Source organism: Martes martes (genome assembly GCF_963455335.1).
Source record: "Martes martes genome assembly, chromosome: 7".
Lineage (NCBI taxonomy): Eukaryota > Metazoa > Chordata > Mammalia > Carnivora > Mustelidae > Martes > Martes martes.
Genome location: NC_137894.1, coordinates 115064 through 185922, shown reverse-complemented (window position 1 = coordinate 185922; position 70859 = coordinate 115064). Strand labels below are relative to the sequence as shown.

General features: G+C 52.1%; 2 protein-coding genes across 2 annotated transcripts; one reads left to right on the top strand and one right to left on the bottom strand.

Annotated features, from left to right (window-relative positions):
* Window positions 1-10198: 10198 nt before the first annotated feature.
* Window positions 10199-51672, top strand: CHRNA5 (cholinergic receptor nicotinic alpha 5 subunit; the record flags this gene model as incomplete). The annotated part of the gene is made up of 7 exons (XM_080808828.1): window positions 10199-10325; window positions 37612-37763; window positions 45093-45137; window positions 46387-46496; window positions 47977-48808; window positions 50832-51004; window positions 51125-51672. The coding sequence occupies 6 exons, from the start codon at window positions 10199-10201 to the stop codon at window positions 50991-50993; spliced, it is 1428 nt and encodes a 475-aa protein (XP_080664954.1). The 3' UTR covers window positions 50994-51004; window positions 51125-51672.
* A 2695-nt stretch (window positions 51673-54367) lies between these two features.
* CHRNA3 (cholinergic receptor nicotinic alpha 3 subunit) lies at window positions 54368-69159 on the bottom strand (the record flags this gene model as incomplete). Its single annotated transcript, XM_080808827.1, has 6 exons — window positions 54368-54496; window positions 61054-62065; window positions 66259-66368; window positions 67291-67335; window positions 67442-67581; window positions 69084-69159. 6 exons carry the CDS (start codon window positions 69157-69159, stop codon window positions 54368-54370), a joined length of 1512 nt encoding a protein of 503 aa, XP_080664953.1.
* Between the last annotated feature and the right edge of the window lie 1700 nt (window positions 69160-70859).

Here is a 70859-nt window from a genome sequence, read left to right as displayed (position 1 = left end):
CGATGCCACCTTAATTCCGTCGTTCACACTAATGTTCTTGAATGAATTCAGAATCAGATACAACGAAATGGTGATGTTTTCTCCATAAGGGCTTTGTGGCGACATTACGCACCACCCAGTCCCCCAGGACGCACACACGCAGTGGCTTTAGTTTGTCTCCATGGCTATGCAGCCAACACCATGGTTTAGAACGTTTTCATTCTCCCAAACAGAAATCCCGTCGCACTTGGCCGTCACCCCAGCTCCCCTGGCCCCGGGCACCCGCCAGTCGGCTCTGCGTCCACGCAGATTTGCCCGCCATGGACCTGTCCCAGAGTGTGGTCAGCAAGCCGCTGTGTGGCCATCTGTGACCGGCGTCTCACCGAGGGTCATGTCACGGTTCGTCGCAGCCCAGCGCGGGTTGGCAGGTCACAGCTTACTGGATAAGAGGAATAACGGCAGGAATCCCTTGTTCTTACTGCGGAGAGAGACCCGCCGTGGGGTCGTACTATGCGCTGGACGCGAGGGTGGTCTCCGTCCGGGGTGTTGTGGCTAGCGCTGCTGTGGACACGCACGCCCACGCTCTGGGGGGCTTGGGCTTCCGTTTCTCGGGCATATCCCAGGTGGAAGTGCTGGGTCATGTCTTTGCTTAATTTTTAATCCACCCTCGTGCCAGACATTCATATGAGCGACTCAGGTCGTAAAAGGGTCTACTTTCCCCTATTTTCTCCTAAAGAGACCAGGACAAGTGGAAAGTGCGTAGACTGCTGAGTGAATGTCTATGAGTTTGTCAGTTTCCGTTGAAATAGGGCTCGGGGTTGGAGAGGACTTTGGATTCCTTTCATGTTGGCAGCCTTTGTACCTAGCGCTAGGAGAGGCCGAGTCTTTGATTCTATACCCAGGAGCCTTATATAATATTCTGAAAAATTCCAAATCATACAGAATGGGAGAATCCAGGATAAATGTCTCCTGGGTCCTGAGCAATCCAGTAACTTACTTTTTCTGATTATAAAGCAGCATGTGCTCACTTTGCAAAATACACAACAGATGAAATAAAAAATCGCCCGTACAGTCTTGCTCAGAGCAGGCCACCGTGCACATCCCTCACTGGCCCAGGTGCTGAGTAAGTCTACTGGTAGACTTCAGCAAATTACAGGCCATTTGTTGGAAAATAGTTTCCAAGAAGACATTAAAATAGGTATTTCTCCTTCTCGTTGCTTCCCGAAGGATTTTGAAGCCTTAGAAAACCCTTTCTCTGTAGGACAGAGCAGAGACTCATTTCTGGAGCAAACGGTCTGCGTCAGTGATTCCACGTCTGCTGCGTCCGACAGTCACCTCGTGACTGTACTTCCTTACAAGCAGGGCCCCCGTTGCTGAGGGCCTCGGACGTGCTCGGGGACTCAGAGGCATCTTTCTGTTCTCTGGCTGAGGAAAGCGAAGCTCAAAGAAGTGTGTGAGGTGTGCCCGTCCCCCGGGCCGCTGCCTCTGTCCCCGTGTGGGCTGTCCCGCCTTCCTCGGGGCCTCCCACACCTGTCTCTCTGCACGCATGGCTCCCCACCAGGGAGTTTCAGGCTTTTATGGGGACGCTCATGAGGCTTGACCCCTCGCACCCCTCGCGGGCACAGCGCTTCCAAGGCCCCGGAAGGACCCTGACAGCGTGTTCCTGCGGTCCTGTGTGCTCAGAGTGAAGTCTGGAGCTGCTGCTGGTAAGTCCCACGTCGGGTCCCACACCCACTTCCCCTCCTCTCCAAGGTCCTCGGAGGGGTCTGGCTGCGCCGTGAGGTGATGGTCGATCCTCCCAGAGTAGAAATGGCTCCCGGGGCATTTCCTGCCCAGCACTCCCCAGCTCGGCCGGCGCCCGACGGGAAGGTGTGGGAACAGCAGCTGCGCGGGCCCACGGGCGGCGTCTGGCGCGGTGCCCGTCGCTGGAAGAGCAGCGGGGCTCGGCGCGGGCGGAGTGGGGAGCCGGTCTTCAGACGCGCAGAATTACAGGCTGAGGATCCGGTCCTCACGGCCCAAAAAGCGGGAGGGAAAGTCTTACACAGATGGGTCCGTTTCTAGGTCCGGCGGTATTTGTCCGCTTTTTAAAAAATGAGTAGTTTGTTGAGTCTTTTGAGATTTCAATTAAATGATGAGGACCCCCACCCAAATAATATAAGAATCTTTACTATAAACCTGTTGCTGCTTTCGGCTGTCCCGAGGAGAAAGTCCGTGCTCTCCCTCCTGGCCTCACCCTGTTCCCCCGTCTTGACGCCTCTTCTCTGTCCTTCCTCACGAAGCTCTCTGGTCCCTCAGAGCCACACACGAGCTGCCCCCCTTTATCTGGGCCGCCCCCTCCCCACGCTGTGACTGGTGCCTTCCCTGTCTCCCACCTCAGACCATGCCCCCAGGAAGGCATTTTCTGGCATCCCCATCACTTTCTGTATATTTCCTCAAGAATTTCTGTATATTTCTGTATATTTCCTCAAGAATTCTTAGCAAATGCTGGAACTGTCTGGTTTGTTCCCTGCCTTCCTCCCCTAGGCTGGAAGTCCCGCCTCGCTCGCCCCCAGGAACGGGGCCTATGTGGGTTCTCAAGTGTCTGTTGAACGAATGGCTGAGATGGGACAGAAGGAATTCAAACTTGCGTTTATTTGACACCAAAGACCAAAGGCCGTGTGCCTCCCAGTAGGCCGCCATCTTGCTGTTTTCCAGTCCGTTGCCCCGCAGAGCACTAGGGAGAGCAGCCGTGTATCCCAAGTCCCACGGGCAAGCTCAGCCCTGGTTCCCTGAGGACAGGGAGAGGACACGCAGCCTAGGATCGGGATGTCCTCTGGCGCGCAGAGCGTCTCAAGCATTCTTCAGCGTGCAAGAGACTGACAACACCTGAAATTAATCAGGCGTGTTCTAGAAGAGCAAGGAAAGATTGCGTCTCGGGGGGACAGCTGTGGAGCTGGACGTTACCAACGATTTCCCATCGTCAGAGACCTGGCTCAGGTGGCTTGGAATTAGGTTAAAGATAATCAATTCTCTGGGACAATCGATGTCATCTATTACCCTAACCCTCAGAGGGAACTCTTTGTGTTGCGGAAAGATACCCATCTGGTCGCGCTTCTCGGCCGTAAAAAACTCGGCATCAGTCACTATTGCACAGGAACTGTGCTGGGGGGGGGGCCCTCGCGAAGTCAGTTCAGGTGGGTAATGAGCAGATTCCCAAACGAACGCGAGAAACAGCCCCAGTGTGGTTTCTTCTTACCCTCCCTTCCCTAAAAGCATTATGCGGTCATGTACAAATCACAAATGAAGTGAAGTCTATTTAATTTTCAATTTTTTTGTGTGCTTTTTGTGAGTTTCAGAATTTCATAACACCCCTTGATTGGAGTGGGACCAATCTGGGAACAATTAAATTGGCAATCGTTAAATTAAATTCTGGGATGGCAGTTCTGCTGCTGGGTGCATAGCCACAAGTTTCTGGAGCATCTGCGGTCTACACATGCAGTATAATTTGTCCTTTGAACTTACTTCGAATGTGTAGGGCAGTGACTGTGAATATTTCTCAGTTCCAGAATAGAAAGTGAGTGACGTCCGGGTTGTGTGTTTGATAAAAATACTTAAATTGCACCATTTGCACAGAACCAAGCGCTTATGATCATGTCTTGCAGACATCAAAATAGGGGCTTAATGTCTTTTATAAATCTACACTAGTGGGCCAGCGGTGAGGAACAGGTCACTTAATGCAGTGCAATTTATACTAGGTTGTGTTTACTTAGTACAAACGTTGAGCTTTGCATACTGAGTAATTGTAAATCTGGTGAAGAAATTTATGGAAATCCACATTCGTCCTTGTTTTTACTGTAGAAATCTCTACGCTTTAACAGCTTTATTTTTTTTTAAGATTTTATTTATTTATTTGACAGAGATCACAAGTAGGCAGAGACGCAGGCAGAGAGAGAAGAGGAAGCAGGCTCCCCGCTGAGCAGAGAGCCCGATGCGGGGCTCGATCCCAGGACCCTGAGATCATGACCTGAGCCGAAGGCAGAGGCTTTAACCCACTGAGCCACCCAGGTGCCCCTAGCAGCTCTATTGAGATAGCAAAAACACGTGTGTCTAGGAAGTGTGTGCGTAGCGACAGGATCACCGCAATCGAGCTAATTAACTCACCTACAACCTCCACGGAACTACCACTGCTCTGTTGGGATTTGGTTCAGATCTCTCCGTGTGTATTGTTTCTGTTTGTTTTAAAAGAAAAATTCTTTCATGATGTGCTTCATCACTCCCGGGTGTAAAAGCTCTGGACGTTTCCGGGGCATGAGGAGCTGCACTGTATTTTTCAGTGGAAAACGTATCTTTATTTGTAAGGAGACCTTATATTTGTCCAGATAACATTGTAATTCACTCTGTCTTGTGAATAGCCATTTCCTTGCCCACTTGTGGTTTTTCTTCTGGTCATTGGGTCTACGACGTTGTGGCATAGAAGTGCTAATATTAGGGGCACCTGGGTGGCTCAGTGGGTTAAGCCTCTGCCTTCGGCACGGGTCATGGTCCCAGGGTCTTGGGATCGAGCCCTGTGTCGGGCTCTCTGCTCAGCAGGGAGCCTGCTTCCTCCTCTCTCTCTCTCTCTCTTCCTCTCTGCCTGCTTGTGATCTCTGCCTCTCTGCCTGCTTGTGATCTCTCTCTCTGTCAAATAAATAGATAAAATCTTAAAAAAAAAAGAACTGCTATTATTAAACTCTCCAGACACAGCTAAGATATGTATATGGTTTATATTTTTGTGATCTGTGATTTTATGCACTACTACTTAGCTATTACAGTGTAATAAAAATATGGCCAACTAATTTTCTTTCTTGAAGCTTTGTACATGAAAATATGTCTGCCCTTTTACATTTTGATTAGTCATTGAAATAGCCCCTGAAAAAAGGACCTTTTAGTCTTATATCATTTCTCTTGAAGGATGAATTTTAATGCCCTATCAATACTGGCTTTTTTTCCCCTTTAATCTGTGAAAATGCATTTAATTTCAGCAATAAAATTGACAGCATCCATTTTTATCTTTAATTAACTTTTCAGTCTGGCTTTCATCTTAAAGGCTCACAGCAGAATTTATCACCCAACTACAATGGAAATGCTGAATGGGAGATTTGAGAATCTGCCCGGCTCTGCATTTGGCTCACCTGACCCCATTATAGGGCAGGAAGTGCACAACAAGGTCGGTGCGCGGCATGCCACCTTGGGTCACCCCACTGCCAGACGGCTGTGGTTATCAGACTTCTGACCGCCCCCCACCCCCCCACCTCCGTGCTCTTTGGCTGCAAAGCACCAGTTTCCCTTTGCTTAAGGGCTCTGCAGGTGAGCACATCAGAGAATAACACCCCATGGAGGATGACCCCCTCTGTCTCCCGATGGCAGGCCGGTGGCGGAGCCTGCCTCCAGGTTGTAAGGCACCACTTAGAAAATAAAATAGGACGAAATCAGAGAGAGAGAGAGACAAACCACAAGAGAGGGTTGCTGGAGGTGGGGGCTGGGGTAGCAGGGGTTTGGGCATTTGAGGAGGGCACGTGAGGTGATGAGCGCTGGGTGTTTTACGCAATTGGTGAATCCCTGACCTCTGCCTCTGAAACCAATAATACACTGTGTGTTAATTAACTGAATTTAAATTAAAAAAAAAAGATGGGGAGGGACGCCTGGGTGGCTCAGTCGGTTAAGCAGCTGCCTTTGGCTCAGGTCATGATCCCAGCGTCCTGGGATCGAGTCCCACATCGGGCTCCTTGCTCGGTGGGGAGCCTGCTTCACCCTCTGCCTCTGCTTGCCACTCTGCCTGTGCGCTCGCTCTCTCTCTCTCTCTCTCTGACAAATAAATAAAAAATCTTTAAAAAAAAAAAAGATTGGGGTGGGGCCCAAAGAGCGAGTTCGTTCAGAACGGTTGTCTCCGAAGCCTGGGTTTGAGCCCCTGCTCACCAACTTCAGCTCGCTAGCTCTGAGATCCGGGGCAGACTCCCCAGCATTCACGCATTCACCCAGCAAACAGTCTGAGCCTCGACAGGTGCTCCAAACGCAGGGCGCAGCCGGGTGGGCGAGGCAGACACAGCTGCTGCCTTTGGGAGCAAATGTCCTACGGGAGGGACCGCATACTGAAGGGCAGCAATCACAGACTGTGACATGTGCTGAGGGGAGGGCGCAGAGGGAGAGGAGGACCCGACCACAGGGCTGGTTTGTCTCTCAGGAGGTGACAGGAATCGGACACCCCAGGGGAGGTGGGGTAGGAGAGAAAGGGCAGGACCTGGAACACCGGAACACCGGGAAGGCAGGTGCAAGGGGGAGGGGTGAGGCTGGCGCTAGCGAGGGTAGCCGGGCTGCTCTGAGGACCCTGCACGGACTTGGGCTTTGGCTTCCACGTTCAGACAATCAGTCAGGCTGCCCTCTGCAGAATGTGCTGGGGCGCGCTGGGCAGCAGGCTAAGCTGGAGACGCCTGCAGCGGTAGGAGGGAGGAATAGGAATGGGTTCAAGGTGTGGTCAGGTGACGAGCCAGGAAGGGGTGTTGGATGTGCCCAGCGAGGTGGGTGGGGGGGAAACCTGAGCTTGCCGTGTTTAGCTGGAGTAAGTAGCTGCATGGTGGTGCCATGGACTGAGCTGGGAAGAGCGAGAGGCCAGGCTGGATTGGGACTTCCTAAGTGCCCGATGCAAGTGACCCAGGGGGACACACTGGGGCTCCGAGGTGAGATCAGCACCCGAGTGTGCATCTGCTCATGTCCGTATGTGGGAGACCCCTCCATGCCCACGATCACGGAGTGTGGGGTCTGAGCAGGTGCACTTCCCAGCATGCAGTCTGGGCGGAGGAGCAGGGACCCGCTAAGAGAATGGAGGACAGGGCAGCTCGAGGTTGACACGACACTGCCCTTGTTGGACAGCTCGAGATCAAGTGGGCTTGTGTATTTAAAGAGTGCATAGATCATGACAGCCCCCCACTCCTTAGCAAGGTTAATGTGGCGATGATTAAGTTCCACTTTCTGTGGTGAGGCACTGACTGGCTGGTGGGCAGATTCTAGGCCTGGGAGCTCATTATCTCGGAGAGGACATAAGATTTAGAGCGAAAAAGATGGAAAGTAGGAATGCAAGAGACAAGTGTTCTGGGTCCTGAGAGAAGGGAGGTGGCTAAGGCTGGGAGGCACCAGGCTGTGCTTCATGGGGCGAGCAGCATTTGAGGGGGGTCCTGAAGAAATGGTGGATGTGGATATTCCAAGAAGGGGTGGAGGAGGATGGCCGCAGGCAGGGATGTGGGGCGAGAAGCCCACTCTGATCAGAGGGCAGTGTGTCTGGGAGGCAGGTGTGTCGGCAGCCCCTTGGGTCAAAGCTCAGAGCACCGGAATCGGATGCTGCGTTAGGGGACGTGGTCGGTGGGAGCTGCGGCATTCACGCCCTGGGTCAGCCGTGTCTCCTAGCGGTGTGACGATGCCTATTATCAGAGTCAGGTGTGGCCACCGCAGCCAGCAACTGAGAGTGACGGGCATACCCTTCCAGAAAAGCCATCCAAGATGCACACTTTATGTTCCATAATTATTTGCTTGGATTTTAAAGTGCCCAACAAATTTCTCACTATGCCTTTCACGTACAAGCAATCACAACAACGAGTGGTCCTTTCCCCAGACTATGTCAATCACCGCTATTCTCGTGGTTATTGATAGAACTCCAGGGAGAGGTCCAAGAATTGCAATTATGCTTGATGATGGGGCTGACACCGCCCAGGTTTCCCCCTGAAAGGTCCTGTGCCCTCCCGCCGTGATTCAGCCACTGCTTCCTGTGCCCTAGCTGTGAAAGTGCAGTAACACTTGGCTTGCTCAGATGCTGTTCCCGTGAGCTGTGTGAGAGTCCGTGCACCCCACCTGCTGAGCGGAGCAAAGAGCAGTGTGCAGCGAAGGGACCACACGCACTTTCTTTCCAGTGCAGGAGTGTCAGTGGGGACTCACCCGGTCCCTCTCTGTGGCCCCAGCAGAGCAGCATCATTGGGCTTTGTTTCCAGGTTCCTGGCTGTATTTAGACCGAGGGGAGAAGTCTTACCTGAACTTAACCATTTTAACATTCTTTACAACCAGGTTTTTTATCAGACTTTCTGGGTCTGGAGCTTGGTGTGAAATTCCTGCTCATGAGGAGTCTTAGAGGTGTGAAAAATCAGCGAAACGCTCTGCCACATAAGTTTAAAGTCAATTCGCCTGAACCTCTTCAGCCAAACGAAGCTTTCTAATCAATTATGAACAGAGAGAATGAAATGTAGGGTCGGGAGGGATTGCAGATGGCACACCAGCAGTCTGCCCCGGCCAGTGGCTGCATTTCTGTTGGATGGAGTCATCAGTCTTTACAGATGTTCATGGCCAGGCACACGGGGTGGGGACACCGCTTACAGACGCTCATGGTCCGGCACACGGCGGGGAGGGGTGGGGCACCGCTTACAGACGCTCATGGTCCGGCACACGGCGGGGGGGGGCACTGCTTACAGACGCTCATGGTCCGACACACGGGGTGGGGGCACCGCTTACAGAGGCTCATGGTCCGACACACGGGGTGGGGGCACCGCTTACAGACGCTCATAGTCCGACACACGGCGGGGGGGGGCACCGCTTACAGACGCTCATAGTCCGACACACGGCGGGGGGGGGCACCGCTTACAGAGGCTCATGGTCCGGCACACGGGGTGGGGGCACCGCTTACAGAGGCTCATGGTCCGGCACAGGCGGGGCGGGGGGGCACCGCTTACAGACGCTCATGGTCCAACACACGGCGGGGGGGCGGGGCACCGCTTACAGACGCTCATGGTCCGACACACGGGGTGGGGGCACCGCTTACAGACGCTCATGGTCCGACACACGGCGGGGGGGCGGGGCACCGCTTACAGACGCTCATGGTCCGACACACGGGGTGGGGGCACCGCTTACAGACGCTCATGGTCCGACACACGGCGGGGGGGGGGCGCCGCTTACAGAGGCTCATGGTCCGGCACACCGGGGGGGGGCACCGCTTACAGACGCTCATAGTCCGACACACGGCGGGGGGGGGCACCGCTTACAGACGCTCATAGTCCGACACACGGCGGGGGGGGAGGCACCGCTTACAGAGGCTCATGGTCCGGCACACCGGGGGGGGGCACCGCTTACAGACGCTCATGGTCCGACACACCGCGGGGGGGCACCGCTTACAGACGCTCATGGTCCGGCACACGGGGGGGGGCGGGGCACCGCTTACAGACGCTCATAGTCCGACACACGGCGGGGGGGGAGGCACCGCTTACAGAGGCTCATGGTCCGGCACACCGGGGGGGGGCACCGCTTACAGACGCTCATGGTCCGACACACCGCGGGGGGGCACCGCTTACAGACGCTCATAGTCCGGCACACGGGGAGGGGGGGGCATGGCCTGCGCTGAGACGGCTGCGTGTCATATCTGCGGGCGCCTGAAGGAGGGTCCGGACTGGGGCCCCCGGGTCCCCACGCTTGGCTTCACGGACTGGGGAACGGACAGGCGTCCCCCCCCTCCCCACCACGTCCTCGCGCTTCAGCCCGCGCCCTGGTTCCTCGGCGGTTGTCCTGAGGCCCGGGAAGGACTTCCTCCTGTCGGCGGGGCGCAGACTGTGGGCCCGCCGCCCCCGGAGCTGCACCCAGCGCGGACGTTAATCAGTGATGGTGATCACAGGTAGCTGGGGGCCTGCCCAGGTCGCCGGAGGCCAGATGAGGGACCGGCCAGCGGCGCCAGGCCCGGCCTCCCCCTTCCCGGGATTGAGGGCTTGGCTGCAGCCGCGGGCATTGGGGCGCGGAGTCCGGCCAGCTAAGGGGCGGGGCCATTGGGGGCGGGGCCAGGCGCGGAAAAGGCGGAGCTCTGGCTCCAGGCTAACTTCTAAGCCGAGAGGCCGGAGGCGGGCTGCGGAAGACGGAGGCGGAGCTATGGGCGAGCGGGCGGGGCCAACGGGAAGGGGCGGGGAAGGGGCGCGGCCAGGCGCGCGAGCCGGGTCAGGCGCCCCGAGCCTCCTCCAGCGCGCGGAGTCTCCCCAGGCGCCGCGAGCCGGCGGGAACCCTGCAGGCTGGGGTGGCCGCGCCGGCACCGGACCGAGGCGCGCTCGCGGGGCAGCCCCTCCGCAGCGCGTCCGTTCTCCGTCGGCTCCTGCCCCTCTCCGGGTTTCCGCCCGCCGGAGCCCGAGCTCCTTTCCCGCGCGGCCGTCGTGAGGCGGCCGCCGGCGTTCCCGCGAGGGGCCGGGCGATGTCTGCGTGGGGGTCCCGGCCCGCGGTCCTCGGCCTCGGGTCCCGCCCGCTCCGCCTCCTCCTCCTCTTTCAGCTGGTCGCGGGGCGCTGGGTCCCGGCCGGCGCGGGGGGCGGCGCGCCTGGAGGTGAGGCTGGGCGGCCGGGGGGCAGCGCCTGCGTTCGCCCTCGGAGCACGGCCGGGGGTCCTGGGATTGCGGGCCGGCGGGGGGGAGCGCAGAAGGGGCGGGGGGCGGGGACGGGGGTCGCGGGGCGGCGGGATCCGGGGATTGCGAGGGGCCGAGGGGGGAGCGCAGAAGGGGCGGGGGTCGCGGGGCGGCGGGGTCCGGGGCCCGGGAGGCACGCGGCGGCCGGGGCGCGGGGCGGCGTCGCGCAGTGCCCCAGCTGCGGCTCGCGCGGAGCGGCTCGGTGCCGAGGCCGGTTCGGACCTTCCTCCGCGGGCTCGGGCGGGGGTTCAGGCCGCGCGCCCAGCTGGTTGGCTCAGACTCCGGGAGGCCGCTTGGGGATGTGTCCCGTGACCCGCGTCACCGGAGACCGCTGGGTGACAGCGGGGACGCGGCCTCCACTTTTCGGGGTCCCAGAGGCCGCCGGGACCCGCGGGGCCCTCCGTCCGCGCCCACGTCGCTCCGGTACTCACTGGCGTGCGGCCGCTTCAGGCTTAGCGCGGGGCCGCCCCGCCCCGCCCCGTCCGCCGTCGCCCCGCGGGGCAGGTGTTCCTTGGGCGGTGCCGGCCGCTGCCCGCCGGTGGCCCCGAGAGCCGCGTTGGGGCCGGGATAGAAGCAGCGGCACAAAGTGCGCGTCTCCAGGTTCGGGCCGCGCCGTTTCGGAGCCCCGTGGCGCGCTCCCGGCGCAGGAGCGGGAGGACGAGCGCCGGGTTCGCGTCGGTGCGCGGCTCCCGGGAGTCCGCATTGAGGGGCGACCGTCGTCAGGGGCCGGCGGGACCTGGCCGCGCCCGCGGTGAGCCGTGGCTTCCGGTCCCGAGGCTCGAGCGGCTTCGCGCGGGCGGGACGCGTGCGGGGGCGCGGGGAGGACGGCGGCTCGCGCTCCCGCGGGCGGTGCGGTGCGGTGCGGGCCAGACCCGAGGGCCACAGGCCCCGCACCCTGACGCGCTGTGGGCGAGCGCTAGGCGGTGGCGGCAGCCGTGTGCCCCGCGTGGCGCGCAGGGTCCTGGTGGTGCGGCCCGAAGCCCGCCCTTGAAGCAACGTCACGTTCTGCCGCGTTTGTTTCCTCTTTGCCCGCGGGAGCTCCTCGGGACCCGGGGCTCGTTTTCTGGTTCACTTCAGTTCGCGTGTCCCCGGAGTGTCAGGTGTGCCGCAGGGGGACCGGTGCTCGGGTGACCCGGTCAGCGGCCCCACCGCTGCCCCTGCTCTGCCGACCGCCCGCGGTCCTCCGTCGCGCAGAGAAGAGCTGGGACGCGGCTCGGAGCCGGCGTGGGGCGGGCGTCCGGGAAAGCTCTGCGCAGGACGCCGGGGCCCGAGCCTCTCCGGGGGGCCGGAGCCTCTCCGGACCGTGAAACCAGGGGTCGCCTGGCTTCCCGCTGCGGCGCCACCACCCCGAGACCGTGTGCGCTCGCGGTGCGCGGTCACGGGGAACAAAGCGAAACTGTGCACGACGGGGTGCGCGACGGGGGTGCGGACGGGGGTGCGGACGGGGTGCGGACGGGGTGCGCGACGGGGGTGCGGACGGGGTGCGCGACGGGGATGCGGACGGGGTGCGCGACGGGGGTGCGGACGGGGTGCGGACGGGGTGCGCGACGGGGGTGCGGACGGGGTGCGCGACGGGGGTGCGGACGGGGTGCGGGACGGAGGTGCGCGACGGGGGTGCGGACGGGGTGCGCGACGGGGGTGCGGACGGGGTGCGCGACGGGGGTGCGGACGGAGGTGCGCGACGGGGGTGCGGACGGGGTGCGGGACGGGGGTGCACGACGGGGGTGCGGACGGGGTGCGGGACGGGGGTGCACGACGGGGGTGCGGACGGGGGTGCGGACGGGGTGCGCGACGGGGGTGCGGACGGCGTGCGGGACGGAGGTGCGCGACGGGGGTGCGGACGGGGTGCGCGACGGGGTTGCGGACGGGGTGCGCGACGGGGGTGCGGACGGGGGTGCGGACGGGGTGCGCGACGGGGGTGCGGACGGGGGTGCGGACGGAGGTGCGGACGGGGGTGCGCGACGGGGGTGCGGACGGGGTGCGCGACGGGGGTGCGGACGGGGGTGCGGACGGGGTGCGGACGGGGTGCGCGACGGGGGTGCGGACGGGGTGCGCGACGGGGATGCGGACGGGGTGCGCGACGGGGGTGCGGACGGGGTGCGGACGGGGTGCGCGACGGGGGTGCGGACGGGGTGCGCGACGGGGGTGCGGACGGGGTGCGCGACGGGGGTGCGGACGGGGGTGCGGACGGGGGTGCGGGACGGAGGTGCGCGACGGGGGTGCGCGACGGGGGTGCGGACGGGGTGCGCGACGGGGGTGCGGACGGGGGTGCGCGACGGGGGTGCGCGACGGGGGTGCGGACGGGGTGCGGGACGGGGGTGCGGACGGGGTGCGCGACGGGGGTGCGCGACGGGGGTGCGGACGGGGGTGCGGGACGGAGGTGCGCGACGGGGGTGCGCGACGGGGGTGCGGACGGGGTGCGGGACGGAGGTGCGCGACGGGGGTGCGCGACGGGGGTGCGGACGGGGGTGCACGACAGGGTGCACGCTGGCTCCCGAGTGTCGCAGGGGCTTGGGCTCCGCCTCCAGCACCCTCGGACGCCCCCGCCCGCCTGCTGGACGCTGGACCCTAACCCTAACCCTAACGGAGAGGGCGGCGGACGCTTCGGTCCCTTCGCCGTCATTGCTCTCGTATTACATTTCGTCGTTTTCGTATTTATCTTAGAACTGTTTTATTTTTCCCACAAACGACCCTATTCATCGAGTAGAGCGAGCGGGGAGAGGGGCAGAGGGAGAGAGAGGAGCGGGCCCTGCTGACCCCCGATGGGGACCTGACCCCGCGACTCCGCGTCTCCGACCGAACCGCCCCGGCGCCCCCAGTACGATCTTAGGATTTTCACTTGTTTCTTACGGTTCTCTGTGGCCAGTCCTCAGGGGAGGAAAAGAAGTCGAGTTCGCCGGCGGCCGCACCTACCGGCCGGCGGGAAACCGCGGAGTCTGAAGCGGCTCCAGAGGCAGCTTTGTCCGCACTGAAGAGCAACGCGGCGCCTGGCCGGCTCAGCCGGGACAGCGCGGGACTCTTGACCTCGGGGTCACGAGTTCGAGGCCCACAGCCGGGGGTAGAGAGTATGAAAAATAAATTAAGAACTTAGAAAGGGGAATAATTAGTCCATTAATACGAGCCTTTTTACCTGACCTGACCACGATCGGGCGGCAGTGTACGCGGGTCAGTCGCTGGTCAGTTATACTTCTTGGCTGTGGGGCAGCTTAAGTGGTTGAAACTTTATTTTTAGTATATGTGGTAAGACGTTCTGCCATGAAAGGGGGAGTAAAATAGTTGTTTCGGGGAAAACAAGAGCTGTGAAGGATTTTTTTTTCTTGTCACCTTTAGTTTCCTTCATCCACATTTTCAGAAGCTAACGGGAACGCGCACGTCGTGCTGTCCTCTCTCCTTTTGTGCCGGCGTCCGCCAGTCTCTGGGCGCTTCAGGTCCCCTGGCAGACCTTTCGCATTACTTGAAATCACACACGAAACACAGTCGCACTCTGGGAGCTCGCCTGGGAGCACCCGGCAGGCCGGGTTCCGTCTGTGCATCTCCCGATGTACCCGACTTACTAATGTAGCCGAGCGATGGAACTTTGAAAGGTTTTCAGTCATTCATCAGAATAGAGATCTTTTATCCTGTAATCTACAAATTAGGTCTAGCAAGCAATTTTTTATAATTAGGGTATGAGTTTTTAGCACAGTAATTTCAGTACGGAACATTTTTCTTCTCATCGTAGTCTTTTCCCTTAAAAAGTGAAATTAGTTTTCTCCGATGTGATTTTAAGTTAATATTCAATAAGCGTGTCTTAACAATGTGAGTTGGCAAATTTGGAATAGTTGTGAAAAAAGTTTATGACCTGTTTGTCTAGAAGTCTAGGCTCCAGAACAGCATGGGTATAGTTCTAAAATGACAGTCGGATAGAAGAGAGTATTTTAGCGATCCTTTTCTGCTCTTCAACTAAAATTTTCATTTAGAGGATCTGTTTCCATTTTGGGGAGTACATGATATTGTTTCTTCTGTGTTTAATTCAGAAAACTTATCTTTTTTTCCCCTTAAGTAGAATTATAAAACCCCCTTAAAAATTATTTATTTATTTATTTATTTGAGTGAGAGAGAGAGAGAGAGAGAACATGAGAGAGATCAGTGGGAGAAGCAGACTCCCTGCCGAGCAGGGAGCCCGATGTGGGACTCGATCCCAGGACGCCAGGATCGTGACCTGAGCCAAAGGCAGTCACTTAACCAACTATGCCACCCAGGCGCCCTATAAAACCCTCTTACCAGTAAAAAGAGCAATTAAATATAAATATTTGAATTCTGACAAAAAAGATAGCATAAGGGCGCCTGGGTGGCTCAGCGGGTTAAGCCTCTGCCTTCGGCTCAGGTCATGATCTCAGAGTCCTGGGGTCGAGCCCTACATCGGGCTCTCTGCTCGGCAGGGAGCCTGCTTCACCCTCTCTCTCTGCCTGCTTCTCTGCCTACTTGTGATCTCCGTCTGTCAAATAAATAAATTTAAAAAAAAAGATAGCATGAACTTTTTTTTTTGAAGCATGTCATCTACTATGTTTTGACAGTTACACAAATATTTACACCAAAGTGTGATAGGGGCTTTAATAGAAACATGACAGGAATAACAGAACGGCCAGGAAAGCATGGTCAATTCTCTACAAAACATTCCGTCCACCTCTGGGCCTTAGAGGCCTGGTTCTCGCTCAAGGAAACAGGTTCCTCTGTCCTCCTGTCCAATGCCGCTTACTTGTACACTGTCCCATAGGGCAGAGCCTGGAATGTGGGCACGTTAGCTCTCCACTGCCATGTCCACACTATTACCTCTTTCTTCCCTTCTGAACAGAATTTTTTTTTTTTCCTAACAGGAGTTTACAGGTTTGATGCAAAACACCTAGCAGCAGCTGGTCACTGCTAACAATGTAGTGTAGTGTCCATCCAGATTGTTCTCTGTGCATGTGTGGTTTTCTCTGGTGTGTGCAAGCTTTCTGGGATAATGTAGTCCAACTTATTTATTTTTGCTTTTGTTGCTTTTGCTTTTCGTGTCGGATTCGGGAAATTATCGCCAAGATCTTTGTCAAGGAGCTTACCACCAATATTTTCTTCTACGAGTTCTGTGGTTTCAGATCTGACGTTCAAGTCTATAAACCGTCTGAGTTAATTTTTGTGCCTGGTGTAAGAAAGTGGTCGGGTTTCATTTTTTTGCATGTGGCTGTCCAGTTGTCCCAACACCATTTATCAAAGAGACTGTCCTTTCCTCCTTGTATATTCTTGGCTCCTTTGTCCTAAGTTAATTGACCATAGAAGCATGGGTTTATTTCTGAGTTCTTTATTCCGTTCCACTGATCCGTGTGTCTGGTTTTATGGCGATATATACTGTTTTAATTACTAAAGATTTGTAATATAGTTTGAAACCCGGGAGGGTGATGCCTCCAGCTTTGTTCTTTCTCAAGGTTGCATTGCCTATTCGGGCTTTTTATGGATCTGTACAAATTTTAGGATTATTTGTTCTATTTCTTTGAGAAATGCCATTGGAATTTTGATAGGGATTGCGTTGAATCTGCAGATCATTTGGGGTAGTATGGACATTTTAACAGTATTCTTTCAATCCATGAGCATGGACTATCTTTCCATTTGTTTCTGTTGTCTTCCATTTCTTTAATGTCTTGTAGCTCTCAATATATAGGTGTTTCATCTCCTTGGTTAAATTCATTCCTAGGCATATTTTTTTCTTTTGATGCAATTGTAAATGGAAGGTTTAAAAAACATTGCTCTTTCTGATAGTCTGCTATGGAAAGGCAACCGATTTTTTTGTTATGTTGATTTTGTACCCTGCAGTTTTACTTAATTTGTTTATTCTAACAGCTTTTTGGTGGAGTCTTTAGGGTTTTCGATATATAACATCATGTCACCTGGAAATAACGACAGTTTTACTTCTCCTTTGCCAGTGTGCGTACCTTTTATGTCTTGTTCTTGCTTCATCGCTCCGGCTTAGACTTCCAGTACTGCGCTGAAAAAAAGTGGTGACGGTGGGCATCTGGGTCTTAGTCCCGGTCCTGGAAAGCTTTTCACTGTTGTGTATGGCACTAGCTGTGGGCTTGTCATCTATGGCCTTCATGATGTGGAGGTGGGTTTCCTCGGTGTCCACTTTGTCGGAAGTCTTTGTCATGAATGGATATTGAGGTCGGTCAAGTGCTGTTCTGCATTCATTGAGATGATCATGTGATTTTTACCCTTCACGTTGTTCATGTGGTGGATCCCACTGACTGGTGGGCGGGTGTTGGACTGTCCTTGTAGCCCTGGAGTAAATCCCCCTTGATCGTGTTGAATGATCCTTTAGTATGTTGGTGACTTGGTTTGCTGCTGTGTAGCTGAGGGTTATTGCATCTGTGTTTGTCAGGGATGTGGGCCTGTAACTCTCTTTTCTGTGGCCTCCTTGTCTGGTTTTGGTTTCAGACTAATGTTGGTCTCGTGGAATGAGCGTGAAAGTGTTTCTTCCTCTTCTATTTTTGGAAGAACTTGAAAGTTGGAGAAGGATTGGTAATAATTCTTTGAATGATTGGTAGAATTCACCAGTGAAGCTAGTGAATTTATCAGAGAGACTGTCCTAGATTTTTCTTTTCTGGGAAGTTTTAAATTACTGATTCAATCTTCTTACTAATTATCAGTCTGTTCACATTTTCTGTGTCACCATGATTCAGTCTCAGTAGGTTGTGTGTTCCTAGGAATTTACCTGTTCTAGGGTGTCTAGTTTGTTGGCATGTAACTGTTTGCAGTAGTCTTTTATGAGCCTTTGTATTTCCGTGGTGTCATTCATAACATTTCCTGTTTCATTTCTGATTTTATTTATTTGGGTCCTCTTTTTTCCTTGATGAGTCTACCTAAAGGTTTATCAGTTTTGCTTATCTTTCAGGGAATCAGCTCTTTGTTTCATTGATCTTTATTTTTTAGTCTCTTTTTTTATTTATTTCTTCTCTGATCTTCATTATTTCCTTCTTTTTAACTTTAGGCTTTGTTCATCTTTTTCTGACTTCTTGAAGTGTAAAGTTATGCTGTTTATTTGAGACTTTTCTTATTTCTTGAGATAGACATTAATAGCTAGGAACTTCCCTCTTGAAGTTCCCTCTTGAAGTTCAGCCTCATCTGTTTTTGCTGCATCCCACAGGTTTTGGTATTTATATTTCCATTTTCATTTTTCTCAGCATTTTTTAAATTTCTCTTTTGAATTCTTCTTCAACCCATTAGCTGTTTGATAGCATGCTGTTTAATCTCTACATACTTGTGAATTTTCCAGTTTTGCTCTTGTAATTAATTTCTAGTTTCATGCTGTTGTGGTCAGAAAAGATTCTTGACATGATTTTAATCCTCTTAAATTTATTAAGACTTGGTTTGTGGCCTACCATATGATCTATCCTGGAAGAATATATATTCTTTTGCCTTGGACAGAATATTCTGTACATATCTAGGTCTGTCTGGTCTAATGGGTCCTTTAATGCTGACATTTTCTTGTTGCTTTTCTGTCTAGATGCTCTAGCCATTTATGTAAGTGAGGTATTCAAATCCCTTACTATCATTATATTGTTATCTATGTCTCCTTTTAGATCTGTTAATATTTGCTTTATATATTTAAGTCCTCCCAAGTTGGGTGAATGAATATTAACAGATATTAATAATAACAAATATTAACAAATATCACATCCTTTTTTTTGGATTATCCTCTTTGTCATTATGTATCAACCATGTTTGTCTTTTTAAAAATTTTTGTTTACTTATTTATTTAAAGTACACTCTGTGCCCATTGTGGGGCTCGAACTCACAACCCTAAGATCAAGAGTTGCAGGCCCCCCTCCTGAGCGGGTCAAGCAGCCCCATATTTGTCTTTAATTACAGTCTTTGTTTAAAGGCTGATAGAAGTATAGCTGCTCCAAGTGTTTTTGGTTTCTGTCTTCATGGCATCTCTTCCATCCTCACTTTCCATCTGTGTGTGTCCTTACATCTAAAGTGAGTCTCTCGCAAGCAGCACATGGATGGGTGTATTGTTTCTAAACCATTCAGCCACTCTGCCTTTTGATTAGAGAATTTAATCTGTTTACATTTAAAATAGTTATTGATAGGTATGTACTAATTGTTGTTTGGTTAATTGCTTACTATTTTTGTAGTTCCTCTCTTGTTCTCTTCCTTCATAGTTTAATGATTTTCTTTAGTGGTGTATTTTTATTCCTTTCTCCATCTTTCTTGTATGTATAATAGGTTTTAGCTTTGTGGGTACCATGAGGCTTACATGTAACAACCTATGTCTTTAACAATCTGTTTTAAGTTGGTAACAACTTAAGTTTGATCCCATTCAAAAGGTTAACTTTTTTTTTTTAAGATTTTATTTATTTATTTGACAGAGATCACAAGTAGGCAGAGAGGCAGGCAGAGAGAGAGGAGGAAGCTGGCTCCCCACTGAGCGGAGAGCCCGATTTGGGGCTCGATCCCAGGACACTGAGATCATGACCCGAGCTGAAGGTAGAGGCTTTAATCCACTGAGCCACCCAGGCGCCCCAAAGGCTAACATTTTTATGCTTTCTCTGACCCATGTTTTATGCTTTTGATGTCACATTTTGCATTTTTTTAGCCTTCAGTGTCTCTTAACTAATTATTGTAAACATAGTCATTTTTACAACTTTTGTCTTTTAGCTTTCACACTGGTTTGTAAGTGATTGACTACTTTTACTATATATCTACCTTTGCAATAGATTTATTGAGATTTATTCTTTCATATAATTTCTTGTTATTAATTAGCACTCCTTCTTTTCAGCTTAAAGGAGTCCCTTTAACATTTCTTATAAGGCCGGTATTGTGGTCATGAACTCTTTCAGCTTTTGCTTGTCAGGAAAACCATTTATCTCTCCTTCAATTTTGAATGCTAACTCTCCTGGGTGGAGTCTTCTTGGTTGGAAAATGTTCCCTTTCAGCACTTTGAATATATCACGTCACTCTCTTTGGCCTGCCAAAGTTTCTGCTGGAAAATCTGCTGATAGCCTTATGGGGGTTCACTTGTATATAAGTTGTTTTCTCTTGCCATTTTCCATATTTTCTTCTTATTTTTAACTTCTGATGTTTTAATTATAATGTATTTTGGTGTGGATCTCTTTGGGTCCTGTTTGGGACTCTCTGGGCTTCCTGGATCAGGATGTCTGTTTCCTTCCTCATGTTAGGAAAGTTTCCCGCCACTTTTAATTAATTAATTAATTGATTAAAGATTTTATTATTTATGTATTCAAGAGAGAAATCCCAGGACCCCAAGATCATGACCTGAGCCAAAGTCAGATGCTTAATCGACTGAGCCACCCAGGTGCCTTTATTTATTTACTTGGTGGGGAGGGACAGAGAGAGTCTTAAGCTGACTCTACACCGAGCACAGAACCTGAGGCAGGGTTCGATCCCATATCCCAGAGATCATGACCCAAGCCAAAACCAAGAACTGGAGGTTTAACTGACTGTGCCACGCCGGTGTTCTTCTGCCATTGTTTTTAAAATAAGATTTCTAAATCTCTCGCTTTCCCTGCTCTGTCTGGGAGCCCTGTGATGTGAGTGTTAGTCCATTTGATATTGTCCCATAGGTCTCTTAACTTATCTTCACTTTTAAAAATTCTTTTTTCTTTTTGCTGCTCTGTTTGGGTGAGTTCCATTGCCTTGTCTTCAAGCTGACAGATCCTCTCTTCTCCTTCATCTCATCAGCTGTTGACCTCCTAACTGTCTTTTTCAGTTCAGTTATTGTAGTCTTCACTCTGACTTCTGCTTGGTACCTTCATGTGTTTTCTAAATCTTTGTTCAAGTTCTTGCTGTGTTCATTCATTCTTCTCCCCAGTCTGGGGAGCATCTTTATGACCATTACTTTGAATTTGTTTTCAGGTAAATTACTTATTTTCATTTCATGAAGGTTTTTTCCTGAGGTTTTATCTTATTCTTTCCTTTGGCACATATTCCTCACTTTCTTCATTTAGCTCGACTCTCTGTGTTGGTTTCTGTAGTTGAAACAAACGCCTCTTCTGGCCTTGAAGGAGTGGCCTATATAGAAGGTGAACCTGGTCATTCAACCCTGTCCCAGTTCTTTGTTGTTTCTCAAACCTCTGTGCATGTCCAAGTAGCCTGTTATATTTTTAATAGCATCTGGTAGGTGAGGATGTGCCAAGACCTGCCAGTATACGTAAGGGAGGATTTAGTACCTGGATTCAGGGTGTTTGGTAGCCAGGTAGCTACCCTCAGGTAGCAGCTTTTATCTTTCATTCATTCATTCATTCAAAGTAGGCTCAGCATGGGGCTGGAACTCACAATCCCAAGATCAAGAGTCCTACTGACAGGAGTCAGCCACATGCCCCCAGGTGGCACCTTTTGAAAGCGTGCTAACACGGGAGCGCCTGGGTGGCTCAGCCGGCTGAGCATCTGACTCTTGGTTTCAAGTCAGGTCATGATCTTGGGGTCATGAGATTGGGCCCCAGAGATTCTGTCTCTCTCTCCCCTCTGCTCCTCTCCTCCTCCTGTTCTCTCTCTAAAATAAATCATTAAATCTTAAAAATATAAAAGCGTGCTAAATATACACAGTCCCGTGGGGCCACAAGAGAACGCCCTGCTGCCCTGTGATCTGGCAGTATCCCCTGGGCAGCAGCTGCAAAAAACCGTGACTCCAGACCAGTGTATAAGCCCTTTCCTGGGAGATACTGGCCAACAGAAGCAGGGCAGAGGGAGAGCACCACGATGGCGTCCACAGCCTGTGTTTGTTGAGAGCTTCCATGGTCCCCTAGGTGTACGCCGAACCTGAAGCCTGCCCTTTAGGGCAAAGCTCTGGGAGCGGCAAAGAGGCCGCCTTCACAAAAAGACTTCACAGAGAGGTGGGGCTGTGTGTCTGTCTGTCTCAGTATTCTCTCTGGGCAGTGCCGTGGGGGTGGCAGCCTGCCAAGAGCGTCTCTTCAATTGCTGCAGTCCCATGGGACCCAGGAATGCAACACCCTCCAGCCCTCCCCAGCGACCTCCAGAGCTGTATCACCAAGGGGCGTCCTCTGGGCCCAGCTGCAAAAACTGGGGCACCAGATATAAAAAACGGCACCAGTCACATGTAAAGCCGCCTTCCAGGAGACCCTGATCCTCTGGAGTGTGAAAGAGGCAGAAAGCAAGGAGAGTGCCTACTCTGTAGGTCTCTGGAAAAGTTCATGGTCCCTCGATGAGAGTTTAACTATAAATGTGCTCCGCAGGCCGGAGCCAGTGGGCCTCCTTCGCAGAGGGACGGAGCTCCTGGGTCTCCGTTGCCTCTTGCTGTGCTCTGGGGGTGGTAGCTGTTTGCACACTCTTTCTCCGGGGGATACAGTCCTGTGGGACCCACTGGCACAAGCCCCACTGGCCACCAGGACGAGGTGGTGAAGAGCTGTCCCTTGTCAGCAGCTGTAAAAGTCAGGGTGACAGACGGGGTGTGAGCTCCTTTTCGTGTAGCACCAATTGGTTCAGTCCCGTGGAACCAGCGCAAGCCCCACTGGCCTTTAGAGCCGGGCAGGCAAGAAGCATCCCCCGGGGAGGCAGCCACAAAATCAGGAGACCAGATGCATGTTCACGTGGCCATACCGGGGCTCTGGGTCACGGCAACGGGAGAGCTCGACGCTGGCGCCCGGCAGGCTCCCTCCCTGGAGAGAATTCCCGTAGATGCCAGGTGTGCGGGTTACATCGGATGCCTCTCCCTCGGGCCAGTGTTTTCAGCTGGGGAGGCTTCCTCACTTTCAGTCCGGGGGATGCGCCCCTTCTGAGCCGGGCTGGGTACGTCTGCGTGCCTACGCCCTGTTAAGAGCCGTCTTCCCGTTCGTTACAGTCTCGCAGGTCTCAGGACGGGAGCCCTCTTGGTTTTCAAAGTGAGATGTTTTGGGGGCTCATTTCTTACTTGCAGGTTCTAAATGTTAAGGTGGTCGAGGAGTTTGAACCCTTTGCTCCTTGAGGGGCAGCCCTGGGTTTTGAGTTTTCTCTTGGTTTTGGGTCGCTCTGCGGGGGTGGGGTTTCTGGCCTGTCCTGCCTGCCAGATATGGTGTTTTCTCATTTGCCTGATGTGTAGTCCTAACTCTACCAGCCTTTAGATTTTTGAAGGAGGAAATGGTCCCGTCTGTAGTTGTAGGCTCAGGGTGTCTGTGGGAGGAGGGGAGTTCCGGGTCTTCCTCCGTCAGTACCTTGAGCCACCAGGCACCCATGCGTCACTGTCTCGAGCTAGAACCTCACGGTGTAAACTTTTGATACTATTTTTGTTTCTTTTTATTTTATGATCCACAATGTCTATATGGAATTGGGCAAAAGTTTTTTCTCCAAGTCAGGGTCTCTCAACCCCTGACACTGGGGCTGGATAATTCTTTGTTATGGGACCCCGTCCTATGGGTTGTAAATCTTTTGGCAGCATTTCTGGCCTCTATCCACGATGCCTGTAGCACCCACCCAAAACTCTCCAGACAGAGTCAGATGTGCCTTAAGGGACTGCGCTGTTCTCCTCACCCCTGCCCCTGGAGTGTCACTACTGTCAGTCTTATAGACTGCAGCTTCCCAAACCGTGTGCCCTGGAACCTGCAGGGATGTTGTGAGGACGCAGATGCTGGTGCAGCAGTGGGAGGCCGGCTCGAGATTCCGCGTTTCTAACAGGTGCTCAGGGATGCGAATGCCACTGTTCCAAGCTCTGCACTGAACCGCACGCTTGTAGACGTCCGCTCATTCATATCAATTGTGTGAATTTTCAAGAGGATCCGATGGCAATAATTACAGAAATAGTAGTGAACTTTGAGTGAACTGTAGCCCAACAATGTAAGACCGATGGAAACTCAGAGAACAATCTCCGTCCCTCCATCCCCACAAATCACAGCTTTCTTTCCTTTTCTGCATGCCCTTTCAGCCCTAGCGTTCATTTACAATCCAACAACTCTAAGGGTGATGTTTGCCAGAATCTTAGCAAGTTCACCCAGACGGTCACGAACGGAGGCAACCTTGTGTCCCACTGGGTGTTTTGAGTTAGGGTGCTGTTCTAGCTCCGGCGAGCCCTCTTGGCCTGTTGAGAGGTTAATGGTATCAAATTCAGACTGCGAGCTCTGATCTGCTGACGCTCAATCTCTTTTGTGTGTGAAGGTGCCCCTTCTCCTTGAGAACTATTGACTGGACCTAAATTCAGCACTGCCGGAGGTCGTTTTCTTACTACAGGTGTTCGTGAGTCCCGGAAATAGGTTAGGTTAGGGTTATTAAAGCTTACCCCCTTACAGAGAAATGTTGTCCTATACTTCTGTTCTCAGAATCAATAGAACATGTAATGAAAATCCTGGAGTGAAAAAAATCCCCTGCATTTCATCCGGAACCCTTAGAATAGTGATCGGTAAGCAGACTCATTGGTCACATTGAGACTGTTGGATACAGAACACATTTCTTCTCCTCTGCAAAATAATTGATCACGTTCAGTGCTTGATCGTGCTGTTGCTTAAAATAACCCTCTGAGAATGGCTGCGGAGAAGATTCTTTTGAAAAACGGAATACCAGTCACTTTCTGCTGAATTAAACAATACCAGGAGACTTGGAAGAGTGGATTGACTGCCCCAGTAATGCCCCCACAGACTGGGGACGCATAACACATTGTAGGGCACTTCCACAAGCCTCGTTGAGGGCATTCTCTTAATTCATCCTTGTGGCAGCCGGTGAGGAAGAAAGGGGGGCTCTAGGCAGTACCTGGCAAAATTTAAAACATGTATACCCTTGACTCAGCAGTTCTAGGTCAGTGGCATAGAAATCCTTGTGTAAGTGTGGAAAATAGATGTGGAGGGATGCTAACACAGCATTTTCCCCATGGTAGCCTGGTTAGAAATAACCCAGGGTTGAAGGCTGTGTGACTGCCCATCAACGGTAAAAGCTTACACTATAATAGACTCATAACTCAGGCCACTTTGCACCATGTGAAGGAAGAGTGGGGAAGGACAGGCTTATACTGACGTATAGCATTGCGTGCAAACAGCGGTCACAGAACTTACAAAGAGGAAGACATTTGCTCTTCGTGTGTGTGTATTTAAAAATGTCTATGCATTGAACCTCACAGCGGTTACCTTTGGAGGAAGGGAGAGGGGAAGGAGAATTCCTACTCGTGATGTGCTTCTGGTTTGAATCCTGGCCATGATCATGTATTACTTTTGTAATTTAAGTATTATTTTGAGAAAAAACAAAAATGATCCTGGGTCCTAGTTCTACCGCTGCTACACAGGATAGACCACTGGTTCTCAGCCTGGGGTAGTTTTGCAACCCCCCTCCCACCCCCCATGCTGGGCCTTTGGCAACAACTGGAGACATGTTTGGCTGTGACATCGTGCAGAGAAGCCAGGGAGGCTGCCAAACCTGTAGTGCACAGGACAGCCCCCGTGACAAAGACCGAGCCCCAAATGCCCATGTTGCGGGTCAGACTCCAGAGCTGCCGCCATGGTCAAATAGGCAGATTGTGCACCTGACGGTATTGGGGACTGCTGTTCAGCGTGAGGTGTTCTCTGCACACCTCAAGCCTCACAATTGTGATATAAGGGAAAGTAAATATGGACATGTGTACCCCAGGAAGCAGGCACTGGTGCTTTCTCCTGTACTGTTAGCGCCCAGCAGGGACGCTGGCACATTAAACAGCCACTCGATGTTGGCTGAGCGAGTGAAGGAATTTAACTAGATACCCCACATTAGGCTCTAATATACCCAGGTTGGGGCAGATGCTGAAGATTTAAGAATTTGCTTAAATCTTAAATCTTAAATTTAGATAAAAACTAGAATTATGGCAGATGTTGTCTGTTAATTTGTCTTAAGATGAGAATTGACAAAAGACTGCTAATACTTGTCATTTGTTTTAGAACGCCTTTGGTTCACTTTTTGATAAGAAAATCCTTATCTTTTTGATAGGAAAATCCTGTTTCTTCCTGGAGGAATGCCAGGAAAGGACCCTATTACATCTTATCTTCCTAGATAACATTTTTAAAATCCTTAGCTATCTTTTTGGCTGCGTACTGACTTTAGTGGAGAAGACCTTAAAAAAAAAATCTTACTTACTTTTAATATTTAAAATTTATTTTTAAATAATTCTCATACCCAACGTGGGGCTTGAACTCACAACCCTGAGATCAAGAGTTGCATGCCCTATGGACTGAGCCAGCCAGGTGCCCCTTAAAAAAACATTTTAAATGACTGTTGGCACTGTGTGACCTCGCAAAATAACGTACATTGTGTTTCACTTTATCCGTGTAGCAGCGAGACAGCAAAGCTGAAGGTATTCTTTTTATTAATGTTTTATAATGGAAAAACTCAAATATACATAAAATATTTAAGAATAATGAGTTGATGAGTCTTTTTGCCATACACTTCACAATTTTAGACATTTTGCCAAAAGATACCCTTATTCATATAGATTAGAAGTTGTGGCGTGTGAGGGCTAACAGCTGGTTCGTGCCAGTGCTCAGGTTAAGGCTCTCAGCTTTGTGGCTCGTGTCTTATTCATTGTCCTAAACATTGAGGACCAAGGTTACATTTCTTGGAAAATGTATGTGGTTTCACTCAGTGACTTGTGAAAGTGAAGGTTTTTCGTAACACATTCTCCTAATTCCTCCCAACGTGAGACAATTCTGGAGCAATGATGTTCAGAGTTAAACAGAATTTGTAAAACCCAAATTTAAATCCTTCAAAATGTTCTTGGCATTACCCGTATTTGTACCTTTTAGGTATTCAGGTTTCCCCCCCCCTCGCTAGTTGTATCTTTACTTTGGAAGGATTGTCCCATTTGCGTTTTGTCCGGATCTTACCCTATTTTTAGAAAAGGCTCCACTGCTTTGCTCCCTTTGTTTTACTGAGATACTTTTCACAGGTTGATTTTCTAATTATTACTATTAGCTTTAGAGGATACAGACTTGAGGAAAGCTTCTAATTGAGCTGTCATTGCGCTGTGTCGTGAGCACCCCATGCGACAGACCCCTCGCTCGGCCTGCTGTTGCCGGGTTCCACCGCCTAGAGTCCTCTGCAGGGAGATGCCCTTTGTGGGGCTGTTGGGGAAGTTTTAGGCGAAACCAGTCGATGTGCAGGCAGTGGTTGTGGGATCTCTAACTTCAAGAGGCTGTGTCTAGTGACTTTAGTCCTTAGGAGTAAATTCTTGCAGCCCTGTGACAGTGTCTTCACAACCGGTGACAAAATTCTGAATTGTTAGAGATAAATGGGACTTGTCGCATGGTGCTGGCGCATTTGTTCCTTCATATACTCAACACACCGAGCCCCGCCTGGGTGCCAGTGTGTTGTTAGGTGCCGGGGTTACGTGAATAAGACACCCCCTGCCTTTGGTCTACACCACAGTGGGGAAGAGAGACCTGGATCCAATAGAGCCAAGATTGTACCATTGCACTGCAGGTAAGGAACACGGTTTATACAGAGGAACCCAGTGGAGACTTTGGGGGGTGGGGAAGAACCTTGAGGAAGTGATGCCTGAGCTGGGATCTGAGGCTGAGCAGGAGGAGGGGAGGTGAGGAGGGGAGACCATCTCCGGCAGGGTAGAGGAGCACTCCTTGTTGGAAAGAACTGTGCGGTGGGCTTGAGAAGCTGAGCTATCAGTATGGCTGGAGCAGAGAGCAAAGCGGACAGTCACACCAGAAGAAGCTGGGCAGTATTTGACCTTAAGGATTTGGTCTGTCTTCAACAAGGAGAGCTATAGAGGAGTTTTAAGCAAGGGGGTACCACCGGATCTGTGTTTGGAGAGATCGCGTGGGTATCCGCACAGAGAACCAACCGGGAGGGAACTGAGAAGCCACGAGGAGCCTGCTTAGGGCAGTAGGCTTGCTCTCACCCTGATGAGAGGAGCGGACAGCTCGTGCCACGTTGGCAGTCTTGGGGTAGGACATGGATCGGTTTGGAAGTATTTAGAGGTAAGCCCAACGGTTTCCTGATGGATTGGATGTGCGGGTGAGGGAGAAGGGGATGTGAAAGATGACTCTTAGGTTTCAAAATTGTAACGAGGCACATGGTGGACCCACTCACTGCAGTGGGCAGTACTGTCAGGGACAATTATGGTGACGGTCACGAGTTTGGTTTTGTCTGCGTGGAGTTTGTGGTCCTTTTACCACGTCCGCATTTCACAGAGACCAGATAATTGTGGCCAACGGAGGTTATCAGGTGATTGAGTGGTGCCGAGCTCTCAGATGAAGGTTCTCACCTTTGCAGTGTCTTCTCTCATCACCGTGCTGGGTTACACGTCTTTGAAACTACGTGTGGTTGCCCTAAGTGACTTGAATGGGAAATGTTCCTTGTCGCTGAGAGATGGGACCTTTGGGTGTGAACAAGAGGCGGGGGCTGTGTGGGAGATTTGGATACCCCATGACCAGTCTTTCCTTAGGTTCACTTTAGTTGCAGTGCCCTTGGAAATGACCTTTTGGAGATTCTCTGGGATAAACACATGGAGAACCAGAACAGAATTTCTAGGATCTCCATTGCTGAGTGCAATTTTACAAGCCTCCTAAAAAATTTCTAAAAGTGGTTGTTGGGTACCTTGACACGGAAAATCTCTGTGAAGGTAGAGGTTGGATGTGTCTGTGCCAGCGGTTTTGAAAGACCGTCTGTGGGACTGGTGTTTCTGAAAGCGTGTTCTGAAAACTTCAAGTGTCTCTGAGATCTGTAGGTGGCCAGCTGGAATTACATTGTTTTGCATACCGTTTGCGAACTAGAAATGTAAGATTAGTTATGTTTTTCTCCCTCTTTGGAAGTCCCATTGTGTTCTTAATATTTACCTTTAAAGGAATGTGCTCGGAATGAATCGAGTGTCTTAGCTGACATGTTAACGGTACGGAGTTCAGCTAGATGTCACGTGATTTAAGGGTTATTATTGACATTGGCTTATTTTACTTTTTTATTACTGTCATGTTGCTTATATCCCATTCTATAAAAAAGACCTGTGGCTAAAAGAGTGAAAATGACTAGTAATGTACAATTCAGAATTTTGCCATAAATATAGTGCACATACGCAGTCTGAGTCTGTGTGTTTCCGATACATCAGTCTGCAAAGACGGCGGCATCACGCGTGCTCCCACAGATGGAAAGCAAAACCATGATTACCTGGGAATCAGGTTTCACCCTCTCAGGAATCCGTTTTCCAGTGCCTGGGGTTATTTTATTGTGAGACTTCGTCAAATAATGGCAGCCCAGAACACACTTGTGACATTTTCAAAAGACAGTGGCCTCTGGTGAATCAATTATTTCCTCGAATAAACATAATACTTCATAGTATGAAATTTATAAATTTTGTTACCAAAGTCAGAGAGAGACCAAGATGCCAGAGACATCAGTCGAAGTCAAATTAATTCTACGCGACAACATTGGGTTTAAGGTCTGCTGCAGGTAAGAATTCGCAAATCCAGGAACAAAATTATTCTGTGTGAAGAGAAAGCAGAGGTGACTAATAACAAAATTCTTTCATCAAATGACGTGTTGGATGTCGTATAGCACGCCACGTGGGAACGGTTCCTGTCGTGTGTGGGTTCCGGTATTTTGCTTTTTGGTTCGACAAAACCATGAACGTACGGCACGAGTCGTCCTCTGGCTTCCTCGTGGGACATTTTGTTATCAGGAAGAAGAGCTGTTGTTTTAGTTTGGATTGTTTTGTGAGTTCTGGCGTGGACTGGAAGAGCTTGTCGAGAGCAGCTCTGTGGGCCGTGGCGGGGGGCATTGCTGGGCGAGTCATTGGGGCGGCCCCGGGGTGCCCACACACCGTCCCACTCGCAGGTAGCCCCTGCTGGAGACCATGTGCTTCCCGGATGGGTCAGCGCGGGACAGAGTGCGGAGCTGAGAATAAGAGCGCGTCACGGGCACGAGCTGTGTCCCTCGGCCGCCGCAGGACGAAACGGGCACGGGGGTTTAGCCTGTGCTTCTCCACCCCGAGACACCCTGATGCTCCAGGGGGCAGGTGCTCACCCCAGTTCTTCAACTTGGGGGATTTGAGAGGAACGTTTCCTTGTGACACTGACAATGCCATTTTCTGACTTGAGGTGTTTGCCGGTAGCCGAGCTCACTGGCCCAGTCGTATCTTGAATAGGCAGAGCTGGGCATTTGAGGGGCAGAGTGTGCTCTTCCCCCTTGACAAAAAGGAGTCAAGGTCAGAAAAGGAGGGAGACAGAAGAGATGGGGAGGGGAAATACACCGAATTTAAACAGTAGTTCTCAAACGGCCACACTCTCCAGATAAGCTACGAGTTTCTTAAACTTGTCCACACCTTGATATGTGCTCTCCATGCAGGCCAAGTGCTCATTTTCGGTAAATGTTAGAAATTATTTATTAGGATAAAAGCGAAATAGGGTTTTTACTGAAGAATTGCACCTTAGTAATGAGCTGATGGCGTGATCATCTCGCACATCCAGCTTTTTGCTTTGCCACATACAATCATACAGCTAAGTAAATTCAATCATGGATTGTTTTACAAAAATAGGATTTTTTTGTAGTTTCTTTTTTTCCTTTACTAGTACCACATGGAAATCCCTATAAGCTTTTGGTTGTGTCTCGTCAGGTTTTATTTATTTATTTGATGTGACTTATTACAAACTTCTTTTTTTGTTGTTTGAAAGTGTAGATGTCTTTTGTGTGGGTGATAGTTTCAATTAGAGTTTTTAAAAAATAATTTTTTAAAAGATTTTATGTATTTATTTGACAGACAGAGATCACAAGGAGGCAGAGAGGCAGGCAGAGAGAGAGAGGGGGAAGCAGGCTCCCCGCTGAGCAGAGAGCCCGATGTGGGGCTCGATCCCAGGACCCTGGGATCATGACCTGAGCCCAAGGCAGCTGTTTGACTGACTGAGCCACCCAGTCGTCCCCATGATAACCATTTTAAGTGTGTGGTTCAGTAGTGAGTGTTGCGTGTACTCACGTAGTTGTGTCACATGCCTCCTGGCACTTTTTTTTATCTTACACTGAAGCTCTCTGCCCGCAGAACAGGAACTCTCCCGCCGCCCCCCTCCTTGCCCCAGTCACCACATTCTACTTCCTGCCTCTGTGAGTTGACCACTCGAGATACCGCGACTGAGTAGAATCATGCAGTGTTTGTCTTTTTGTGACTGGCCTATTTCCCTGAGCACAGTGTCCTCAGGCCCCGTCCACGTTGTCGCACGTGTCGGAATGTCCTTCCTGTTTGAGGCTGAGTGAGATTCCAGGCCACGCATCCCCCGTTCTGTGCATCTGTTCATCTGCAGGGGGACATCTGAGTCACTTCCACGTCTTGGCTGTTGAGAATGATGCTGCTGTACACGTGGGTGTGCAAACACATCTCCAGACCCTGCTCTCCCTTCTTCGGGGTGTGTGCCCAGAAGTGGGACTTGTGGATGATATCATGATTCTGTTTTTAATTTTTTGGGAAAACTCTGTACTGTTTTCCACATCGCTGCAACATTTCACCTTCCCTCGACAGGGTACAAGGGCTCCAACTTCTCCACATTCCCTCCAACACATTTTCAGGTTGTTTACTTTTCACTAGTAGCCATCCTAACGGGTGTGGGTGATACCTGGTGATTTTGATTCGCGTTTGTCTGATGATCAGTGATGGTGAGAGTCCTCTCACATGCTTGTTGCCATTTTAATGTCATCTTTGGAGAAATGTCTATTCAAATGTCTGTTTGCTCATATTTTAAAAATTGGGTTATTTGGTTTTTGTTGCTGTTGAATCGTAGGAGTTTTCTATTTTAGATATTAACCCCTTATGGGACATGTGATATGTACATATTTTCTCCCATTCCCTAGGTTGCCTTTTCTCTCTCTTGATTGTGTCCTCTGATGTTTAATTTCTAAAATTTAAAAAAGGTATTTATTTTTATTGAATGACATGTACCATTTTATCGAAAGGTATTTATTTTTATTGAATGACATGTACCGTTGCATAAGTTGAAGGTGTGCAGCATGATACTTTGAGGCATTTCTATATGGTAATGGGGTTGCCATTGTAGCAGTGAGGCTCACGTCACATAATTACTGGGCGGTGCTGTTTTCTCTAAGCTTCACACTGTGCTTCGGATCTGCATGGCTTACTTACTGCTTGTTACAAGTGTGTCCCCTTGGGCACTAGCAGCTTTACCCCCCACCCATGCAGACAAGTTTTTGAATTGGAGGTATTCCCATCTGTCCATTTCTGATTTTGTTGCTCATGTTTTTGTTGTCATAAAACCAAGAAGTCATCACAGAGCACAGTGTCAGGAAGGTTTTCTCCTGTGTCTTCTTCCCAGGGCTGTCCAGTTTGAGTTCTCACATTTGAATCTTTAATCCATTTTTGAGTTGATTTTTGTATATGGCATGGGGGAGGGTTAGGGGTCAACTTCTCTTGCGTGTGGATATCCTGTTTTCCCAACACTGTTTGTTGAAGAAACTGGCCTTTCCCCGTCGAGTGGTCTTGGCACCTCTGTACACCATATAGTGACTGTGTCATGGGTGTCAGGGATGTGACCCACTCTCTTTGGCTCTGTGGTTCCAGATATGTGCTACAGTGTGTACGGAGGCCACCGTCCTTACCAGGGTGCCCTAACGTGTTGGTGCCTGTATTGTTATGGGAGTTGGGTGTGGGGTTGCCGGACCAAGGGAATATATACTTTTTGATAAATTTTGCAAGGGTACAATATGACAAGGGTTTTTTTAAAAAAGGCAGCAATACTTTACGTCTCTGCTCCCCGCGTTTGAGAGCAGTAGGGTTCTTCTTCGTCATATCCTGGGGCTGCAGGCTTCAGGAAGGCCTCTCCCTGGTGGGATCATATCTGTGACGAGGAAAAGAGATGTTTCTTTCTATCAGTACATATGTTAGTGCTTAACATTTAAACACATAAAGACTCCCCTCCTCTCCCTTTCCATGACCTCCAGAAACTTACTGAGTGGCAGAGTTCTGCTAACCTGCGCTTATCCTACGGAGGTGGAATCAGTTGATGAGGAAAAACCCGGGCTTTGGAGATTAATCTGGCTTCAAAGCCCGGTGCCAGGTCGGCCTCCCAGCTTTTTGCTGTGTGATCCTGGGCCGATGAGAGCCTCTCACACTCTAGCCTCTTCACTTGTGAAAGATGCCTGTGCATTTGCCGCTGACGCCGCCAAACGGTGCGGCGACTGTTCAGTCCTCACACGCGGTCCCCGATCGCTCGGGCTGCGGAACGACATACGGCCGCCGGGGTGGCTTGGCAACAACAGACTCTTGGGAGGCTGGAGGTCCGAGACGAGGGTCCACCGTAGCTGGGAAGGGCCCTCTTCCAGGCCTGGTCTCCCCACGTGGCAGAAGCAGCTGGGGGCTCTGTCCGCTTCTTCATAAGGCGCTAGCTCGGTGCGTGAGCGGCCCGCTCTCATGCGCTCAGGACCGAGGCCTCCCTACTGATCCCATCACCTAGGGGGGTTAGGATCTCAGCATGAATTTTAGGGGCACCAACATTTACACCGTAGCCAATGTCATTTTCTATTTATCAAGATAGTTCTCAAAAACAGACTGTTTAAGACGCAACTGTGGCGACAGTAGAAAGATGAGTGGTTGCCGGGGTCGCGGTGGGCGGGGAGCCACGAAGGGCCACAGCCCCGAGCGTGCTGAAGGCAGTGAGACCCCTGAGGACGGTCCCGAGCTGGTGGGTACGCGTCCTTACACATTTGTCCATACAGAGAATACTTTATGCCAGGGTGAAACGTAGTGTAAATTATGGACTTTGGGTCCATCCGCGGTCACCAGTGTACCGCTGTCATCGGGGCTGTCGATGGGGCACAGGGAGTCTATAGAAAATCTCTATACCTTCCCCTCAAGTTTGCTGTGAACCTTGAACTGCTCTACAAAATAGTCTCTTAAAAGTGGTTTTTACATTATTTTTATGATCATCGTGGTAGGTCTAGTTAATATCTTTACCACATATACTCACAGTTTTCTTCTTCTTTAAATTCTTTTTCTTCTGATGAGAACTTATAAGATCTACTTTCTTAGCAACTTTCAAATATTCAGCACAGTATTACCCTGTACTCACTTGCTGTGTCTTACGTCACCGCGATGGTTATTTTACGACCCGCGTTTTGGGCCTTTGGATCCCCTTTACCCATTTTGCCCGCCCGTTTCCCTCTTGCCTCTGCCGACCAGCTGCCTGTTCTCCGCGTCTGTGAGATTTTGAAAATAAATATTCCGTATATCAGTGAGATCACTCATGGTCTGTCGTTGACTTAGTATAAATCCCTCCAGGTCCATCCGTGTTGTCACAAACGGCAAGATTTCCTTCTTTTGAGTTGAGCTGGGTTAGTGTCGAGTTAGTGTTTTCATTTTCGTCAGATGAATGCCCGAAGTGCAGTAGCTGGACTGTAGGGTATTTCTACTTTTGATTTCCTGAGGGTCCCCCATGCTGTTCTCCACAGTGGCTGCAACAGTGCACGAGGGTTCCCCTTTCTCCACATCCTTGCCAACACTCGTTTTTTCTTGACTTCTTTTTGTAAGAGCCATTCTGATGGGTGTGAGGTGACGCCTCAGTGTGGTTTCCACTTGCTGGTCCCTGATCATCGGTGACGTTGAACATCTTCTCATGTGCCTGTTGGCCATCTGTATGTCTTCTTTGGGAAAAAATCTGTTCCTATTCTCTGTCCATTTAAAATTGGGTTGTTTTGCTAGTGAGTTGTAGGAGTTCCTTATATATTTTGGATATTAACCCCTTATCAGATATATGATGTGCAGACATTTTCTCCCATTCAGTAGTTGTCTTTTCATTCTCTTAAAAAGATATATTTATAGGGGCGCCATATGACTCACCTATTTAAAGTGCATGATCCCGAGAATTTTAGTATATTCAGGCTAGTGCTGCTGTCACTGATAATGGTATTTGAACACTATCTCCCTCCTCCCCCACACCGCGCTCTCCCTAGGCAATCACCAATCTACCTTACTCTGTCTCTAGATTTGCCTGTTCTGGAGAGTTCACGGAAGTGGAATCATAGAATCTTTGGGACTGGCTTCTTTACATAGCGTATTATTGAAAAGGTTCATCCACGTTCTAACCTGCAGCATTCATTCATTCATTCATTCATTCTAGTGGCGAATTAATATTCCTTTGGGTATTCCACATTTCATCTCTCCATTTATCCTTTGATGGGCATCTGGGCGGTTTCTACCTTTTGGCTGCTGTGAACACTCGTGTGCAAGTTTTGTGTGGACGGCTATTTGCATTTCTCTTGGGTGTGTACCGAGAATGGAATTACCAGGACTGTCACAGCCTGTAGTTAACTCTCTGAGGAACGGGCAGAGGTTTTCCAAGGCAGCCACACCACTTTCCATTCCCGCCAGGAGTGTACGCGGGTCCCGGTTTCTCCACATCCTTTCCAACGCTCGTTATCTTTGATTTTGATTATAGGCATCTCCCTGGGTGTGGAATGGTAACTCATTGTAGGTTTTAAAAAAATATATATTTTAATTATTTATAAGTAGTCTCTACAGCCAACTTGGGGCTTGAATTCATGACCCCAAGGTCAAGGGTCACAGGTCCCACCGACAGCCAGCCAGGTGCCTTCATTGTAGTTTTGGTTGGCATTTTTCTGCTGGATAAAGGTGTTGAATATGTTTTCAGACACTGGTTGGCTCTTCTTCTTCAGAGAAATGTTCAGATCCCTTACCCATTTTAAAATTGGGTTATTGGGTCTTTTTATGATTGACTTGTAAAGGTCATTTGTGTATTCTAGATATACGCCCCTTGTCAGATAAATGATCTGCAAACGTTTTCTCCCAGGTCCCTCTTTTTTTAAGTCAGCAAGGGAAGAAAATTAAAACATATTAAGTTACTATCATGATCAGCATTATACTGGGCTGAGAAGGGCTGTAGAAGTTGCTGAAGCGTAGAAGTGATTTCTGTCTTCTAGAGGGTTAGGTTTCTTTGGAGACCCCAGACTTACATGACAACACTGGAAAGCAACACAGAACAGTGCATGTTAAATAGCACACAATCTCAGTAAAAATGGCATGAAAGAAAGGATGAGAAATAAATGCCCTGGGATTCCAAGGAACTGAGGTTGAAAGCAACTGATTTAAATTATTTATTTTGAGTAGAAATACACGAGGAAATGTTAACTATTCAGGGCAACTTCTAAAAAAGAATATTCTGGTTTGATCAGCTTCCAGAGAGTTTCATAGAATCATGTATACCGTGGTCAGTCTTCCTGGTGGGCCGTCCGTGTTTTCCCTGTGCTCCCAGTACTGGGCACGCGGCCGGAACCGTTTGTTGAAGGAACGAGCACACGCCAGCAGGGCTGGAGTGCTCAGGGCATGTGGCACTGAATGAGCCCTTCCCTAAAGCTGGCACAGGTGCCAATGTTAGGGCGGAAAGAGAAGAGGTGGAGGGGCCCTGGGTGCCCCTCAGGGCTCTTCCCCGAACCAGCTCAGCCGCGGCGGCCTTTCCAGTCCTACAGCGTCATTGTGAAGTGAGGGGAATGCACTGGGTCTTCTCCTCTAAACATTCTGAGGTTTATGAGCAGCACAAACTTGACACATTTAGAACCAGCTAAAAATTCTCTAAGTAGAATGTGAATGCATGATTAAGGTTTTGTGCTAAAATAGCACTGACAGGGGTGCCTGGGTGGGTTAAATCCTCTGCCTTCGGCTCAGGTCATGATCTCAGGCTCTCTGCTCAGCGGGGAGCCCGTTTCCCACCCACCCCCGCCTGTCTCTCTGCCTGCTTGTGATCTCTGTCAAATAAATAAAATGAATCTCTCTGTCAAATAAATAAATAAAATCTTTAAAAAAATAGCACTGACTTTAGCACCTCCCATTTCTATACAATTGTGTCAAGGAGATGGTATTTCTGATATTGGATGTACTATGAAGATATTTACAAGGTAGTATCTTTTTTAAAAATACATTTTTAAAAAGATTTTATTTATTTATTTGACAGAGAGAGAGAGACAGTGAGAGAGGGAACACAAGCAGGGGGAGCGGCAGGCGGAGGGTGAGGGAGGAAGCAGACTTCCCGCCAAGCAGGGAGCCCAACGCTGGGGCTCAATCCCAGGACCCTGGGATCATGACCTGAGCCGAAGGTAGACCTTCAACTGACTGAGCCACCCAGGCGTTCCTACAAGGCAGTATCTTAAGGGTTATCATTAAGTAGAATGTTAGAATTAATTTATCAACTTATTTATACTCTGTCTACTTTCTTTCAAACAAGATTTGAGATGGCAATTCAAGCTAGTATCTTTTTCCCTAAGGCAAAAGGTTCTTAGAGGCTATTAAAATACATTTTGTTTGTTATTTTTATTTTTTAAACAAACTTTTGGTATTTCGGAGGCTAAGATTTTAAACAGGATTAGGAGAGGAGAAATAGTTTGGTAATGCTATTTTAACATGAAGCTCTGAAATTAACGGCTTTTAAACATGAAAGCTCTAATTTTCTGTCAGACCGTTTAGGTCGGAGAAGGACCTGCGTGCGTGCTTAATGATGAATAAGCCAGTGATGGTTTGGTTCAATTAAATGCTTTTTTCTTTGTAAAATTGTGAGTCCTAGTAAATGTCATGCTTGAATTTCACACCTTTGACATATCCATAACAGAGACTCTGACCTATATAACACCGGAATCTCTCATTTCTTCAGAGAGGCTTAGTTAAACTCAGTAGAAATAGAAACATGACCGTGACCCATAAATCTAACCAGTCTGTGGCTACAGCATCGAAAATCTTTAAAATATTGTTTCTCTCTCTTTCCTTTCTCCCTCTCTCTCTCTTTTTTAAAGTGTTAGGCCGAAAGGTAATTTTATATAAACGTATAGCAAACAAAGTATGACAAATCTGAAATATTCATTCAATGTTTGTATGTTTTATATTAAAATCATGTAAGTTAAAACTTGTTTATTTTACATTTACGGTTGATATAAATAAACTTCAAAGTATCCATTTTCTAGGTTTCAAATTTTATGACAAGCAACCCCTTTAGCTCCAGTAACTTATTTAAAAGCTTAAAAGCTTTGTTAAAATACTCTGTATTAAGTAGTGAGTGTTTCCTAGGGAACTCAGCATATTTCCACATGAGTAATCTGATTTAACTAGAAATGTATCTGAACCACAGTGTCCTTTATTGATCATAAACATCTGTATTAATATTTTCTTGTAAAAGCTCTGTTAACAGTCTAAATGATAGGTTGGTTCCTTGATAAAGCCGAATGTTCTTTGAAGTAGGGGTGTTTGGTGGGAGACAAGCGAATACACTAACTTTTAAACATTTTTATACAGGATTAGCTGAACCATCCTTTGTTGCGAAACATGAAGACAGTTTGTTTAAGGATTTGTTTCAAGACTACGAAAGATGGGTCCGTCCCGTGGAGCACCTGAACGACAAAATAAAAATAAAGTTTGGCCTTGCGATATCTCAGTTAGTGGATGTGGTAGGTGTGCATATCACGACATACTTCATTTCATATGGGCTTCCTGAGGGCATTGTGGGGGCCCAGGCACCGTGTGAGGCCGCGGGGGTGGCAAAGGTGGACGAGATTGTCATTCTCCTGAAGGAACTCAGCAGGGAGAAAGAACTAGTACGCGAGAGGCCTAGGAATGCACTTTCTCTAATACCGTATGGTTTAGAAGTCATTTATTGGTCATTTTAATGGGCCTGTTTTTAATAAGTTCAAGGATAGTAAACCTTTTATATGGGAGATTCTCATTACATTTGTTTAAAAATACGATTTTAAAAAGTCAACATTTTAAAGAGGAGAAAGTCCAAGAGTAGAGTTGTAGATTTGGGGGACCAGAAGGTATCTCAGCAGATCATTGTTTCCGTATCACACTTTTATTAAAACCTATCCGAGACTTTCCCATAAGACGCCCAGGGAGTATCCGTTCCATTGTAACTTGTTCTTACTGTCGGGAGATCCTTTCTACTTAAAGGACAAAGTTCACGCTGATTTTTAAATTTGTTTCTTCTTGTTCTGATCATGTCAATCAATAATTATTTCCCTGCTGTGTTCCCAGAATAGTCCGTGTGTGTGTGTGCGTGAGAGAAAGAATGTACACCAACATTTATAGGTGCGCCTTTATTTCCTAATTAGAGAAGCAATGCATAATTTTTGTTGAGAGTTTGGAAAGTGCAAACAAATACAAACGAGGAAATAAAAACTGACTGTGATTCTAAGACCCAGAGATGACCAGTGGTAACATTTTGCTCTATTTCTTGCAAGTTTTCCCTGTGTGTATGTTTTAAAATTGGGCTATTTTGACATGAAGAAGGCTTCTTTTCCTCCTGTTTTTTTTTTCCTCAAAATTTTATTACTTATTTATTTATTTTAAGGATTTTGTTTATTTATTTGACAGAGAGACAGTGAGAGAGGGAACTCAAACATGGGGAGAGTGGGGGCGAAGCAGACTTCCTGCTGAGCAGGGAGCCCCATGTGGGGCTTGATCCCAGGACCCCTGGATCATGACCTGAGCTGAAGGCAGACATCTAACTGACTGAGCCACCCAGGTGCCCCACAGGGTACACATTTTTAAGTCTGTTGATATATGTCCTTTAATTACCTCCAGAAAGATCAGAGAATATGGACTGTGTTGTGTGCTTGGCCCGCTGCTTGGGGATTTTAAATATAAATACAACAGAGAAGTAGGAAGGTGAGTGGGGCTTGCTCTCAAAGACCTTTCTTTCTAGTTGGGACTGTGAGCAAGTAAGTGGAGTCACTATAGGACACAGCATTACTGGCCACAAAAATCTGGGAACTCAGGTTTTGATCAGATTTTCAAAGAAAGCAGGATAGAGGAGGGGGCACTGGGGCCGGCCTTGTGGTAAGTGCAGGATTGCACATGCAGAGAGGAAAGTAACAAGGAACAGTGTGATCACAGGCTCAGAAGTGACCAGGAGCCTTTTTGTCCAGCTATTGAGATCAAAGGGTTAATGCTGGGAGCCACCCTGGGATGGCCTGATGGGTCTTGGGGTTGCCTACACGCCACCGCGCTGTGCCCCCTGCCATTTTTCTGTTGCCTCTTGGAACAAGTCGCTCATCCTTCAAGGCCAAATTTATCTGACGCGTGGTGGAATCTTTCCAGGGTTCCTAAGACAGTCTCCTCTGTTGGCATCGCCCTCTGCTCTTGACAAGTGGCCATCACGGTGGCTGGCGCTCGTGCGCTCTGGGCGGGTGCCCTCAAAGCCGGCTGAGCTTCATTCCTTGGCTTCGTCCCAGAGCCCAGCACAGTGCCTGGCGCATGGTAAGGGCTGCGTGGATGACAGATGTGACGGCCGCAGGTGTGGTCGAAGCTGTGCTTTCGGGAGAGCCGTAGGATGGTTAAATATGTGGTCTTGAGGAATGAAGGCAACGAGAAGCTTAGGAGGCCCGTGGAGGCCAGGTGGCAGGAGTCACCGGACTGGAGCACCGAGTAGTGCGGGAGGTGGCAGGTTTTGAGGTCCACATGGTGACGGGAGAAGAACAGGTGTGAAAGGCTGAATCCGTCGCTCTGTGGTAGGCAGAGGAGATGACATGTCCCACTCCGATAGCAGGTGCTTGTGGTTGTTCAAAAGAAAATGTTCCCGAGGCCCTTGGGAACTCAAGCTCGGCTCTGTGAGGAGACAGGAGGCTTAGGGGCAGCAGGGACAGCCTGGCCCAGGGCCGAGTGTTGAAATTGAGGGACTGATGCGTGTTCAAGCGAGCAGGGGAAGCCGGAAGGGCCGTCCTTGAGGAACACCTGTAGGAGGCGATGGAAGAAAGGATGAGCCAAGCAAGGAAGTTGGGGAAGGGCTGTCTCCTGAGAGAAGAGCCCAGAACACGTAAGGTCAGTGATGACGATGACAAGAAGGAAGGAGGACAGGGGCTGGGGGAGGTGTGGTGAGGACATGGAGCACAGACGTCCCTGTCATCGCTGAGCTCTGTCCCCCTCAGTCTGTGGTCATGTTTGGGGGCTCCTCCCAGAAGTTCGCTCAGATTCCTGCCTTTCCCATGGGTTCTCGCTCACTCACTCTTTCTGAAATCTCCGTGTTGGCTTGCTTGTCAGTTGCTAATTTACAGTCAGGTTAAAACACTATTGCCACACCAAGGAAGTAGAAACAAACATCAGAAGCTATTATCAACAGTTATATGCCAATAAGCTAAGCAACCTAGATGAAATGGATGCATTCCTGGAAAACTATAAACTCCCAAAATTGAACCAGGAAGAAATTGACAACCTGAATAGACCTATATCTAGTAACGAGATTGAAGCAGTGATCAAAAACCTCCCAAAAAACAAGAGCCCAGGACCTGACGGATTCCCTGGGGAATTCTATCAAACTTTCAAAGAAGAAATAATACCTACTCTCCTGAAGCTGTTTCAAAAAATTGAAGCAGAAGGAAAACTTCCAGACTCTTTTTATGAAGCCAGCATTACCCTGATCCCCAAACCAGGCAAAGATCCTACCAAAAAGGAGAATTTCAGACCGATATCACTGATGAATATGGATGCTAAGATTCTCAACAAGATCCTAGCAAACAGGATCCAACAGCACATTAAAAAGATTATCCACCATGACCAGGTGGGATTCATCCCTGGGTTACAAGGATGGTTCAACATTCGCAAATCAATCAATGTGATAGAACAAATCAATAAGAGAAGAGAGAAGAACCACATGATCCTCTCAATTGATGCAGAAAAAGCTTTTGACAAAATCCAGCATCTGTTCCTGATTAAAACGCTTCAAAGTATAGGGATAGAGGGAACATTCCTGAACTTCACCAAATCTATCTATGAAAAACCCACAGCAAATATCATCCTCAATGGGAAAAAGCTTGCAGCCTTCCCATTGAGATCAGGAACACGACAAGGATGCCCACTCTCACCACTCTTGTTCAACGTAGTATTAGAAGTCCTAGCAACAGCAATCAGACAACAAAGAGAAATAAAAGGTATCCAAATTGGCGAGGAAGAAGTCAAACTCTCTCTCTTCGCAGATGACATAATTCTTTATATGGAAAACCCGAAAGACTCCACCCCCAAACTACTAGAACTCATACAGCAATTCAGTAATGTAGCAGGATACAAAGTCAATGTCCAGAAATCAGTGGCTTTCTTATACACTAACAATGAAAATACAGAAAGGCAAATTAGAGAATCGATTCCATTTACTATAGCACCAAAAACCATAAGATACCTCAGAATAAACCTAACCAAAGAGGTTAAAGATCTGTACTCGAGGAACTACAGAACATTCCTAAAAGAAATTGAAGAAGACACAAAAAGATGGAAGACCATTCCATGCTCTTGGATCGGAAGAATAAACATCGTTAAAATGTCTATACTGCCCAGAGCAATCTATACTTTTAATGCCATTCCGATCAAAATTCCACCAGTATTTTTCAAAGAGCTGGAGCAAATAATACTAAAATTTGTATGGAATCAGAAGAGACCCCAAATTGCTAAGGAAATGTTGAAAAACAAAAATAAAACTGGCGGCATCACGTTACCTGATTTCAAGCTTTACTGTAAAGCTGTGATCACCAAGACAACATGGTACTGGCATAAAATCAGACACATGGACCAGTGGAACAGAGTAGAGAGCCCAGATATGGACCCTCAACTCTATGGTCAAATCATCTTTGACAAAACAGGAAAAAATATCCAGTGGAAAAAAGACAGTCTCTTCAATAAATGGTGCTGGGAAAACTGGACAGCTATATGTAGAAGAATGAAACTTGACCATTCTCTTACACCGTACACAAAGATAAACTCAAAATGGATAAAAGACCTCAACGTGAGACAGGAATCCATCAGAATCCTCGAGGAGAACATAGGGAGTAACCTCTTTGATATCAGCCACAGCAACTTCTTTCAAGATATGTCTCCAAAGGCAAAGGAAACAAAGGCAAAGATGAACTTTTGGGACTTCATCAAGATCAAAAGCTTCTGCATAGCAAAAGAAACAGTCGTCAAAACAAAGAGGCAACCCACGGAATGGGAGAAGATATTTGCAAATGACAGTACAGATAAAAGGTTGATATCCAGGATCTATAAAGAACTCCTCAAACTCAACACACACAAAACAGATAATCATATTAAAAAATGGGCAGAAGATATGAACAGACACTTCTCCAAGGAAGACATACAAATGGCTACCAGACACATGAAAAAATGTTCATCATCACTAGCCATCAGGGAGATTCAAATCAAAACCACATTGAGATACCACCTTACACCAGTTAGAATGGCCAAAATTAGCAAAACAGGAAACAACGTGTGTTGGAGAGGATGTGGAGAAAGGGGAACCCTCTTACACTGTTGGTGGGAATGCAAACTGGTGCAGCCACTTTGGAGAACAGTGTGGAGATTCCTCAGGAAATTAAAAATAGATCTTCCCTATGACCTTGCAATTGCACTGCTGGGTATTTACCCCAAAGATACAGATGTAGTGAAAAGAAGGGCCATCTGTACCCCAATGTTTATAGCAGCAATGGCCACAGTCGCCAAACTGTGGAAAGAACCAAGATGCCCTTCAACGGATGAATGGATAAGGAAGATGTGGTCCATATACACTATGGAGTATGATGCCTCCATCAGAAAGGACGAATACCCAACTTTTGTAGCAACATGGACAGGACTGGAAGATATTATGCTGAGTGAAATAAGTCAAACAGAGAAAGTCAAGTATCATATGGTTTCACTTATTGGTGGAGCATAACAAATAATATAGAGGACAAGGGTAGATGGAGAGGAGAAGGGAGTTGAGGGAAATTGGAAGGGGAGGTGAACCATGAGAGACTATGGACTCTGAAAAACAACCTGAGGGTTTTGAAGGGGCAGGGTGGGAGGGTGGGGGAACCAGGTGGTGGGTATTAGGGAGGGCACAGATTGCATGGAGCACTGGGTGTGGTGAAAAAACAATGAATACTGTTACGCTGAAAATAAATAAAAAATTTAATTAAAAAAAAAACAAACACTATTGCCCCTGAGGGGCGTGGGTGGGGGGCTCAGTCATTAAGCGTCTGCCTTCGGCTCAGGTCATGATCCCGGGGTCCTGGCATCGAGCCCCGCATCGGGCTCCCTACTCGCTGGGAAGCCTGCTTCTCCCTCTCCCACTCCCACTGCTTGTGTTCTCTCGCTGGGTCTCTCTCTGTCAAATAAATAAAATCTTAAAAAAAAAAAACAAACCCAAAAAACTATTGCCCCTGAAACTTTTCTGTTCAACTTATGTGTAGTTATATTTCTCTGCTAATGAGCACTTGTGTCCTGGTGACAAGGACACGTGCGCTTGTCCTTGCTTGGGTTTGTGTCTCTTACATCCTGCATAGTGCTGAGCACAGGAGAGATGCTTGGGAGACAACTAGGTCCCCTTAAGTTGGGCTGTACAGCCGCATTTGGGGCTAGTTGTGAACTTAGGTATTATTCCTGTATCTATATTGAAGATATGAGGTATTGACTGGGTCCTAGCCCATAGTGCAAAATTTATGTGTGTTCACATTTTTCTGGGGAAAAGGTCTATAATTTTCATTAGATTCTCAAAGATGACCTATTGCTTTATAGGGTCATAGGTAATAGGTTTACCGGAACTTCCCTAATTGTTAATGCTTCTGGTTAGAACTTTGGGCGCAGAGACCAGCCCTTACTCTGGATGCTGTATGACTCTGGGGCACATGGGGGAGCTGGTAGGGTAGGGTTTAAACTCAGGAGCTTTGAATTCTAACATCAATTCTCCCACTGGTTGGTGGTATTTAGGCAAGTGGCCTCACCGGGCTGGTTTCTGTACTTGCAGAATGAATGGGTTACGGTAGATGAAATCTCTAGGTCCTTGCTGGCTCGTGTGCTTTAATCAAGGACAACTGCCCTTTGGAACAGGAGTGCAGGAGGGATGGCCTTGCTGTGTTTCCTGGTAGCTGTTCCCATGGGAGGGACTTCACCGCTGTCTTTGTCCCAAGGGAGGTGCCTCCTCCATCCCCTCCGCTCTCCCGGGTGCTCACCTGCTGTTGGAATGAGTGCCCTCCAGGCACCTGAACCATTTAAAACCCTGTCCCCTCTCCCCAGCCCACGGATGGCCTCTTACCGTGTGGGTCTCTGCACTTGGTGTTATTTCCCGCACACTGTGGCCCAGGATCACAATGGTCTCGTACGGGCCCAGTCGGCTCCATGATGTTTCCATAAATGTAAGGGGAGAAATGTCACTTTAATTGGGTCTTGAGAATTCAGTGAAACGCTGGTCTCAGCAAAGAAACAACATCAGGGAGGTGTGAATGGCGAGTATTGAAGAACTCAGTTCTCTAGCAAAGCCGGTTTTAAGAGCTTGTGAGTTCGCATGCAGGGCAGCGAGCGCAGTCTTCGTGGCAGCGCCTCGGAGGTTCAGAGCTGTGCTCAGTGGAGACACAAAACTACCTTCCCTGCATCGTGGCACTTCCCAGATCACCGTGTGCTTTATCAATAATTCACCGTCAGCTTCTTCCTTTCTTAGCACTTAGGACATAAAGTCATGCTGTGCCCGTTCCTTGGACTGTGTCTCAGCTTTGAGGTCACAGCGTAGTTGAGCCTGTGTGTTCGATCGGAGGTGCCAGGGGTGTGCTCCACGGCAGTGTACCTGACATACAGAGCACCCTCAGGGGAATGACGTGCAGTTAGGCTGAAAAAGGATCCTGCCCTTCCAGAGAATGGCATCGATGAGCAGGATGTAGGGACTGTACAGGCAGGAGTGTTTGTATAAGACTGTGAAAGTTCTTATTTCTAGAATTATTCTTTCTGTACTTGAAATAATCAGCCTTGTTTACATTTTTGTTTTCTAGGATGAGAAAAACCAGTTAATGACAACAAATGTCTGGTTGAAACAGGTGTGTATGAAATGCAAAAGTCACCTGAGTGGTCCCGGGTGCTGGGACCAGAGGATTGACAGCACAGAGAAACACAAGCTGGGGTGTCTGGGGGCGGGGCAGGATGCAGGACGGCGGGGGTCGATGGGTTCTCACGGAGCGGCTGCTGTCTGCCAGGTGCCGTTGTGGGCACCAGGGAAACAGCAGTGAACAGCACGGACAGAAGTCCTGGCCAGCAGGGAGCTTCCTTCTGGTTGGAGGAAAGAAACAAGGAAGCTGTATTGTGCCTCGAACGCTGGCAAGCTTCACAGGGGGCCAGGATACGGGATCTTTGGGGATGTACTTTTAAATAGGATGGGTGGGGAAACCATTGAGAAGAATGTAGTGTTTGAGCAAGGCTTGGAGGAGGAGGAAGAAGCCATATGAGCATCTGGGGGAGAACTGACCCAGGCAGAGAGGGACCAGCACGTGCAAAGCCCTGTGGCTGGAGTGTGCCTGGGGTGTTTCAGGAGGAGTAAGCCAGCCAGTTATGGGTAGGGGTGAGTGAACCATGGGGAAGGAGGGGTGTATAGATGAGGTCAGAGAAGCGGTGGGAGGCGTTTGGAAGGCACCTGGGCTGGTGTCGGGATGGTGGTATTTACTTGGAGTGAGATGGGAATGGGGGATGAGTTACTCTTACAGACAGAGCCCCTTTGTAGAAAGGACTTCTGTGTCTTCTGGGCCATCAGACTTACGTCCTCAGCTGCTGTTGTGTGCTTCCCTTCGGTCTTTCTTTATTATCCCTAATTATAACACCGACTACCAGTTCCCTGGCCCTAATTCCTAAAAGGCATGCATCCTTTTTTGGGGGTGCAAGTCTTAACATGATCCCAGAATGTCACTTCGTGGAGCCTGGACAGGTGTTATAGCTGTGGAGTGTGTAATAAATCCAGTCCCCCTGCAGGGACCAGTCCAACCAATGACAATAGAGCTGGAAAAGAGAAAGTCTGCCTAAACCTGGTCCTTACATGCCCATGGCTGCAGCCCCGGGCGTGGTCACTGGCGGGGGAGGAGGTGCCAAGCAGAGCACAGGCCTCTCCTGTGTTGCATGAGGACCAGGGCTGTGCTCCCGGGCTCTCAAGAAAGATGTGGAGCTGAGTGTTCTCTGTGGCGAGCAGAGATGCTTTCTGTGTCTAGAGCTTCTGGATTTGGTAAAAAGTGTAGCTTTTGCTACTCTTGACCGTCGATGTCATTGGAATTGGCAACTGAGGCCACTGTCTTTGTTCTGAAGGAGTGGACGGACGTGAAATTAAGATGGCGTCCTGAGGCGTACGGAGGAATAAAAGTCATACGCGTCCCTTCAGGCTCTCTCTGGACTCCAGACATTGTTTTGTTTGATAAGTAAGTTATATTCTAAATACCACTTTGTGTTTTTAAAAGGAAACATTTGTGTTTTTATGAGGCGCTAGTAATTTTTTCTTCCCTGGGAGCATTGTTTAGCTCTAAGATCAAATGACTTGATCCTGTGCTTTTTGTGAACCTACACGTAGGTTCTGTGGATCCTCTCCTTTTCTTGGTATATTGTTTCCTGATCGTAAACGTGTTCTTTGGTTTTTAAGACTTGAGGAGCATCTGGGAAGTCCAGGAAGGTGTAAGGAAGTGGGGGGGGGGTCACCTATAATAACCTATAATCATCCCTGCGCTTGGAGACAATGTGCACAGTGGCTGACACGTACAGCGGACTCGCTCCGCGTCTGGCCGCGTGCTCCGAGCCGCTGTGCTTTATCAATCCCGACTGCCGGTCGGGTGGCATTGCTGACGGACGAACAGGGACCGGCATGACAACCTCGGCCACGATCCCACAGTTTGCCTGTGTCCGGGTGGGCTTCACACGAGGCAGCCTGACGTCAGACTTACCCTCTGATTTAATAGACTACGTATCTGGTAGATTGCCTTCCAGATTTGGGGGGTATTTTTTCAAAAAAAATAGTTGAAGTTCTACTTTATGTTCAAATAAATTTTGCTTCTAATTTTCTTAAATCCTGCATTGGAGTTATCCCTTGACGAGGGGCGTTGAGTCCACGCATCTCCACGGGCGTCCTACCTCACCATGCCTTCAGGATGGTTCTCACTGGGGGAAAGGATAATTCTGGGATCCAGTTTCAGGTTTTCGAGGACCACCCATGGCAAATCTGGGAATTTGTGCTTCTCCTAAAGCACGTTGTGGTATTTGCAAGAAGGCGTTTGGCACGAAGTCAGAGCAGACGCTATGCAACAATACCAGCCTTTAGATACCGTTTCCTTGCTCACTTCTCCGCAGGTGAAGAGGGAACAAGGTGTACGTTCTCGGGACACAGCTCCCCGGAGTGTCCTGTACTCCGGGCTGCTGAAAACACGTTTGCATAGGCATGAGTCTAACAAAAGTCCCATGAGTTTTAAGATAAAAGAAACTAGTATTTCAAAGAAAGCTTATGTCGGTGACTTCTCCAGGATGTGATCTCCCGGGGCGGCGGAGCTATGACAGGGGGGACGAGCACTGTGGGGGAGTCTAGGCATGTGGAGTCGGGTTCTGGCTGCTCTCTGATTGTTTAAATAGCCCAGTTGTAGTTCACAGGTCAGGTGAGATCTTTCGGCCTCCCAAGGGTCAGGACGCTGGGAAGTCGAGCTGGCTTGCCAGTCTTGGAGAGGGTGTGGAAGGAGTTCGCTCCCGGAGGGTCCCGTGTTTGAGGGAGACAGACTTAGAACAGAGTCCCCATGTCTCCGGCACACTCATCTACGAAGGGTCTCGTGTTTTGGCCCAGGCTTTCTTTCACAGAAGGCTCGTGAAGTGCGGGCTTGGGCTGTCTCATCTCTCACTGTACTGTGCCTGTGTGTGTTCCAGCGCAGACGGGCGCTTCGAGGGGGCCAGCACAAAAGCTGTGGTCAGGCATGACGGCACGGTGACCTGGATGCCACCAGCAAACTACAAGAGTTCCTGCACCATCGATGTCACGTTTTTCCCATTCGATCTCCAAAACTGTTCCATGAAGTTTGGTTCTTGGACTTACGACGGATCACAGGTTGATATCATTTTGGAGGACCAAGACGTAGACAAGAGAGACTTCTTCGACAACGGAGAATGGGAGATTGTCAGCGCCACGGGGAGCAAAGGGAACAGGACGGACAGCTCCTGCTGGTACCCGCACATCACATACTCCTTTGTAATCAAGCGCCTGCCTCTCTTCTACACCTTGTTCCTTATCATTCCCTGCATCGGCCTCTCCTTCCTAACCGTGCTCGTCTTCTACCTCCCGTCCCACGAGGGGGAGAAGATCTGTCTCTGCACGTCAGTGCTGGTCTCTTTGACGGTCTTCCTGTTGGTTATCGAGGAGATCATCCCCTCGTCTTCTAAAGTGATCCCTCTGATCGGAGAGTACCTGGTGTTCACCATGATTTTTGTGACGCTGTCCATCATGGTCACTGTCTTCGCCATCAACATCCACCACCGTTCCTCCTCAACGCACGACGCCATGGCGCCCTGGGTCCGCAGGGTCTTTCTGTACAAGCTTCCCAAACTGCTGTGCATGAGAAGCCACGTGGACCGGTACTTCGCTCCGAAAGAGGGGACCGAGGGCGCTGCGAGACCAGAGTCTCCTCAAAACCCACTGGAGGCCGCGCTGGATTCCATCCGCTACATCACCAGACACGTCATGAAGGAGAATGACGTCCGTGAGGTCTGTGCTGTGTGGTGTTTGCGATATGCAGCTGCTTCTGTTCTGAGTGTGGCAGAGTAAATGGCAGGACCTCGAGGGGACCCCGATGTCGAGGGCCACAAATGTTGGGGCACTGTCCTTAGAAGGTCTTCACCGGAACTGGTTTCAGTCAAAACATCAGCCTCAGGCCACCTCTGCCCCCCTTGCTTCTCCGTCCCCCCAGCCACTCTGTCATTCTTAAGAGTGACAATCCTGCCATGATTATTTTAATTCTATCTTCCATAACTTTGTGTCTGAATTCTGTGCTGATCTGTCAGCACAACTCGGCACGATCATTGATCAGAATGTGTTTCATTTTTTAACCAATGAGCCTAATGGAGGCTTTATAAATATAGCCAAGATATTTCTTCTAGAATACGTCCTTTTGTTGTTCATTTACAAGAGAATATCAGTGAAATTAAAAGCAGTAAGGTATTCTTGGGTGTCACATATGTCAAAGTGTTCATGTGAAGTTTAGTAACAGTGCTTAATAATATGCTTAATTTGCCTAAAAATAAAAATTCATGTCAAACTTTATTAGGGAAAATAACTCACTGGCTTCTTACTTAAGGTTAATATTTAAAGTAAGAATTGAACATGAATACATTCTACTAATGTGATATTAGATTGAACTTTCAAGACATCAAATTTCAATGTCACCATTCTTACTCTTTTTTTAAAAGATTTTATTTATTTGTCAGAGAGAGCGCACAAGCAGGGAGAGAGGCAGGCAGAGGCAGAGGGGGAAGCAGCCTCCCCGCGGAGCAAGGAGCCTGATGTGGGCCTCGACCCCACGACCCTGGGATTGTGACCTGAGCCGAAGGCAGAGGCTTAACCCACTGAGCCACTCAGGCGCCCCACCATTCTCATTCTTGTATGATATTTTTAAAGCTAGGAATATAGCACTTTCATAACTGAATTTACTTGGAACAGTCCCATTAAAATTACATGAATTCTCATTTCTAAAGCTTCTTTAAATGGAAAAGTGTCTAGCAGGTGTGGGAAGAAGCATCAAAGCAAATTTGGTAAAATTACAGCCCTCCCCCCGGGAGGAGCATAGGACATAGATTTCGGAAAAACGTGTAATGCTTGTGGATTTGCAAGGTTTCTATTTCTTGATTAGTGTGATGAGTTCATGAGGTCTGAAGCAATCGAGGGAGTCTTAAAACATAGAGATGTTAGGTAATGGTTGGGAGAGAGACGGAATTTAATCAATATCTGCAAAGGGCTGGGAGAAAGGACCAGCGCTCATCCCCCGGAGGCAGCAAATGGATTTCAGACACTCGGTAGAGTGTTCATAGCCCCTGAAGTCCACATTGTCCCACACCTGGGGGCAGAGCTCCTGGAGGGGACCTTGTGCCTCATGAAGGCGGGGGCAGCTTCTGGGGCTCAGGGGCTGGTCTCCCCCTGCCCTCCCTCCCCGCTTAGGCTGCGGAATGGGATGAACTGAGGTCCGGGCCGGCAGAGCTGAACTCATGAGCTCGGGTTAAAATGGCCCCAGGGAATCCAAAACCAAACAACGCAGGTTGTGGGGCAGGGAAGAAGATTCGGGACTGTCCAATAGATATTATTCTGTACCAACTTTTAACTTGGCTTGAAAAGAACCAACCTCAGGCTGGGCTCTCTTCACAAATTAAAATAAGTAAGCACCGCCGGGCAAGAGTAAGTAACAGAAATGACTATAGAAAAAGAATCAGAGAGGTTTTTTAAGTTTATTTTATAAGAAGTATTCAAGTAGTATATCCTGACTTTACTAAACATCTGTCAAAATACGCCACTTGAATGTATTACAAATCAACTTGTAATTCAATGGCGTGTGCAGTGGTCCTGCAAGCTCGTGGAGACTGTGCGCGCCCCGAGCTCTGAGCACAGGGTCCCTCGCGGTCACGGGGCGGGGGTTGGGGGCAGCAGCTGGTCTGGCCTCTAACTCAGTGTGTAATATCTTGATTACACGACTTTAGGTCACGTGTTTAATGTATGTGTGTTGTTTCTTCTTTTGCAACAGGTTGTTGAAGACTGGAAATTCGTAGCGCAGGTGCTGGACCGGCTGTCTCTGTGGGCCTTTCTTCTGGTTTCCGTCGTCGGATCTCTCGGGCTTTTTGTACCTGTTATTCACCAGTGGGCAAACGTGACCGTCCCGGTTCACATCGGACCGGCAAGCAAGTGATGCCTCCCCCGGTAGGAATTTAGTTACGAAAGGCATGCATAGCTCTGTCCCTATCACCTTAGAAAATGTAAATTGTGCTTGAAATTTGACGCCAGCTCGATCAGACCGCTAACACTGGTTTACCCTGACAGACTGCCCACTGGAACACTTCACCCGCAGGAGTGAGGCGCCGGCTCAGCACTCGATCTAGAAATAGGGACCCCGTATCTGAACCGCACTAGTGCGAACGCGGCCTTCGGGTCCTGGCAAACACCACCAGCTGCAATCGCAGGGGAGCGCGCTGCTTGACCGTGTCTGGAGACGGATTTCAGAACTACTTCTGCATTTGGTAAAAGGCACACATTTTAAATCTCCCTGTCCTCTGCCCGCAGCTCATCTTTGGCACGGTGGCCCACGGTGGTGGCAAATGAGCCAGCTACCTGGTGCCGTGACGACTTAGTGTGATGCTTATTTTCTAGAACCGACATTTCAAAAAACGAAAAGTGGGAATTCCTTGAAGGCTTACTTTATTTCTTAGATGCTTTAACTGAACAATTACGGTATTAACTATTTTAGTAGCTTACCGCCCGTTGTAAAATCATACAATAGACAACTCCCACGGACATGCACGAGCGTCTCCTTAATAACTTTGACCCCCTTGTCCACATTTCTCACAATAACCACCTTCTGTATAAACTGTAGCATTTCTGTACCCTTCATCTTAGAATAGTCCTCTACGATGAAGTGACTCTCAGTTTTAAAACTTAAAAAAAACCAAACCGCTGTGGATACTACCAAATCGTAGTAGAAGCCATCTTCCGCAGGGAGAGGTGGATGCTAACCAGGCAGACGCTCATCGTTACGTGTCCGGAACGTTTCGGTTTCTCTCTCGTCCCAACAGTGACAGTGCTAGAGCCTTGGAGTTGAGAGGGCTGGTAGACGTCGTGCGGGCTTAGCCCTTCACTGCTCACTCGGGGCGGACGGGCTGTCGCCGGTAAACGAGTTAGCGTCCCTCTCTCGTGCCCCAGTTCAGCCACGACCGACTGGGGAGAGCACGACAGATGCCCGGGTTTGATGCACGACTCCAGGGTCTCAGAGAACAAATGCCTTGTTTACGGTGAGTAACCGTCTGAGGCTGTCGGGGCTCTCTGGAGGCGGGAGCGGACGGGCTCTTCCCTGTCTCACTGTGGACCCACGTTCGGTGTCCTTCAACAAGTGAACCTTGGGTTTGCGGAGTTTAAACTGCCCGTTAGCTAGCTTAACATGTTCATTCCCTAATTCCGCTCCAGTCTGCATTCCCACGGCTTGTAACTCGTATGAGTAAATTTTAGAGAGATCTTCCTTTGACTTAATGAAACACAAGTCAGCGCGGGCTGCAGTTTTGTCGGTTTTATTTTTGCGTAGCCTAAACATCCAAACGACCAGTGACAAGATCAGAATGGTCTCCGCGAACCCTCGTCTCCTACCAGTGGCCACCCAGACTCCGGCCTGTGGTCCAGGAGACTCGCTTCTAAATAATCCGTCTCGAGCAGTGGTTCTCAATCGGGTAGTTTTGTGCTCAAGGGGACACTTCATTTTTTGAGACAGTTTTGGTTGTCCTAACCGGCAAGGGACCGGGGTGTGTCACTGGCATCTACTGGGCAGACCCCAGGGGGCCACTAAAGATCCCACAACGTCCGGGACGGTCCTTCCAGTGCAGTGATGCAGAACGTCACTGGTGCCAAGGCTGGGAAGTGCTGTTGCCGAGGTCCGTCCACTGTGACCGTGGGAACAGCCGCCACCTCTCCCAGTGGTCACTCAGGCTGCTCCGGGACACGCACGGGCTCCGTGGTGGCGGTGCAGCCCTCAGAATCTCGGGACCTGGGTGGTGGGGGGAACAGGGTGCGGGGTCAGAGCCGGGGGGGGGGGAGGGCTGCTGCTGAGAGAGCACGACACTTGGAGCGGGCCGCGGGCTGGGGGAGGAAGCCTCGGGAAATCTGCTGCGAACCGACCTAAACAGACGTGCCCGGGTCTCGCTTAAGCCTCCACCACCAGCAGGAGACAGTCTTCCTAGTTTGGCCGTTTTCACACAGTCTGTGGTACAGCATACCACCCGACACTGCAGAAAAGCTGTACTTTGACGTTTCTTTACCAGAAAGCCAGTTTAAACGTTCACTTATCTATAATAAACACTCTTGACGTTTTTCTTGCATGAATCTCTTCTGACAAAATGAAGACAACGGGACAAATAAGTAAGCCTTGAAATTCGAGATCCAGTGCCGATAGCTCGAGGACAGAAACCGTGAGAAAGAGCCTAAATGTAAGACTTCTTGGAGGCAACAGGACGAATTCTTTACAATGCGGGGTTTGGCATGACTTCTGGGATATCACACAAAAGAGCACAGGTGACAAAAAACTGACAAAGTGGAATGCATGAAAAGTTAAAACTTCTGTGCATTACAAGATGTTATTGGCAGAGTGAAAAGTCAACCCGCGGACGGGGAGAAAATATCGCACATCACATGCCTGATGGGAGCTTAATAACCACGATACACAGAGAACTCCCTGAACTTAAGGACTGAAACACCCAAACAACCCCGCCCCGAAGTGGAAGAGGACCTGAGCCGACACATCCCCGAAGGCGCCACACAGAGGGCCGAGAGGCTCGGGAGGAGATGCTCAGCCTCATTATCACATAAATGCAAATCAAAATGGCAGCGAGACCCCGGCTCCCACGCAGGAGGACGGGCGCTGTCGAAAGCACAGGGAGCGAGCCCTGATGGCGACGAGGCCAGCCGGAGCCCCGGGGGAACGGGAGACGGTGCGGCAACCATGGAGAGCCGTCCGGTGCTTCCTCAAAAAATTAAAAGTAGAATAGTTCCACCTCGGGGCCTCTACCCCAAAGAACTGGAAGCAGGGTCTCCTGCCCAGGTCCCTGGGCACCCACGTTCACAGCAGCGTCGTCTGTAACGGCCAAAATGTGGGAGCCCCTGGCATCCACCGACGGATGAACGGATACGCAGAACATCCGCTTGTGCACCGGAGTGTCGCTCAGCCGTGACCAGGAGGGACATTCGGACACTTGCCACCACGCGGACAGGCCTGGAGGGCATTATGCTCGGGGAAAGAAGGCAGTCACAAAAAGACGAGTACTGCATAATTCACTTATACGGGGTCCTCGGTCAAAATCCTACAAACAGTGGCATGGGGGTGTCGGGGGAGAGGGGCGGGGGGCTCGTGGTTTCCGGGATGAGGAGGGTCTGGAGGTGGGGGTGACGGCTGGAGGGCCTACACTGAACTGGGCGCCTCCCAATGATGGGCACGGGCCACATCCTAGGGGAGCGAAGTTTCCCACCAGAAGGAGCAAATGCGCCCCATGCCCAGGCCGGTCAGCCGCCGGCCAACCCAGCGCGGACTCATGCCTCGTCCCTCGCCAGCAGAGGCTGCAGGAACAGCCCCGCCGTCCCCAGGATGCACACCAGAATGAAAACCCACAGGAAGATGCGATCAATGACCATGGCCACGTACTTCCAGTCATCCTGAATCTGAAAAACAAAAACACACGTCAGGAAAGCAGGAAAAATAAAGCCCGAAGGGCCGCGGAGGGAACCAAACCCACATCCAGCGGGAACATCGAGTCAACACGTTGCAGCAGCTGAAGCCATCCGGCCTCCCAACACGAGAAAGCTCGTGCTCCCAACACCGTCTGCAGACGTCCTCCGGTCCCAAGTCTCTCTCCACACCCTGCGAGAAACAGGCATAAAACACTCATGCGGAGTCTGTTTTAAATCAGGAACGTCTTGGGGCGCCCGGCCGGCTCAGTCAGTAGAGCGTGTGACTCTTGATCTCAGGGTTGTGAGTTCAAGCCCCATGTTTGGTGTAGAGCTTATTAAAAAACAAACAAACAAACCCCCCAAAACCCACAGAAATTTCTTACTGTACACATAATCTATTTCGTCTTTTTTAGATTTTATTTATTTATTTAAGAGAGAGACTGAGCACAAGCAAGGGGAGGGGCAGAGGGAGAGGGAGAAGCAGGCTCCCCGCCGAGCAGGGAGCCCAATGTGGGGCTCCATCCCAGGACCCCGGGATCATGACCTGAGCCAAAGGCTGAGGCTTCACCGACGGAGCCACTAGATGCCCCATGATCTATTTTTTCCTAAACTGACTTCTAATTTGTAAGGTTGGTAAAACCAGTTCTTTGACCTGTGCCTGTGAGAGGGCTCCTGGACCTTGTTAGAAAAGCTAATACAATCCAACCGTCATTTACCATTGCTTCCAAGTACTGTTCTTATCCCGTTTTAGATCCTAATTTCCTTTCAGCATCTGTTCCGCCCAGGAACCAGGACAGCAGGGCCAGGCCGTCATCATCCCGGCGGCCCCTCCCCAGGCCCGGCTAACCAGAGATCCTCTTCCACCGTGAGGCCCGAGCACCGCGGACAGGGACAGGCTGGAAATCAGACCTAATTGCTGACAATAAAGCAAGAGGCGGAAGAAAGAGCACGACTAATTGTGCATAACACAGCTTCGGTTCAGGCTTGAAACAGGAAGGAGAACCGCATGTTAATTACAGTCCTAGACGACTCCGCAAGCAAGGAAGCCGTAATCGAATTGAGGGAGAGAGAACCCATGAATCAGAGGATTCTGAAGAAATAATCACGTAATAAAGAGGCAGCATGTGACTCAGTAACCGAATTAAGTGCACGGAAATGGGCTGGGGCACGAGAACTGTCGCTCCCATCGTGAGCCGCACGGGGGGTGCTCTTGAAGACATTAGGCTCAGCTACCATTAGACGTAATGCCCTGTTTGCCACGTGCTTCCTCTGAATTCCTGGGACCCAGGCTGTGGTTTGTAAGCGCCTCAAATACAGAACAGACCCCGGGATTCCTCTGGCCCCTCGGCCAGCTGAACGCCCCCCAAAGGCTGTCACAGGCAGAGGGCGGAAACACAGACTTGGAGACGCTTTGGTTTCAATCCCGGAGTCTGAGAATCTGGGTCAATTCCGTGACCTCGGTTCACCTTGGTCTCTGCGTCTGTGACATGCAGGTAAGAGTAGTACTCACCCTCCTGATTCCCTCCACCCCCCGCCTCCCCCGACCCTCTGTTTCCTGTTCAAGAGCCTCTTACGGTGTGTCTCCTTCTCTGGTTTGATCTTGTTTCATTTTTTCCTCTATTCCACTATGATCTTCTGTTTTGTTCCTTAAATTCCACATACCAGTGAGATCAGGTAACTCTTCTCCTGACAGCCTCATTTTGCTTAGCATAATCCCCTCCGGCTCCATCCCTGTCCCTGCAGATGTGAGTGTTCATCCTCTCGGACGGCTGAGGAATGTTCCATTGTGCTCACCCATTCATCTGTCACGGACGTCTGGGCTCTTACATACTTTGACCATTGTGGACGTCGCTGCTATAAACACTGGGGTGCAGGTGCCCCTTCAGATCACTGTCTGTGGTTTTGGGGTAAATGCCCAGGAGTGTGACTGCTGGCTGTAGGGCCCCTCTCTTTTCTATGAGTGCTGGGTGTTAAAGAGCCTGAACTCTGAAACTACTAACACACTCTGTTAATTCATTGCATTTAAATAATAAAAAAGGACAGTGCTCCCCTCGAGGGTGAGTGAGATGACTTGTGGGGTGAGAGGAGGTGGGGCACGCGGTCCTTCCAGGGCACACAGTCCTTTGTGACAACACCTGTTGGGATTCACGCCGATCAGGAACCCGACCCTTCTCCAACTACACATGTCCCTCTAACGTCTTCGTGGGCTTAGCCTGGTGCAGGAGGAGGGGACGTGGGTCTCACCCAGGAACACACATGTGCTGCACAAAGAGCGGGGCGAGAACTAGCGTTAGGTCTGTTAAAGTCTCGAGGGCACGATGACGTGGGGTGGTTCGTGGAAACTTTGGAACTAATGATAACAAAGAGGCGTCAGACAGAACGGGGAACTGGCACAAGCTCTTGGCTCGTTCTGCCAACCCGGCCCTAGAATGTCCCCGAAGCCAGAGGAGCCTGTAGGTTAGGGGCTGGCCCGGGGTGCGCTGGGGTGGGTGGGCGGAGGAGGGCGGGCCGGGCACAGCTTTGGGCTGTGCTCTTTTCACCCCGAATGCTCTGCCTCTTTTCAGACTGTCCACTCCCTGCCCAGAGATGCAGGCTCCTTGGGAGTGGACAAGAGCCTGGTGGAGGTGAAAAGCCAGAGGTCGAGATGTCCCTTGAGTGACGACGAGGTCATGCAGAGGGAAAGAGGCACCTTTGAAGGGTGGTCTAGTCCATCCGACCTGTGGCCATGTGGGCGCTTCCCCAAACAAGCTGCAAGGACGACTGACCCAGTGAAAGTGAGTTTTCAGACCTCAGTATGCAGACTTAGCCCTTCGAAAGGAAATTCACATGACAGACAGGTTAAGGATTTCAACTAAACATGAGACCCGCAGAGATGACAGAGTATTAGAAACGTGAAGCAGAGGGAGCAGGGTCACAGACGAAACAAGTGAGACAGACAAGTCAAGGAAAAGACCCAAGAGATGGGACAGGCAGCAGGAAGGGACCCATGAGTGGGGGTGAGGGCAGCAGGAAGGAGGGGACCTGCGAGGAGGGGTGGGGGCGGCAGGCAGGAAGGGACCGGTGAGGAAGGGTGGGGGGCAGGGAGAAGGAAGGGGCTGTGAGAAAGGGTGGGGGGGCAGGAGGGAGGAGGGACCGGTGAGGAGGGGTGGGGGGCAGAGGGCAGGAGGGGGAGGTGGGGGCTGGGAGCCCAGGCGTGCAGTCCAGGGAAAGACGAACAGGGAAGAAATCTTCACAGAAAACTTGGACCCCCTGAGAACTGAAGGTGGGAAGTTTGGGGCAAGCGGTTGGCGAGAATGTCCATCTGGGAGAGACCCGCACACACACCCCGGTCCTGGTGTACAGATCCCAGAGGCTTCTGCACACAGTCCGCCAGTCAGACAGACAGCGTCAGGTTCACTGAGAACGGCTCATTGGTGACACTGAACCAGTAGTACCTTCTAAGCGTTTAAGGGAAAGAACTTCAACTTGAGAATTTTCGATCCCGCTAAACTCCCTTGAAAATGAGAGTTTTTACGTTTTGACGCCCCCAGGCCTCTGAGGCTTCCGCTGCCAGCCCTGGAGAAGGCACGCGGTGCAGGGAGAGAGGGGCAGGAGGACGGCCCAGGATGCACCCGGGCGAGAGCCGGCTGCGAGGAAGGGACGCATCCACCCCCTCCGCCTCCCCCATCCAGCAGCAGCTCCGGTAACATCCAGGGCGGCTGGGCAGCCAGGAAGGGCCGAGGGGAGCAGGGGGCAGTCGGGGGCGAGACACGGACGCCAGGCGATGCTGCGGGTCTCACTCAGACGCACAGCTTCCCCGAAACGAACGAAAACAGAAGACGCGGCTTTCCAAGCAGCCACGGTTCAGACTTCACAGCGCACAGCACGAACTCCGGGACAAAAGAAAATAAATGGAAAACATACAATAAGATGGCGGAAACTGAGCCTTGACACGACAGTACCCGATGTGACGGTGCCCGGGATGAATAAGGCACCGGTCAGAGACGCTGGGAGGCGGGAGCGTCCGCCCACGCCGCGCCATGACATCCCGCACACTGCGTGCGTCTGTCTCCAGCCGGCAGAAGACAAGCAGTCTGCCGACCGGCAGCTCGCAGGATCCTGGCCCGGGCATGGGCACGCCTCCCAGATCGAGAGCCGGCGACCACCAGCTGCGAACCGTGCCGTCAGCAAAGAGCACCTCCGAGGGACCCCAGGCTCAAGGATGACTACAACCCCCCCTCTTACTGTGAGACCAAGCGGGAGCACGCGGGGACCCCCAAGAGTGGCCCGGAGAAGGGAGCTGCCTCGCCAGGGCCACCAGGCCTTCCCGTGCCGTGGGGGCCAGCACGGCCGTGACTGGAAGCCCAGCCCTGTGGTGAGCTTCCGAGGGGGCCGGATGCACCCAAAACTGGTGAGGCCAACCCACGGACCCAGGGAAAACCTCTGGAAAACTGTGGATCACGACACAGGGGAGGGAGGGCCCCTCCGGGCAGCTCGTGTGTCCTCAGCACAGGGCGGGCATCCTGGCTCCTGCTGCCCGCTCATAGGCTGCTGTCCAGTGGCCTGTGGACCAGATTTCTGCCATTTCTGGAGAAACAGGAGAGCTAACAGCCGGCCCACAGCCCCCGCGGCAACGGATGACCAGAGCTGAGCCGTGGCTGCCCCTTGCGCGTGCCACCCACTGGCCACTAATTTATCTTCTGGGCATTTCAGTGGCAACTTCCCTTTTAGTAACAATTTTTAACAGTGTCGTTTTGTAGAAAAGATGCTTGTGACACTCTAACACTTCGTATGGTGCCTAGTAACTTTGGAATCGAGTTAATTCCTTTCCTTTCCTTTTTCTTTTTTTTTTTTTTTGAAGATTTTATCTGTTTTAGAGACAGCACAAGCAGGGGAGCAGCAGAGAGAGAGGGGAAGCAGACTTCCCACTGAGCAGAGAGCCCGATGTGGGACTCGATCCCAGGACCCTGAGATCATGCCCTGAGCTGAAGGCAGATGCTTCACAGACGGAGCCCCCCGGGCGCCCTGAGAGTTGGTTTGATAGCTCGACAGAGGCTTGAGTACGAGTACTCAGATTTCAGTCTTTACAAGACCTCTGCTAACTGAAACGAAGCTGTGTCAGGCGGATGCAGAAAGGGTAGAGCGTGCCTGCCTGTGTTGTCAGTGTTAGGGGTGACAGGCTGTCACGGATCAGGTGCTTCCGCTCCAGCAGCCGCTTCAGCTGAAGTTCAAGGGGACCCTGACTTTGTGGCTCAATGACGGGTGAGCGGGAGGCCCCGCGGTAGCCGTGGCCATGGCCAGCTCACCGCTGTGCAGGCCGGTGGGGCGCAGGACAGGCGGCGGTGGCGGGCTCCCTCCTGTCTCCTCCACTGTCCCGGGCATTCGGAGCGGAACACGAGAGGCTCCAGTCGCTCCGCACCCGTGTTAACTGCCCGCCGTGCGCCCGGGGCTGGAACGATCCGTGCGTCAGCTCCCTGCGACTCAGCAAGTTGAGGCAGGGCCCGTTCACGCGAAAGCAGAGCTTCTTACAAAAGCGTCGCGTGTGATTCTGACAACCCTGGGGGTACACGCAGGGCCGGGGAGCAGCACACACGTGCTACCGCTAAGTGTAAAACGTCCCCTAATGCTCACGTCACTTCTAGTGCGAAGAAACAGGAGCTCGGCCGACGAGAAACGACGAGCAGGAGAGAGCGCCTGGGTCCCCCCAGGAGAAGACGGACAAATGGCCACTAAGCAAATGGGAGAGATTCCCACTCGCTTCTCAGCAGCGAAAAGCTCATGAAAACAGCAACGAGGCTCTGGTTCACACGCGTCGGGGTAGGGGCGTGCAGCCACGGAAACGCGCAGCCGCCGCCTGGCGGGGGGACGACGCTGGCCGAATGCCTGGGGGACCTCGCGGTGCCCACCAAGGAAGTTAAAAATGCCTCCCTGCGGAGCTCAGCAGGAGCCGCGGGTGCGCACGCCCACCAGAAGACGCACATGAGAGTACGCGTGGTGCCTTTCCTCCCAACGGCCCCAAACGAGACAAGCCCGCCGGGAGCAGGCGTGGCACCCGCAGCGCAGGTGACGCGGGAGGCAAACCTCCAAGACATTTTGTTGAATGAAAGAGGTCAGCTGCGGAAGGGCGCACCACGGAGTTCCATCTAGATGCAGGCCAAGGGAAGGTAAAGCTAACGGACATCGGGAGGTCGGGGGGCCCTGGGAGGGGCGCCAGGAACACCCCACGTCCTTACTCAGCTCGGGGTTACACGGGTGTCCACGCGATGCAGACTCGTGTGCACCTGACACCTAAATGGAGCAAACACGGGGTCGGAAAGGGAAGTGTGAGCGTAGGCTCCGCTGCTCGGGCCACGTGGAGGCCACGTGCTCTCACGCCAGCAAGCCAGCTTCCGGCTCTTCTCCGCACCGCCTGCCGGCCTCTGGGGCCGCTCCGCTGCTGGGAGCAGTGACGCCGCCCATCCAGGACAGCGGCCTGATCCATGGAGGAGCTGGTCTGAGCTCAGCCCCCGACCCTGGGCCAAACTCAGGCCCACCCTGCCCATCCGCCCCAGGGAGTAACGGCTTCTTACCTCTTTGGCTTCATTTTGTGCTTTCATGTTTTCGGCAATGTACCTGACGCTCTGGACGGCTTCTCTGATTTCCGGCGACAGCGTGGAAAGGGCCAGCACTGCGTGCACAGACTCCGAACTGGAGCTTCTCGGGAGGTTGGCGCTGAAATTTGAGATTTTTATCCTGCGGTGGTGGCACTGGCCACACGTCCCGTCCTGGCAGGGACAGCCTTCCTTGCCACCTCTGGGCTCCACGCGGCTGAAGCAGTTGAGATTGGAGAGCTCGGCATTGCAGGCCGGCCTTGGCTTCTGGCCGGGGCCCTCGCTGCCTGCCGGCCTGGTCATGAACATGACCTTGGGGAGCAGGTGCAGGAAGACAGTCTTCACCCAGGCGGGCATGGTGTGCGTGGTGGGCGTTCGGTAGTGCACGTTGAGCACGAAGACGGTGATGACGATGGACAGCGTGACGAAGATCATGGTGAACAGCAGGTACTCGCCGATGAGCGGGATGACCAGCGAGGTGGACGGGATGGTCTCGGTGATGACCAGGAGAAACACGGTCAGGGAGAGCAGCACGGAGATGCAGAGCGTGACCTTCTCGCCGCAGTCGGACGGCAGGTAGAAGACCAGCACGGTGAGGCAGGAGATGAGCAGGCAGGGGACGATGAGGTTGATGGTGTAGAAGAGCGGCAGGCGGCGGATGTAGAGCGAGTATGTGACGTCGGTGTAGATCTCCTCGCAGCAGTTGTACTTGATGTCGTGCTTGTAGCCGGGGGCTTGCACGATGGCCCACTCGCCGCTCTCCCAGTAGTCCTTGAGGTTCATGGAGGAGCCAATGAGGACCAGGTCGATCTTGGCCTTGTCGTAGGACCAGGAGCCGAACTTCATGGTGCAGTTCTGGTAGTCGAATGGGAAGTAGGTCACGTCGATCCTGCACGAGCTCTTGAAGATGGCGGGTGGGATCCAAGTCACCTCCCCCGTGTACTTGACGAGAGCTTTGGTCTTGTCGTCCACCTGGAAGTCCCCGACAGCACTGCAGAGACAGGAGGGCGGTCCAGGGTCACGACCACACGCTCACCTGGGCCCGCTTCTCACAACGCAGGCAGCGGGTGCCGGGAACCGCTTATGAGACCACGTGGCAGGAGCGCGTGCCGGAGAAGGTCGCCCAGGCCACCACCCGCTGACCGACAGGGACACCGCGGCCCAAGCCTGTGTCCCCCCAACCCCAGGACATGTCCCTAGTTTGCTCCCCAACTGTGAGGCTGCCTTGGTATTTACTGAGATGCTTCCAAAGGCCAGAAAGAGATCGTTTCCCCTCTAAAGGAACGGGCTGAAAGTGGTCCCTGCGGCGGGACACCTGTGGGCGTGTCTGCCCGTCAGCCCCTTGCTCAGTCTCTGGTGCGTACCTGCTAGGTGCACACGGGTGTGTAGCGCCAGGCCATGGGGCCGTGGGACGGCAAGGGGGCCCACTCCTCCCACCTGGAGCCCCGACAGCTGGGCTCACACCAGACGTAGCCTGCGACCCTGCCCCACCCCCTGGCCACGTCCAGCCCCGTTCCGCTCGAACGGTCATGGGTTCCGATGCCTTGTCTTTCAGACCCTGTAACACAGATTCCTTTACCTTCCTGCTTTCCGGCCTCCCCGGTTCTCTCCTTTCACCTCTGCGCTCCCCACCTGTCTGCACAGAGCCCCGGAGGCCTGAGTCCTGCATCTGAGAGTCACAGCCGTGGCCTCGCCCGGGGGCCCTACTGGTCTCCTCGAGTTCTGAGTTCTGCGCTGCAGGTATCCATACCCTCCCGAAGGAGAGGCCGCCACACCGGTCCACCCTGAGGGCCGCAAACAGGACACACCACTGTGTTCTGTTGTTTAGTGAGAACATGTGGACACAGAAGGGACGTGTCTTGCTGGTCTCTGCCCCGCCTTCCTTGCCTCCACGAAGGCATGTGATGGCATCGCTCCTGGAGGACACAGGCCCCTGCCTCCCTGTCCTCTGGTCGGTCGGTCCGGCCCACAGGTGCCCTGCCGGCTCTATTCATTTCAGGCCCCAGGGCACCCGCCGCGCACCCTGTTCTCAGACGCTCCTCCTTGTTCCAGCTCCACCCAGACGGGAGGCAGGAAGAGTGGGCAGCGTCCACGGGGCCCTGACTCTGATTCTCCCGAAGAACCTGTGGGGCCTGCTCAGAGGGGCTGAAAAGACCCCAGAAGAACCTCCGCACCGCGTCCCAGGGCCACAAAACATGGGGATGGAAAGGGACCTCCAGATCACGGCGCACAGGCCCACTCCCTTCTCTCTGAATGTGTCCACGGGGAGACAGCCACGCTGTCTACTGTCCGTGGCTGGGGCTGCTTTTGGGTGATGAGGGCAGAAGGACTGCAGCTGGGACCACCGCCCCCCCAGGTCTAGAACAGTCACTGGCCAGCCCTCCCTAGCCACCGCTCTAGTCCAGGGCCTTCGTGAAGAGGACGCCGACGCTCAGACCACGGGCTCCCAAGGAGTGTTAGCGGCCCACCGGAACTTGGGGCACAAGTGAGGGGTCGCTAAACCACCCATGCGCCCTAAGGTGAGCTGGGGGCAGTGATGGCCGGGGGAGAGGAGTTCTCGTGTCCCAGGGGCCCCAGACACAGAAACCAACAAGAAGCACCTGCCCCTCCAGAAAGAGGCCCCTGCTCTCTGTCGAACCCTTTGCAAGGGGAACAGTGAAACAGGAGGGAGCCTGTGGCTTCGATTGTGGGGAGAAGCAAGGAGGGGCAGGGTCCATGGATGGTCTGCAGGGACGGCCACCGGAGCTGGTGTGGGCTCGAGTCTCAGATATTCCCCAAACTCCCTCCTGAGCGGACAAAGACCCACCCAGAAAAATGCTGCTTAGGGTAGGGCCCAAGTTAAATGGGGTCAGAAACAGGTCGGAGAAGCAGGTGTCCAGCAGGGGCCACGCTCGAACCCAGGGGCCCGCCGACACGGACGCTCTCGAGCTGGCGAAAGGAGACCCCCGCCCACCCTGTCCTCAAAGTTTGACAAAGGCCACTATCTCCACAATAGCCCCAGGGAGCCTGGTGCGAGACACAGGAACGTGGATGGCCAGATCGCAAGCAGAGAAGCGCACATCCGGGAGGACGGCTGGGGCCAGGGAAACGGACGGACGGTCTGGCGTGCCCAGCAAGAGGCGGGAAGCGCTCCTCTCTCTCTGCCTGCCTCTCTGCCTACTTGTGATCTCTGTCTGTCAAATAAATAAATAAAATCTTTAAAAAAAAAAAAAGAGGCAGGAAGGAGCTCCGGAAGCGGAAGGAGCGGCGGAATAGAAGAGTTAAATCCCCCGGCCGGACAGTAGCAGGTGTATCCAGAGTTGGCAACGGAGGAAAGAATCACGAAGAGAAAAACCGCCTTAGGAGCGAAGCCTAAAAGCAAGGTGGCGCGGAGAGCACGGTCACGGGAGTGAACCCGGACAGGACTGAGGTCCATGTCAGACAGAAACGGGAACCCCAGGGGAGCACCCAGAGCGCGGGCGGACTTCCGATGTACGTGCCGACGGAGGTCCCGGAGTGAAAAATCAAGCAGCGGAACACATCCCCCATCCCGGGACTCGGAAAGTCGAGGCTCATCCCGCGCCGCCCCCACAACGGGACTTCACGGACAAAGGGAGGACGTGTCTGGGCGCCTGAGCCGGGGGAACAGCCTCCTGCGAGGCCTGTGCTCCCCGGTCACCCCAGACGGTCCCCGTTCGGGTCGTGGTCCCATTGTGCGTGGCAGTGGCCCCCGCTGTCTACCCGAAATCACCCGTTTTGCCCGCTTAGACGGGCGTGTGATTTCCACAGAGACACTTCTCAGCACTTTTAAGACTTCGACGTGAGGAAGGTCGCAGGCAAGGGTTTTACATCCAGTTAAGCTTTACGTGAAAAGGCTACAGTGTGTTAGGGATGTGTGAGAATGTGGGGTGTCTCGTGCCCACGAGCGCTGAGCGTCCGGCTAGAGAAGGAACTTCCGAAAACAAGGAAACCCCAGGGGAACTCTGGCCTGAACTTGTTGAAAACATTGCTCGTGTGTCAGAATGAAGAGAAACTCTCCACAGAGGGACCAGTCCTGAGAAACTCCGGCCGTAACCCAGAGAGAAGAGCTGTGTGGGTTCCTCTAGAACCTATTTCTGTTCCAGATCCCAGGAGAGTTCCTGACGCTACCTGCTCCTCACCACGCCTGACGGGAAGCAGCTCGCGGTGACACACTCACGGCCTCCGTCCCCCAGCCGTTCACCCGAGATTGCCAGCAAGAAAGCAGCCCTGACAGTCGCACCATGAGATTAACATTCCTGCACACTTTCCCAATTCCAGCTCAGCAAAAATTCTCCGCACCCTGGCCAGCGCCCCGGGACCCTCTCTCTGGGTGCTCAGACTTTGCAAACCGGCTGAGTTTATCTTGCGTTCCAGTTCCGTGCAGACTAAATTTACAAATAGAAGTTGCCTGAAAGAAACATTTATGGATGTATTTCCTTGGGAAAACAGAACAAACAAACAACGACAACAAAGCAAAAAAATGGCCCATCTTCGGAGTGGCTGGACTTGCTTCACCAGAGATCACAAAATGGAACTCAGCCAAAATACAGCTTCTTCAGTCCTAGTAGTTAAAGCATATTAGTTTGTCCTAATCTGGCACAAAAACCTAAATGCAGAACACTTTGAATCGTTGAGATTAGATGAACTCTGTACCAAGTGCTTTTCTGAAAAATGCTTCGTGGCTGAAACGCGGTGACTTCAGAGAGAAAGCACAGAGGCAGAAACGCTCTTTCCACACGCGCAGAACAAACTAGGACACACCGCGGGACGCCATATGTTTGCCCAGTAACAGAGCTTCGCTGCGGGAAGCGTCAGGTTTGGGGAAAGAGGCTGGTGTTGGAGGTGTCACGAGGGGCAGGTGGAGAACCTGTGGGCCCGGAGTCAGGGGGGAGGGTGAAGCTCCCCTGGGTCCTGACCTTTGGAAGGTTCTGTCCTACCGAGGGCCTCGGTGGCCGAGTCCCCTCCCTGGCTGCCTCTCCGGTGGGCAGCTGCACACCTGGAGGTCACGGGTGATTCCTGCACCCCCGGGGTGCAGTAACGGGCTGGGGTCAGGGTGGGTAGCTCCAGCACCGGGCATACAGCAGGTGCTTGGTAAATCCCCGTGGAGTTCTCCCACCCGGGAAGCCCCCTGGACACGGTCCCGGGGAGGGCCCAGGCTCGGGCACATGGCCGCCCCGCGCTTACTTGTTGTAGAGCACGATGTCCGGCTTCCAGATCTTCTGCGCAGGGACGCGCATGAACTCTGCGCCGTCGTAGTCGGAGGGGTTCCACTTCAGCTTGTAGTCGTTCCAGATCTGGGGGGAGGAGCGGGGGCGGGCAGCGGTCGGACGCGCATGGTCTCCTCCCTTCACCACACCTCCGAGGCACGTCCCTGAGCCGGTTTGGGCGCCCATGCCGGGCTGCGTGTGCAGGCTGCCTCCGCCCAGCCCCAAACTGACCGCCAGGGGTGGCTGCTAGCGCAGGCCAGCTGCATGCCTCAAGTGCCTGCTGTTTACATCCTGAAGTGGCTCTCCGGGAGCTTCTCCACACCCGTCCGCACCGCCCCAGCCCAAGAACAGGGTGCTGATGACCCACAACCCTCCTCCAACTCCAGGTTAAGCGGGGTTGGTGTCTGAAAGTTCTGGGGAAGGAGCCAGGACACCCCCGGGGCCCAAGAAGCATTCAGGAACACAGGCTGGGGGATGGGAGGACGGGTGAGGCTGTGAACAGGTGTCCAGTGGGCACCAGACGCTCCTGCCTCTGCAGGCTCTGGGGCATGGGAAGCCTGCGTGGGCCAATCGCCACGTTAACCCAGGGAGTGTTCTGTCCAGAGCTGGACAAGGCCTCCTGGGGCCCGTGGAAGCCCGCGTCCTTGGCCTCAGTCTGAAGAGGAAAATCCAGAGCCCTTGCTTCTGTTTTACCAGAGAAAACAGCAGCATCTGATTTTACCGAAAGACCGATTTTTGGCAAAAAGGGAAGGAGGTGGGCTTGGACACTAGCCTGGAGTCAGGGCCGGCTCCGGGCCCAGGTCTGTCTCTGTGTGACTGTGGAGCTGTCTCCCTCTACGTGACAACCTGTCATGTGTGACTTGAGGGGCCAACTTCTGGGGGGCCCACGCAGCAGCGCAGGTGACCCCAAGCCCTGGGAGAGACCCCTGTCTTTGGGCTTTTCTGGGTGGCGCAGCAGAGACCGCAGACACCACCAGGGGGCAGCAGTGCCCAAGGTCTGCTCACTCACTTGCTTGAGCCACAGGTTGGTCTCCATGATCTGGTTGACTTCGTCCTAGGAGAGACAGGAGTGGACGCCTGAACACAAACACCGGGCTGCTTCTGGGAGAGGCTCTTCCAAGCCCCGCACCCCACGCCCCAGTCGCGGCTCCCGCACTCACCACCTTCACCAGCTGCGACATGGACACCTCAAACTGGATGATGACTGGGTCGGACACATTGGCCACCGGCCGGATGATCTCGTTGTAATCCTCGAACAGCCGCTCAAACAGACGGTGCTCGGCCTCGGAGGCCACGGCCACTGAGGGGAGGACGCGACACGTTTCCCTGCGCCAGGGACACCCCCCCACCCCGGCACCCTCATCGCCTGCTGCGGGGACTCTGCAGCGCCTCGAGTTACAGACTGGGAAACTGAGGCCCACCAGACACGTGAGGTCACACACATCCAGGGAGACACCATGATCACAAGCCTGGGCTGGAGTTTGGATAGATCTGGTGTGGATCCCGCCAGAGTGCTTGGAAGCTGTGTGAGCTCAGGCAAGGGGTTCAACCTTTCTGAACCCGACTTCCTTTACTCAGAAAACATCCTTTTTATCTCCACCCCAGGGTTGCAGCGAGTGAAGGGCTTCTCAGGGTAGCGCAGAGAAGGGCTCACCAACGACCCTACCTCCAGTGTTCACAGGGGGCGGGGGCCTCACCTCCAGTGCTCACAAGGGACTGGGGTCTCACCTCCAGGGCTCTCACGGGGCGGGGGCCTCACCTCTAGTGTTCACACGGGGCAGGGGCAGTGCAAGTGCCGTCTGCTTCCATACAGCCACTCCCAGGATGGCCAGATGGCCAGTGCGTTCCCAGGGTGCGCCCCACCTCCTCCCCCTTGTGCCTCCCAGCCTGTAGGAGGCTGCAGCCGCCCAGGACGCCGCAGGGGTTTCCCCACCAAACCTCCGAGAAGCTGGGTGTCTGTGTGGCTCCCATGATCTCCGAGTGAGACCCATGGCCAATCTCAATCTTTTCCCAGCGTGGTCAAAGTTACCTCCCTGAAAGGGGCAGGGGGATCCCCTTTGTTCCTAAGCCACACCCCAGGAGACTTGAGTCAGCCTCTGTCCTTCCCACTTAGAGGTCTGAGGACAGCGCAGCGAGGGCGGGAGGGGAATCCTTGGGGAAGTCTAACCCAACTCGCCCGCGTCCTGAAATGGGGTCTTGCCCGCTGCCCCCTCCCAAACACATCAGAGACCACAGGCAGGGGCTGCTGAGGAGCGCAGGGACACGGAGTGCTGGGGTCCCCAGCATCGAGGGGACAGAAACGGCGCCCCCGGACCGACTCCCGGTGTAGCCCTGACGAAGCCCGGGCCCCTGGGCACCTGCCCGCCCTCCCCGGAACCCCGGGCCCCTGGGCACCTGCCCGCCCTCCCCGCCGCCCGCAGGCCCTCCGGCGCGGCGCGCTCCTCCGTGCGGCTCTGGCCCGCGGCGTCCTCCCGGAGACGCGGCCCCAGGCGCGAGGCGCGGCCCGGGTCCCGAAGAGGCGAGCGCGCGGAGCGGCGGACGCGCCGGCCCCAGCCTCCCGCCATGCCCCCTCCCGCAGGTGGCACCGGCCTCCGCTTCCTCCTCTACTGCTAGAAGGAAAGGGTGGGCGGGAGGCAGACCATGGAACGGACGACCGGGGCGCCGACGCCCGAGCCCCGGCGCTCCCGGCTCGCGCCCAGACTACTCGGGTGGAGGGGTGGCCGGAGGGGCACCCGCGCTCCCGACGCGGCCGGCGCGCCTTCTCTGCGCCCCCCGCCCGCCCCTCCGGTCCCGCGCCGGTACCTGGCGGCAGCCCCAACAGGAGCAGCAGCAGCGGCCGGAGCCCCGCGACCCCGGCTCGACGCGGGCGGACGCCCATGCTCGCGGGGAGCGCGGCCGAGGCGCAGGCGGAGTCCGCGCAGAGCCGGACGCCCGGGCGCGGGGCGCGGAGCCGGACGCTGGCCCCTCCCGCCCGCGGGGCGCCGGAGGCTGGGCGGGGGCGGGGCTCGGCGGGGCGGGGCGGGGCGTGCGGGGCGTGCGGGGCGTGCGGGGCGTGCGCGGCCGCGGGGGTCGAGCGCCCCCGGAGCGCGCGGGGCTGGCGAAGAGGGGCTGGTCCGGCGGCCCCCGCGCTGGGGACCTCGGGGCGGCCGGGCCGCGGGAGAGGCTCCCGCACACCCTCGGAAGCGCGGGGTCCTGACGCCGCTGAGTGAGTGCGACGTGTCCCAGGTGTGATGCTGTGATCGCGGGGTTCGTGTTTTCCTTATAGTTTGGGGCGCGGAAAGCGGGTCCGCCGCCCGTGGGCGCTTGTGGAGGCGGGAGGGGGACTTGCGTGTTTGCTAGACCGCGCTCCGTACCATGGGTTCGAAACGCTCCCTGATGACAGAGAAAAAGAAACTAAGGAGTGAGGCTTGGAAATGGAGCCGCGCATCTGCACCGGGGGCCGCCGGCCGCCCTGCCCCCCAGCACCCCCCGCCCGGGGCATCCAGCTCCTCTGACTACCTACTCGCGGAGGGGGGTTGCACCTGCGGTGGGGGGTTGCACCTGCAAGGGAGTCTCTTTATTACTTCCGGAATGCGTTGCCTCAACCCCCAACGAAAGGAGGCATTTTGCAGGACCCAGGAAGTGTAAGAATTGGGGCCCATCTCTCAGGTGCCCATTTAGGGCTTTCTCATGCTCTAGGCAAAAGCTCCTGCATTTGGAAAATACTGCAAGTGGGACACACAACGAAGGACTTGTATCCGGAAGGTACACAGAAGCCTCAAAACTCAGAAAGCAGAGTAGAGACGTGTGAGAGTCTTGTGTGGGTGACGCGAGTGTTTATGGTGATAAACTTACTAAAACTCATTGAATTGTACAGGTAAAGTGGGTGGGTGTTGTAATAGGTGTGTTATACCTTAATGAAGTTGTTTTTAAAATCTCAACAGTAAGAAAACTGAAACCCAGTTTAAAGAGTGAGCAGAGGAGTTAAACAGACACTTCACCAAATAAGGTGTACGTAGGCAAAAACCCCCAAATCCCATGAAAAGATGTTCCACAATGTTGGCTGTCGGGGAAAGCAGTTTCAGAGCTGATTCAGCACCTATGGGGATGGCGGAGATAAACCCATAGCCCGAGCGGACGGCCCCCCAGTGGCTCTCCTGCTGCTTGCCGGTGGGGACGCAGGGCGGCCCGGCCGCTCCACAGCCGTGTCCGACTGGGTCCTGGAGGTCCAGCAGCCATTCCCCACGCAGCCCGGTGAGTCCACTCCAGGGCACCTCTCTAGAGGAGTGAAAACTCTCGATCACACAGCATGTCAACCACCTGAGTGCTTTACCGCGGCTCTGATCACAGCTGCCCCAGACCAGTCACTACCTGAATGTGTGTCCTTCGCGGGCCGGACATCTCACTGCTCAGCAGGGGATGGCGCACGCAGCGACCCCAGGGATCTCAAGGGCCTTATGGTGAGGGACGAAAGCTGCCCTTTCTCCCGCTGCATGCTGTGTGGTTGTGGGTGTGGCGTTCTTGAGACCAGGCCCTGGGGTGGGGACCCAGTCAGTGGTCGCCAGGGACTGGCCGGGAGGGAGGCGTTGGGGTGATCGA